The sequence below is a fragment of the Protopterus annectens genome, chromosome 5.part0, assembly GCF_019279795.1.
Source record: "Protopterus annectens isolate FY-2018-M chromosome 5.part0, PAN1.0, whole genome shotgun sequence".
Classification (NCBI taxonomy): Eukaryota; Metazoa; Chordata; order Ceratodontiformes; family Protopteridae; genus Protopterus; species Protopterus annectens.
The window spans coordinates 1,292,493,509-1,292,565,597 of NC_056735.1; positions in this window are offsets into that span (position 1 = coordinate 1,292,493,509).

Consider the following 72,089-nt stretch of genomic DNA (forward strand, 5'->3'; position numbering starts at 1 on the left):
GAATATCCCCTATAGACAGCCAATGCATGCTCCTTGGTGCCTCTACAAGTGAGCTGAGTTAAGGAAAGTGAGGAAAATGACCAAAAAATTACTACCACCCCTTATGACTGTCTAAATGATGGCACCTCCCTATCAACTCTCACCCTGGTGAAGGGGAAAAAATTGTCACATTGGCTGGAAGATGGCTGACAGATGGAAGTAAAAAAAGAAGCTACAAAAAATATATATGTGCATATTTACTACTACTGTGTATATTGGTTTAAAAATGAATAATAAATAATTAAGTAAAAAACTCATGTTGCTTTATCCCATGTGAGAATGGGAATATTTGTAATACCTTATTGTACTGTTACATTCTGTTGTATACTTCTGCTAGTACACACTTACAGTCTATACTGTACATCATCTTTTTATCTTTGTTATCTGTACTTTGTGTGAACCTTGTCTGATTGTATTGTCTTAAAGCTGATGCTTTGACCACTAGACCTCTGTTGATAAAGATCATTGGTGCAGTAGAACGTTTCTGGTGATTGCCACAAGGAAATTACAAAACAAACAAAAAAAGCAAACAAACAAAATTTCAAATCAAACCCCAATGAAACTGAACTATAAAAGTCTTATTTCAGGTCTCCCCTGAAAAGGGGCTACAAGCTTAGTGGGACTAGCCTTGTCAACAAAGAATTAATAAATAAATACAAATAAAAATAAATAAAGTACCAACTTATAACTATTTAAAATGATTTTTTTACAGAATAAGTCAAACAAACACCATTCCTAATAAAACTTGTGAAAATAACATATGTCTTATTACACAGAAAGTGCAGGTTGCGTGAGTAAACTCACTGTAACAGTAGATCTTCTGAGGGAAAGGTTACTGTAGTAATAAATTGCAACATTTGGGTTACTCAGAAATGAAGCTATATTTGCTGTAGGCATTTTTTCTATAACTATTGTTCTCCTGTTCTTACCTCTGTGATGGTACTGATATTTGCTTGTATGTGGCTCCCATATAGGAAGAATTAGCTTACACTTAGATCAGTTCTTCTGAGTAAGAAACCCACTAGAAAAATGTGTTTATGATAAATGCTACTAAACTAAATTAGTAAACTAAAAATATGAGCTATGTATTGAAAGTAATGCAAATAGCCTCTGTGATAAACAGCAAATATACAGATAATCAGAAGCAGGAGTAGTGGGTACCTTTACTAGAAGATATACTGACATGAAGAGATTTATACCACAACTTTATTATCATGCTTCAAAGAGAATTACTATATTTGTAAATCATACCAGTGAAGCAATCCAAGAAGGAGGACAGTTATAGGATTTCCAGTTAGCACACTGATGCCAAAAACTTGTCCTATCTGTCGAGTGGGGTCTAGTTTGTAGAGTTTAGTAAATGTGTTGATAGACATTTTTGTTGTTACCTCTAAAATATCCTGAGTAAAAACATTTTATATATCATTTGTTTACAGGGAAAGTCCAACTTGTAACAAAACCAATTTTCAGTGGAAGCCCAGGGAGAAACACTGTAGATGCATGTCTTTGTAACACGGGAGGAAACCGAAGCAAACCCACACAAACGCAGGGAGGACATGCAGACTCTGTGCAGAAGGCACTACAGCCGAGGCTCAAACTGGAGAACCTCTTACTGGGGGGGTAACAATGCTACCTCTGCACCACTGCACCATACTAACATTAACCATTATGCCAAACCCATCCCCATTGGAAGTATGAAGTAAAAGTATTAAGTGGCTAGGTTAAAGTTTGTCTTAATAGGACCCTGAAGTGCTTTGCTGTACTTAGCATAAAAAATACAATGCGCCAGCCACTTTAACAAGATAAATTTTGTGACAGGAAGGTATTCATTTCCCCTTATAAATGACATAATTTTTTGCCTGATTTTTTGAGAAAATGCCTGTTTCCTGTGTAGTGTCTCAATTCTTTTGCTAACATCCAGATTATTTAAAAACTGCTCCTCTGTATTAATGACAGGTTTAAAAAAAACACTTATAATTTAGTTATCTGGTTAGGAAAAATAGCAGGTTTCATTTTAGGCATTAAGGAGGTATTAGTCTTTAACATGGTCATTATGACATGCCACATAGGGAGATGTATATACTACTGATTTCACTTCCAAAATATTTGTTCATTTGTTCCAGAGGTGACAGAAACCAAGAAAAAGGATTTTCCTTGAAAGGTATTTCAAAGCTGTTGATGCTGTTTTCTCAAAACAGAAGCAAATACAGTTTTTCTAACATTAAAGTTGAGTCCCAAGCTGGAGACATCCCTCTTCTTGAAAGTCTTATCTGAAGCAAAATTTCTAAGAAGCTCTTAACATAAATCTCAGCTCCACTCTAAAGCTAAGATCGCATACAGTCATTTCTTCCATCTGATACACATTATATATTTCATTGCCTGTTGTTGCAATGTTTCATGATGCAGCCAGGCTGTATGCTTTCTAATGTAAATAACCAATTACAGTACATTTCTGCATTTCTTTGCTAAAATAATATCTATAGTTTTACTGGTTTTAGATAGTTACTAGCTTTATATTCTTATTTAACTCATGTATGTATGCATTCTCCTCTGAAAATGATCTTTGAACCCTCCGAACTACCTCATCAAAAAATAATAAAATAAATAAACAAATATATACATCCAGACTGGACACTGCGGTGGTACAACTGTAGCGTTGTTGCCTCACAGCAAGAGGTTCTCCTGTTCGATTCTCGGCTGGAGTGCCTTCTGTGTGGAGTCTGCATGTCCTCCCTGCAGTCGAGTGGCCTCCGAAAGACATGCGTGAATGGGCATGACTTCGCTGAAGGTTGGGCCTTGGGCTGGCAACTCGGCAACATAAAAATCTACTGGCAATCATTGGCGGACCAGAGTTCCGCTGTGGCAACCCCTAACCGGGAAAAGACAAACAACAATAACATAAATCCAGACTGAAATAGCAGATACATGTACCATGACTGAGGATTGAGCTAAGTTATGCTTACAAAAGAGAAGTAAAGTAATTTAAGAATAGGGTGAGTAAACTGAAACCTTACTTCTATGCAGAACCTGAAAATCTTATCCACTTTTGAAGATGTGGTTTCCTTTTAGTGCACCTGTTGAACTGACTGAGGATTTTCAAGACTTCTGAAAAGAAGGTAGATTTCTAGGAAATTAAAATCCTATTCTCCAGGTTAATGGATTTCAAATTTAAATTTCAAGTACTGCCCTCTCTTTTTTTTGACACAACAATTTTTTTTCATTTGAAAACACAACAGGATGACAAGAGCTGAGATAACAGCAGTAGAGAGAATAATTTACTTTGTAGTTGTGAAAAAATGCCATATGTAGGTTTATCAAAGGGAATTTGAGAAAATGGGGGCATCCAATAAATTAGCATTAACACCTTCTGAGTTAAAATTTATTTTAGCTGGGCATGTCACCTTACAACCTGGGCAGTACCATCTGTCATAAAGGATAAGACAACTGGTTAACATGGACACTTTAAATACGTATGCTGTCTTGCTAACTTTGGGGTTACAGGTCTCCTTTTTATGATTAGTATTTCCATGTTGAAGGGATTTTGTATTCACTTTTAAAAAATGTTCCCTTTCTTAACTGCTGTGGAAATAAATCTCTTCATTTTTTCTTAGGTATATCCAACAGAAATTGATTGTATTGCCTTTTACATCTGGTGTAAGATAGAACCCTGATAAAATACTACATAGAAGGGATAAATGGTCGCCCTTAATAAAAGAAGTGAGGATTTAAACGCTCTTTTACAAAATCTGTCCATGATTATACACTCATTTTCTGGTAGTAAGGTGGATAAGGAAACCACTCTATTGGATCTATATTTAAGTTACTAAATAGAGCAACCCTTTTGGATTGCGCTGCATGTAATCTGACTGTACTTTTAGAGGTATAAATCTGAGCATTTCATTTCTGTGAGTTTTCAGTTGCTTGATTTTTGAATGTATCTAATACATGAGGAAGAGTCTTTATTCTCATCATGTGGCAATATCAATTTTTAGGTGACTTAGGTGATAAGGGATTCCTAAATATCCAATTAAAATTATCCTAAATTTCCCCCCTCCCCATGTCTATCCTGCCTGAATATTTCCCTAATTGAGTGAAAGCTCATCAGCTTACAGCTGACAACCAAGCAGCCATCAGGAGACTTTTTGGTAGATGCCAGAGGGGTTGACGTGCAATGGGCCTTAGCCAAAGTCATATTGTTTGTGTCCTCAAATGATTTAACTCTTCTTCCAAGCAATCACCTTTGTGCAATCTCCAGTCTCCAGTGGGGATTCTGAAGTGGAGTGTATCCCACAAGTGGGGATTCTGAAGTGGAGTGTATCCCACAATAACATCTGTGCAATCTCCAGTCTCCAATGGGGATTCTGGTGTGGAGTGTACCCCTCAGGCATTCCAGCATCCTCTTCTCTGAGAAATGAATGCATGTATATTATCATCACTTTTCTGCCCAACTCATCAGCCCTCCAGCACATGGGCCACTAACTGAACCTGGAACATATGGGTCAGAGGACTTTATCATGTTATGCCACAAAATAGGCTAAAAGCGCACCTATAAGGATAATGGTTTCTGCAAAAGTGACATCTTCTGCAAGACCACCAGAAGATTGCGATGATTTCATCTGAATGTGGGCCAATAGTCAAAAAAGCCAGACTTGTATAAAAGTTCTTCCTTCTGTAAGGAGAATGGAAAAAGAGATTCATTATTTCTTCTGTTCCTTTTTTCCTTCTTATGTTATTACTTGTACTGGTAATGGTGTAGCTAATGTTGACTTCATAGGAGACGTGTACAAAACATGTATACTTGAAACCTGAAGAGGACATGGCTTGTGTATTTACTACATTTTAGATGGTATTAAAGTACTAGCTAGCAAAGAGATTATAACAGATTGCTTGTGTCTGCGAAAGAACAGCGATTTGTGGAGTTAATATTATGAAAGAAGGATGAACCAACTACAGGCTCTTCAGAACGTTGGAGGGGTCAGTTGCATCATACTTTCAATTTTTAAGAGTCCTTGTTCTGATTGAAAATGGATGTTTGTTGAACATGAAGATTGTTTGGTTTGGGGGGTGGCTTGGATGGCAAGCTGAAAGCAGCAGAGCTCTTGAGCTCTGCAGTCTTCATTTTTTCCTGACAGGATTTTTTATTTAATTTCACCAGCAAAGACCTGAAACTACTAAAATCAGATTTTGGAAGTAGTAAGCTACAAGTTGGTGTAATTTTTAAGCTAAAATTTCATATTTTCATGTCAAACCTTTGAATAAAAGGAACGTTGAAACCACATCTGCAAAGGAAGATGAGCAGATCCAAAATCTCAGCAAAAAACTCCAGTGAAAAAAGAAATACAGGCAATCCTTACTACAGTTCAAGACTTGGTGGGCAAAATAGAAAATTTAAACTTAAAAATGGACAATATAAAAGAAGATTCCACCAAGCAAATAACCTTATTAAATGAAGTCCTTAAACAGCAAACTGCCCAGATTGCTGCTTTGGAAGATTCTGTAACAGATATAGACTGCAGGTTAACAGAAAGAGAGAAAAACATAGACTTTCTTCTTTAAGAAAATGCCAGACTCATTGAAAAGATAGATGACACTGAGAATAGAATCAGGAGAAACAACAGAAGAATCTATGGCTTCCCAGAGCAGATGGAGGGGGGAATAATATGATTAATTTCCTGACTTCTTGGATTCCTAAAATCCTAAACATACCTGAAGCACTATCCTTCAGGATAGAAAGGGCACACAAGTCTTTAACTACAACTTCTGTATCCGATAAAAACAGCTGTCCAAGATCTATTATTGTAATATTTATCTCCACTCAGGACAAAGATCTTGTTTTAAGAACTGCCTAATCCCTGACTCCATTAAAAATTGGTGACCAAACTATCAGGTTTGACAATGACTTTTGACCCCTTGTAATGTCCAAAGGAAGAGCATGTGTCCCTCTAATAAAATCATTAAAAAGGAAGGAATCAAAGCACAACTCATATTCCCAGCAAGAATAAGATTATCCCTGCCAGAAGGAAAGAAAACTTTTATATGTCTCGAAGAAGCATCCACATTTGCCCAAAAAAAGAACCTTTGAAGTCAACCTGAACCCATGGATTCTTCAATGAACGTAAAAAGACGAGTTTCAAAAACTGAGTAAACTACTAAAGAAACAAAGAAACCCAGAGACAAATGATTATACATAACTTCACATTTCGTGTAAGTTTTTGCTTTCTCCCTTCTAATGTGGAATCATACACAGAAAGTAATGAAAGTTTTTTCTCTCCTATTATCTTTCCCACAACAGTGCTAACTTTATAGATATATATTACTCAAAACTCAAGTAAATCAAAATGTTTTCCAACTGCAAACTACTATTTTATACTTTTATCTCTTTATATACATGGCATAGCACTAGTGAAATGGTATAAAATCACTTAATCATTTCATATATGCATACATATTTCTTTGTAGCGTTATCGCCTCACAGTAAGACGCTGTCCGGTTCGATTCTCAGCTAGAGCATCTTCTGCGTGGAGACATGCATGAATGGGCGTACCTTCGTTGAAGGTTGTGGATCAGGGCTGGTAACTCAGCACGTAAAAATCAACTACCAATCATTAGGGGACCGGAGTTCCGCTGTGGTGACCCCTAACCGGGAAAAGCCAAAAGACACAACAACATACATATTTCTTTTATATTCTATACTTATTTCTTCATGTATGTGCCTTCCCTTTCTGTTTTAGTCCTAGTGTCATAGTATTTAATCACTGTAGGAGAGAGAAATTTTTATTGTGCTACTGTTAAGTAATTAAAACAAAAGTGGTGATATTTTGCTATTATATATACATTTACTACTTAAGTGAACTTCTGCAATGTGCTCCTTTTAGCTAATATATCTTATGGCTGTGTATGGTTAGTAATTTGGAGGCTTTATTTTAAACATTTATCATTTGACAAGTTATGCTTAAAAGCTTCACTTCACTAGAAAATTCCCACCTACTTACGTTTTTTGATGGAATATTGACAACTTTTGTCACACGCTCAAGCTCACAGACTCATGTGAAACAACCTGTGCTGTCTTTCAAGAAGTAGGCATGACCCTGAACTTATTTCTCTTCACTGAACTCTTTTAACAGCAACTCAGATTCAAGAATGGTTGAACTGTGTTTTCATTCATTTAGCAAATATTTTTTATCTAAAATGTCTTATAAACATGTGTTTTACTGTAAATAGTGATTTATTTAATCTAATTTACATTTATATTTAAATAAGAATTACAAATATGTTTCTGACAGTGACAGTTTTAAATGCATCCTTTTTCCTGTCTGCTTTAATGACATTACAGTCCTGCATTCACTCATAGCAACAAACAATTATTAGGATTAATCAATTTATCTTAGTCTGTTTAGATAAAAAGAATGTTAGTTCATGCATGCATAGTCAATTAAATTGAATTTTTCCTTTTGTATGTTTTTAACGTACATGCAGTTTCCCTTCTGCTTGATATTAACCTGCAGTAGCTAGGAATTCCCACTAGATGTCATGAGAGGGTTAGTTTGTGGCTTCTATGAGAGATATAGTAAGCCTGGATATAGTATATCCATGCAGAAGGTTATTAAAACATATAGTTTTATTTTCAAATTTAGAGTTTTTAGATTGTCCATAACAGTTGTAAAATGTATTTGTCATAATGAATCAAGGAAAGCACTTTTCAGTTTTAATTATAATAGCAGTTTCCATCAAATGACAATGTTTAACATTATATCTATTAATGTCAATGGGTTGAACAACCCCATAAAAATGAGTAGTGTCAATAAATATTTAATGCTGCATAAAGCAGATTTTGCATTCATGCAGGAATCCCACTTAATAACAGAAGATCTAAACAAATTAACCTTTAAGGATGGATTAAGTACAAACTACAACCACAAAAGAAGAGGTGCCCTAATTTTACACAGAAAATCAATGAGAATTCTAGAAATAGTTGACTCATAAACAATGATGGTATGCTTGCTTTAGTCATACTAAAACTAGATAAAAAGATTACTTTTGCAAACACCTACTAGTATTGAGACTAAAACTGTGAAAAAAACATTTAGACACCATAACATTAAACTCTAAAGGTGAGTTACTATTAGCAGGTGATTTTAATTGTATCTTGTAGGATCATAGGATCATAAGCTCATAGGAAGTTACTAGGCTATTGGCCCTGAGGCTCTTATAAGCCTAGCCAAGAATTTAGCCCATGTTTGACAAGTCAGCACCTGATGCCACTGTCCAGCAGGGACACAGGTGGAATCCCAGGGGTGTATTTTCTGTTCCCCATCCAGTTATTCAGGTTGTACTTAAAAAGGTTTAATGAGGTACTCTGCTTTACATAGAGAGGGAGTCTATTCCACAAAAGGGAGAGTCTCTGGGACTCAAAACTGTTCTGCCAACAAGCCCAATTGATGTCACAGACCAGGTTGAGGTCTCGCATGTGGGTTACTCGAGTGGAGCTTGACTTGCGGATATACAGCAGTCCCATCAGTGCAGGATCTGAGTTTGCTTTGTATGCCAGACAGAGGTCACCTCTGAGGAGTCTGTAGGAGACTGAGTAGAGGGACACGGCTTTTAGCCTATCTGTGTAGGTAGATGTTTGAAGTCCTGGATTCTCTGCATGAAGAATCTCTGTGGTCTCTCTAACTGCTGCATATGCTTTGTGAGTTACATGCCAAAGGGGGAATTGTATTCAATAATCAGTCTTATAAGGGAAGTTTACAGTGATGTTATGACCACCTTGTCCCTGGATGAGATACCCTTACTAATGTGGTGTGCCATGAGAAAGCTTTCTGTACAATGGAGGCAATACGGTGGTCAAAAGTCAGTTCGCTGTCAACCTGGGTTCCCAAGTCCCTCACGATCGATTGCATGCTTAGTGCCTTATTATCAATGTGATAATTTGTTGGGATATTATTCTCCCCAAAAGGGATGATGATGCATTTTTTGGCATTCAGTTTGAAGCCATGTTTCTGGCACGAGTCATTTGTTTGGGTGAGACCCTCTTGGAGGATGTCCACATCACTATGGGAATTGATGACACCACCCAGCTTGCAGTCATCTGCAAACTAAGGGTACACCGTTTTTTATGGGTCTTCTACTTGAAGTGGCTTCCCCTATTTGATACCACAAGCTCTAAGGCCTTCAAGATGTCCCCTGTTGCCATGCACTTGAACAACTACATAAAAGACAGAAACCTAATTGACATTGACGGTATAAAAATATTGTCTTCCCTGAAGTATTCTCACTACTCCTACAAATTTGGCACCCAGACCAACATAGACAAAGTCTTTGCAACCAGTTCTTTACTGGCCAAGACTGATAATGGAATGATGACATCATGCCCTATGTCTGACCACAATACTACCACCTTCAATATAACACTTAATACTGGCTCCTTAGACTTCTGCCAAAGACTACCTGCTGATCTAGTAACAGTACAAGGATTTAAAGAATGGTTTCTAGTTGAAATAAAGCTTTACAGACCAATAATAATGAAGAGGTTTCAGATATTATCCTATGAGACACTTCAAAGGTAGTCTTACATGGTAAAGTCAAAAGTTGCTATATAAATAAAAGGAAAGAGTGGGATTAAATACTGGTGGACATACAAAAAGAAATTTTAGAACTAAAACTAAAACTTACATCAAATGACAAATCTGCATTAGCTGACATATGTCTAATGTCTATATACACTATATACATTTTATATATATATATATATATATATATATATATAGTATATATATGTATATATATATATATATATATATATAAATATGGGTGTACCTCGACCCATCGAAATTACGTTTCAATGAAACATAAACAGGCAAACTTCTTTTTGCGAAAGTGCATTTTCAAGAAAATGCACTTTTGCAAAAAGGCAACAAAGTGAACAGCAATGGGGTCTGTTGCTTAGATTGTGGCACAGCGGGGATAAGGGAATATTCCCTTTTCCCCACTGTAGTGCGATCTCTTGGAGAGTGGGTGGTGGGGTGGGGGGGCTTGCCATTTTTTTTCCTGTTATTTTTTTTTCAAAAGTTTTTTTTGTGAAACATTTCAAAAAAAAAATATTGTCTGTTTCTGTTCGTTTGTGAAACGTAATTTCGATGGGTTGAGGTAGACCAATATATATATATATATATATACATATATATATATATATATATATATACACTATAATCTCTCCTAAAGATTACACCAAACTACTTGGTATTGAAATTGACAACCAGCTCAAATTTGATACTCACCTCTCTCTAACCATAAAAAAGTTCACAAAAAATAGGTTCATTGTATAAAAATAACCAACTCTTCACCAAAGCAGCTAGAATCTCAGTAGACAACTCCCACCTCATATCAACCTTACTCTATGCCTATTCTATATTTACCAATCTTAGACAAACTGACCTAAACAAGCTAGAGGTCTAGTACAAGAAATTAGCCAAAATTGCCACTGGATCTTCCTATGGCAGCCATCACTGTAACTCAGCTGAAGGAGCTCTTTTCTCCTGCATAATATCCAAATTATGGAATGCCCCCCAATTACCACCTTACCCTCATCCCATGATTTCAAAGCCAATCTAAAAGCATACTTAAATAGCCACTGGTTATGTCCTTGTTCCAATTCTGACTAAGACTCATTTCTCCTCTATTACCTCCCCTCCTCCCTTCCACTTCATTTGCCACACTGCTTGCCTTTACCTGACCATTATATTTTCCCTCTTATCCCCTTTTTCCTCTATCCCTCCTGTTTACATCACCATTTGATGATTATCAACTATACATCTGTTAGTGTACTCAGCTACAACTGACACATCAAACAGTTTGCAGGTGTACTGGTTTGTTTTTATTTTTTTTCTAAACTTAATTAACTACATATTATAATTCTGAGCATTCTATGTCAGCCTATACTTCATTGCCATTTTCTTAATTTATTTTTACTTTTTCATATGTATTGTATCCTCTTTGTATCTAATTGATTTTTGAAACACTCCACTGATTTTGCTTGTATTGTATTTTCTTGTTTTGCTTGTGCGGAGATTTTCTCCCCGGACCTCTGATGAAAACGGACCCATGCCCAGTCAGAATTTCCCTGTAAACAAATGTAAATAAATAATAAATAAATAAATATGTAAACTGAACAAGGAATATCAGGACATCATGCAGCATAAAATATCAATAAATCTGGTAAAAATCAGATTACCATCCTACTCAATTAATCCCAAGAGTATGCACAGAATTGCAATCAGATCTAAATATTTAAATGAGAAAAGTCATATAAAAGAAATAATATACACTAGAAATAATCAGACTATCGGAGTTACAGATCTAAAAAATATCTTATTATGTTTTAAACACCATTGCAAGAATATTAATAATAACTCATCTACAAGTGATAACAAATGTATAGCAACTTTCTTGCTAACAATATTCAAAAGAAACTATCCAAACACCATATTAATAACATAGATAAAACCCTTTTCCTTTAAAGAATTAAAGAAACAAATAAAAAAAAAATCTTACGACAAAAAAGGCACCAGGGCTTGTTGATCTAATTCCGGAATTTTACAAACTCTTACCTGATAACATCTTGAAAATCTTGCTCAATGCATTCCAAGAAGTTAAAACTAGAGCAAACATCCCTCCCTTGTGAACATATTCTATCATCTCTTCCATCTTAAAACCAAATAAAGAGCCCAACCTTTGCACATCATGCAGGCCAATATCTGTTGCTTAACATTGACTACAAGATATTCATGTCTATCTTAGCAGACAGATTAAATAATATTCTTTCAATATTAATTCATGAAGACCAAACCTGGTTTATCAAAAACAGAAAGGTGCACGACAATGTAATTAGATTACTGTCCTTAATAGACTTAGCAAACAAGAAAAAAATGAGCTTTCTGTTTTAAACCTTGATAGAGATAAAGCTCTCAACTCTCTAACTTGGCCATATCTGTTTAAAACTCTGCAAAAATACAATTTTTCCACAAACTTTATAGGATTAATTAAAAAAAATATATGAAAAGTCCATAGCCTATGTAAAGATTGGATCTTGTCTATCTAGCCCATTCTAAATATTAAAAGGTACTAAACAGAGGTGCCCCCTTTCCCCATTACTCTTTGCCCTTGGCTATTGAGCCTCTTGCAAATTATATTAGAAATAATGACAACGTTAAAGGATATAAAGTGTCAGACATATTATCCCTCAAGATACAGCTGTTTGCTGATGACATACTAGTAACTTCTAATGATATTGAAAATTCAATAGATCACCTATTACATTAATCTAGACTTCTTTGCAAACATTTCTGTTCTAAAATTCAATCACAACAAAACTCAAGCACTTCTAGTGAATAAAAATGTTACCATGAAACTTAGATCAAAAAGAGACATGAACTGGGAGGGCACACATATTAAATATCTAGATATCATTACTGAATCTAATTATAAAAAATCACTCACATCTAATTACCAACAACTTATAAACTCAATTACTAGTCTAATAGTTGGAACAGATTCTTCTTCACATTTGAAGACAGATTAACTTTAATCAAAATGATACTGTTACCTAAAACCTTATTTGTTGGCCAAGGTCTAATAATTCACCTACCTGTCAAAATTAAACAGAAAATTAATAACTTATTACTTAACTTCCTTTGGTATCCCAAAAACATAAGAATTTCCTTTCACTGGCACACCACAAGCTGGGATGAAGGAGGTATAGGGTTTCCAAATACTGATTTTTATTTAAACTCCATATTTATTAACATAGTGTTCCTTTGGAATAATAATTCTTATACATTGTATCAGAAATCAATATATGAAACCTTGCTTCTTAATAGTAATAGGACATTGCTTGAACCATATACTCAAATGCATGCAAACATCTTTATATGGATTTTAAAAATATGCATTCAAAGTGAAAGGTTAAAACTTGTTCTCACACCTCTCATAAATCAAATATTGCTGCTGTTTAAAAAGCTTATGTTTTCTAATCAATTAATTAGGAATTTATTAATAATTATGTTTCCTATTGCTTACACAAATGAATGTTTGATATCTTTTGATACTCAGAAGATGTTAGAATTTAAGAAGGGTGACCTATTATATTGGAATCAATTCCTCTCAGCTAATAAAATAAGTTCTACAGAGTATTTGATCAGCAGATATAGTTTGCAAAATTGCAATTGGCTGGGCATCCAAACTTGTAAGTATTTTATACATACTACGCTTGTACCTCATTAGAGACATACAATAAGAGTAACTTAAATTTTCAATAAAATGTACTTTAGCAAAAGTGAGTTCGCTCATGTATGTTTCGCTTAAACATACTTTCGATGTTCAGACCAGGACCCATATATATATATATATATATATATATATATATATATATATATATATATATATATATATATAAATAAACAATTAAAACTTTGTAACTAATAAAATTACGAATGGAGAAAAAACACAGCTGAGGCCGAACTGTTGTCTAGCGCTTTCATTCCTTTCATATGTTCATAGGTTCATAGATAAGTACAAGACTGTCAGCCCTGGGGCCTATATAAGCCTAGCCAAAAAGGTTCCCTGGCTTTTGCCACCCAAGAAAATTATTTTCCTGTGCCCCTGTCAAGCAGTGCCACAGAAGTGATCCCCAAGGTTAATTTCTATTTCCCATCCAGTTTTCAAGATTTTTCCTTAAAGAGGGCCTGTGAGGAGCTTTGCTTGACATGAATGGGTAGTTTGTTCCAGAGTATGGGAAGTCTCTGGGACAGGAATCTATCCCTCCAGCATGTTCTGTTTATTGTGGTGACAAGGTTTAGGTCCCTGGAGCGTGTGGTTCAGAGAGACTGGGATTTCTTTAAGTGTAGTATGTTCACCAGCTCTGGGTTTGACATAGCTTTGTATGTTAGGCAGAGATCGCCTCTGAGAAGGCGATATGTGAGGGAGTAGAGCTGGAGTTGTTTAAGACGGTCTGCATATGGCATCTGTTTGAGGATGGTAATCCTCTTAGTGAGGTATTTCAATGTCCTTTCCAATTGTTGTAGGTGTCTTGTGAGATACATGCCAAACTGGGCATTGTACTCTATAATGGGTCTGATGAGAGATGAGGAGAGAGGAACAATGACCTCCTTTTTTCTAGAGGAGAACCCTTTTGTGATGAGGTGTGCCACATAGAAGGATTTCCTGACTACTGTGGCAATGTGGTTATCAAAGGAGAGACTACTATCCACCTGTGTCCTGAGGTCTCTTATCACACTTTCAGTGTTTAGTGAGCTACCACGATGGTAGTTCATGGGTACAGTGTTTTTCCCAAAGGGGATGACAATACACTTGTTGGCATTGAGCTTGAGGCCATGACTTTGACACCAAGCATCTGTCTGTGTGAGGCCCTTTTGTAGAATGTCTACATCATTAGGTAATTCTATTATGGCTCCAAGTTTGCAGTCATCTGCAAACTTTGTTAGCCAAAGACCTTCTGTGTTGGCCTGCACTTCAGAGAAGTAGATGCCAAACAGGAGAGAACCCAGGACCGAAACCCTGTGGTACTCCACTTGTCACTTGTTTGTAGTCAGACTTAGGTTCGGCTACTTTCCTGTGTGGGTTTTGTCAGTGAGCTAGCTGGCCATCCATCTTATGACATAGGGATTTATGCCAAGTTTGGTAAGTTTATCTATAATTCCAGAGTGGGGGATGGTATCAAAAGCCTCGGTGAGGTCAAGATAGGCTGTGTGCACTACCTTGCCCTCATCTACGGCTCTAGAGACTGCTTCAAAAAAGTCAGTCAGGTTTAGTAGACATGATCTACCTTTTACCAACACAAACTGAGTTTGCTCCAGGGTTTGGAGGTTACCTATGTCTTCGTTTATAAGCTCCAAGATGATACGTTTCATGGCCTTGCAGACTAGGCTTGTCAGACTAATGGGGCAGTAGTTTCCGGGGTCTGTGGAGGCACCCCCATTGTGGAGTGGGATAACTGTCACTCTGCGCCATTCAGTAGGCACATAGCCTGAGGTGAGGTTATGACTGAACATGGTACTTAGGTGAAGTGCCAGTTCGTTCTGTAGTTCATGCAGTACACAGTCTGGGATGTTGTCTGGTCCCATGGATGTTGTGTTCTTGGCTTTGGAGAGTGCGGTCTTTACTTGTTCATCCATAATTTATTTATTTATTTATTTTATTTATTTGCAGTTGGTTTACCAGGATAGTCCATTGGGCCAAGATGAACCCGTTTTCAATGGAGTTCTGGGGAGAAAAGCTCCAGTAACAAGCTACACTGGGTTATACATTAAAAATTACAAAGTTTACAGTAAACAAGTTACACTAGGTTATACATATATATAGATTACAAAGTTTACAAGTGACAACAAGTAAGTGTAGTTCTAGAAACCAGGTTAAAATAGGCTTTTGGTTAAGATACAAAAATTTACAAATGATACAATTTAGTGTGAGACAAGAGTTCTAGAGGAATTACATTCGATAATTATAGGGGCTTTGCATTCTTTCGGTATTAAGATGGGCCCTTTAGAGGGTGATAGGGGGTAAAGTTAGCACTGAACCTATCTGCCAGGATATTGGCAATATCGGTTGGTTCTGTATATTTAGTGCCATTGTGCTGTATTTCAGAGCAGATCTGAGTGTTGCCATTGAGATTCTTGACATAGCTGTAGAATGCTTTGCGGTTGACTTTGGAATCAGTGGCGATTTTATTTTCATAACTGGCTTTGGAGGATTTTATGAGGGATCTCAGCTTCTTGCTGAGGCTGATCAGGGAGTTCCTCCAGTCTTGGGATTTTACTCTTTTTTGCAACAGCATATACATACACACACATATATATATATATATATATATATATATATATATATATATATATACACACACACACACACACACACACACACACACATATATATATATATATATATATATATATATATATATATATATTTTTTTTTTGGACAACTTCTGCTACTGCCTCTTTTTTCTCTCTTCCATAGTACGAGAAAGAGAAAAAAAATACTTCTTTCGCTAATATCTCATGTGATTTCAAAAGTTTGTTCAGGTTTATATAAATTCCTCTTAGATTGTAAAGTCTTCAAACATAAGTTTTATAGATTTGTTAAACGATTTGCAATATTAATACTTAACACCATTATAATCTTCCTCCACACAAATAAGCACTTGAGAGTAAATTCTTTTAGAACAATATACTACACCTAACACATGAACTCTTGTTAACAGTTTAATGCTTGCAAAAGCCATTACCATCTGAATGAAAGCTGAAGAACTTCTGATTAAGTACAAAAATAAAAATAAGCATAACTGCATAACAGCTAAGACTTGAGATTAACTAAAGAAACTGACTCCCCATTTCTAGTGGTGGCTTTTTTCACTAAGGTTCTCATTTCAGTGCTTTGCTTGTCAGCATATTCATCAGCCGACATATGAATATATACCAGTCAAAATGTTTCCTTTCTCTTGATGATTCAACTTGTCATTTCAAATTATTATGCTAATTGTGGACATTTTTAAGTGTTGAAATCTGTTACTCTTAACTTCAGCTGTCTGCAGATTGAATGACACCATGTGAGAACTTGTTTAGACACTGGAATTACTTGTGTTTTTCTTTTCTTCCAATTTAATTAGTGCCTGTACAAACATATGATGAAAGAGGTAGGAATAACACCTAACAATGAAAATGGAAAGTACGATGAACAGAAACTGACATCTACTGGTTGTTTTAAAGAAGGAAACAGATGAATTCCCAAAAAAGCACCACACCTCATTTTACACAGGTTGACATGTGGTTTCAGTGGCTAACAATCATGTTTGGCAAGCCTAAACCAGAGAAATGCACACTACCATCCAGATACTAAACGTAAGTAACAATCCGATAGTGAATGTAGATAATAGCTAACAAGTGAGTCATACAGCCATTCCACAAATGCGCTGGACCATTCCGATACTGAACCATAATAAAATAAGACTAAAAAGTCAAGTAGGCAAGTAAGTAAACAGCATCACCCCCATATGCTCTCAGACTGCTGAGATTATTAACATATTTATGAAAATAAATATTATTGCCTTTAGTCTGGGGGTTATAGGGATGAAGCCCCACCCATAGGCTGCCAAACTGCTCAGAATTTTAACTTACAAAAATAAGTAATGTTTTTCTGCAGTGCTTTGCAGTTGCTAATATTACTTTTCACATCTCAAACTCTTGGTGCAATAGTTACGGGCAAAGTCATTAAACAAGGAACAGATTTTAAATATTGATCTTACAAACTTATAAGGTTGCTGGAATAAGATTTTGCATTGGCATGCATTTTCTGAAGGATATAAAATCTGAAACTCAAATGTCTGTCATTTAATGACTGCAGTCCTCAACAATTTGCCAAAAAAACTGAATTTGTTTCCAAGAAACAGACCAGAAATGTGAATCAAAATCAGGGGTAGTTGAGAGCTATGCTACATTCACATATGCAGGTATCAGTTCAGAGCTGCAATGCAAGAAAATTATTACATTTTCACTATTATTGGGTAACCATTGACAAAATTGACTGTGAATAATATATGTTATGCATGAGATGGGCAGTGTACGGCCTGAGTTTGCTACTGTGTATCTGATGAGGTTCAGATTTTGAGATACATCCACAATTAAAAATAATCTTTGCTTCAGGCTAGTATTGATTTTATGGAGGTCACACATCTACAGATGTCACTATTCTAGAATAAGACCAAAAATAGCATATACTGGAGAATCTAATAGCTATGTAAAAATATCTGGAATCAACACATTTTCTCTAGTATATATCCCCGATGTTATGATTTACTGCAACTATGAATTTTCTCAAAGTAAGCTTTCTTAATTAACACACATGGGAATTCTTCAAGCCTAGAGGCATGAAGGAAAAATGTTGAATGTTTCACCACCTATAAACATATACTTCTGCTGTACAAAGTGATCAGACATGAACATAGAGGACTAAGAGTGGGTCACTGATCATAACCAGTTTATCATGTGTTTGAGATGTGGATGCCAATAAATTCACCTCAAGATCAAAGCTTGGGAGGTGAATCTTGGTATCCATGTCAAGAAAACATAATAAAGGGTTATGAACAAAGGCCTGAACTTAAATCTTTTTAGTGCATGGAGCTTTATCTGCTCAATGAACAACTAAGAAATCACGAAGTGTATTGCCAACTTTCAAAGCTGTAAAACACTGAGCAAGCACTGGCAAAAAGTCAGTGTAAGAGATTTTATGTTAAGAAAAGACAGTAGGCAGAAACAAATTTGTTCTTTAATTTGCTGCTGTCATTTGTTGATCAGTACTGACAGATTTAACTGCCTAGCATGATACTCATTGTTAACAGTGATCAAGCAAATTTCGAGTGAGAATATTTAAATACGGGGGTGTTGGGTATACAGAAATGAATTTGCCCCTCTTTTTCTGAACAATTCTGTTTTTGTGATTTAATATATCTATCAGATTATACAGCTCTCAGGTATTGTTTGCATCTATTGACGTGTTCCTTATAGTTCTCCGTGGACAGGTCAATACTTCTGTAATGCAGCAACTTGCTTGGATATTTATGTTATATGGAATATTTAAACAGCACCATCTTACTATTTTAAGTTGTTTTCATAATACAATAAATGGCAGACTTAAAAGGAGTGTTCTGTTCATTGCAAATCAATTTCAGTAGACAGCTTGCGCATTTGGCATTGTGGAATTGGGGACTACAGTTTTATAAGATTGTGAAATTTCATTTTTAAATGTTAGATCATATTGATTTGATTTGCAATATGTGTGTATGTGTGGTTTATATATATCCAGAGAAAGAGAGAGAGTGAAAGAGTGATAATAATATAGAGGTTTGTGCCAAATAGAAATCTCAAAAATGTGTAATTAGTTGAGTAGCTAATAATTATAGCCTTGTTATGAAGACTGCATTAAAAACAGACTGATGATAAACAGCATGATGTTTCTTTAAAGGAAGTAAGTGTTCTGTCAAGCTGTACCCGTTTCTTTAAAAACAGAAAAATATCAGGTTATATTAGTAAGAGCAGGATTGTTTATGAATTACTGAGTACAATATAAAAAGGAAGGGCTAAGAAAAGCCCCATCAGAGAGTGTTTGTCCTTTGTGAAAGGGTCTTGGCATCCAGAGTGACTGAGAGAGAGAGAGAGAGAGAGAGAGAGAGAGAGAGAGAGGGTGAATCAACTACAGTTAGGAAGACCTGGAAAGAAAAACTAGAAATTGTTTTTGGCTTAGCATAATAATTCCACTGGGAAAATGCTTAGCAAATGGGAATAGACACAGGCATTTTGTGATTCAATGCTAAAAACTGGATTTGTAGGAATATCTAGAAGGCAGAAAACAGAATCGATGTGCGAGAATACACTTAAGCAGGGGAAATATGAAGTTGTCCCTTTAAGCTGAGATCTCTGAGATTCAGATAATAGAAGTCAGCTAGACATCTGTACATATGTTTTTGCATTTCTGTAGGACCTAGCCCAAAGTCTTGCCTATGTGACACCAATTAGCCTATTCATTCTGTATGGAGGGAGGTGAGACCTGCGCATTCCAGGTTAGGCATGAGCCTGCTGACCCATTAATTCCAGCCTGAGAAGCCCAATTAGCCCATCTGTCCCCCAGCAATGAGAGTTGGGTAGTAGGGTGCAGGCCAGGTTCCTGGTCCTAAGGGTTAGCGTACCCTCTTCCTTGTGGAGTGCCACCCTTCCCCTTGGTAACTCTATATGCTTCCCTGCATGCTGATACCATGAGGTGCTTACATCCACATGCTGAATCATCCAGTACATGACTTCAATACAATGGGAGCACGTGCTCATTAGGCCTATCCCCCATGAGTGTACACCCTGTGCTCCTGAGAAGCATCACACAAGCCAGATATCAGAGTTGCCTCCCCTCCCATCAGGATGGCAATCTGGGAGTAGTCATTCACTCCCATCCTTTGCCAGCTACTACAGACACCAGAGCTGCTAGTCAAACCCAGATCACGTACATCACATTATGGGGTTTATCTTTCTTTGCCATGGAGCTGCCTCCTTATACCTTCACCTTATTAAGTCCAGGGTAAATGTAATATGACAAAAATCACTGTAGTGAGAGTCTAGCAGATTCTGGAGAATTTCTGATGAAAAGTGAGACAGATTGAGGCAAAATCAGTCATCTCCAAGACGTGAGTCCAGTTTGCAATCCAGATAATGGAGATTTGGAGTTTTATGATTAGAGCATTGCTGGCAAAGCACTTTATTTTATTCTCCAGTGAAAGACCTGGTGACAAGAGACTTTGTGCAGTGTTTAGTTCAAACACTTCTGAGAAAGATTTTTGTTCAAGAAACTGTTTCATTAAAGGGTGTGCGTTAAAGGCTGTCAGCCCTGGAAAGTATATACTTCACTTGAATTGAATATCATCACTAAGGCAATTGAAGGACTGAACAATGTTTTGTATTACAAGTAAATTGTCCATGTCATTTTATCTGTCACTACCTTTTCTTGAATTCTTGGCAAAGGTAGTCTGTTTTATGTTCTGCTGAGTGAAATACTCTGTTGTGTGAGAGACCTGGTGGGTTTTCTGCTTGAAAATTCCATATGTGGTGAATGAACAGGAGAGTGGAAACTTCTTGTCTCAGCTCAAAGTTCTGATTCCGCCTGTTGCTGCCGAACAGGGAAATTTAATTTCCGACAGAAAGTGAAAAGTTTTTCCATATTGTTGTTTTTCCTGGCATTATACTGCAGTGTTCTGGAGTTCATGGAGCTGGTGCACAGGTGTGTCCATGTCTCTGAGGTGTAGGCTACATGATGACCCCCATGGAACAACTACTACAAATGATTACTACCATTGCTAAAGAAATGATAGAGGTAGCTAAATCAAGGACCACACTTCCACGCAAGCCTCTCAGTAGAGAGAAAGACCTGGAAGCCTACTTGATAACATTTGAAAGAACAGCTAGCCTGGATAGCTGGGATCATTTCAGCTGGGCTCAAAATTTAGATGCATATCTCATGTGGAGCTCCTCCATGTTTACATGAACAGGCCTAATTCAGACCCAGACCACTGTTAAAATCACAGGATGAGATGAATGGTGATGAAAAAATCACAAAGAGAGAGACTGAGGCTTCAGTTCAGGAGGTTACTAAAGAGAAGTATTTACAAATCTGGAGTGAGGTACTCTGCTGTGGGGAGTTGTGGGACATGAATGATCCTGTACTTGCTTTAACAGGAAAGGATATAAAGTCTTCTACCTCTTGAGACATAGATGGTGAAGAGGTGCCCAGTCTCTCTGGCTATCAGATACAGTAATTAAGCTTTAAGAGGGCCTGAGTCAATTTACTGAGACAGTCATAGAAAACATATGCAGGGAAGTAAGAGAAGATTCCCCTATTGTATCTCCGCCAGCTTATTCCAATTTTGAAATGCAGAACAACCTGATCTATAGAGCAGCCAAGGAGAGAGAGGAAGCTATATACCAGTTATTGGGTGTTCAAGCCATTTACAAAAATGGTCATGAGAGCAGTCCATAATCATTGATTGAGAGGAGTCGCTTAGGTTTGAATAAAATTAAAATCATAGGTCCTGTCCAGGGTTTATTGTCCAGGTGCCCTAAAGGAAGTTAAGAATTATTGTACTAGTCATCACAAGTGTCAAAGGATAGTCCCTAACTGATGTTTCTGGAGCACTTTAATTCCAATGTTTGTAACTGAAGTTCTGTTTGAAGCTCTACCATGCATACCGTGGAGCCATTATTTACGTCTAGCAGTGGACACCAGTATATTGCTGGTGGTATGAAGTATGCTACTTGGATTCAGAAGCTGTTCCACTCTGGAAAGCTACATTCAAAGCAATTGTAAAGGAACCAGTGCTACTAATTCCTGGGAAAGGATACCAAAAAAAGATGATAATGGACCAAGGTACACCTTTTTTGCCAGAGCTTCAAAGTAAAATAGCTAAGTGCCTCAGTTTCGCATTACTTAATGGATGGTTTGATAGAATGATGTAATAGGACCCTGAAACTCATGTTAAGGAAGTTTACTAAAAAGACAGGAAAGATTAAGACCACCTGTTGCCCTATTTAATGTTTTCGGTCTGAAAAGTACCTCAAGTCTTTAAGGGATTTAGCCACTTCTAATTGTTATGTGGTAGATGGTGTGGAATGCTATTGGATTAAATATAGGAGACATGGGAGGTGCAGAAGACACCCTTCATGAGTTTTATAGGGTATTACACTGATCTAAAAAAAATAATAAAAGTGGAAATGCCTATTGTGCAGGAACATATGGAGACAACTGAAGTAACCAAGAAGGAATCCATAACAGAAATGCCCAAAATATAGCTCTGGTCACTACAAGTGATGACAGGGAATCTATGAGGTAAATGGCTTGATAAATGAGATGAATTACAATGAAAGGGAGTTAGGGAAGAGGTATGCCAAGCAAATTTACCATGTAAATGATTTAAAGCCCTGGAGAAAAATATGAGTAAGTTTGGTAAGCATGATATTTGAGGTCAGACACCACGAACAAGAGATGTGAATGATATGCACCTCAAAAGTGGTGGTCGACAAAACCCTTTCAAAACCACAGAAACATGAGGTTCAAGAGTCTGACTACAGACAGTTTTGCAGAGATGTCTGGGAGGACAACTCTTAGTAAATATCATATAAATATAATTTGAGGAAAAGATAACCAAAGACTCTAAAGAGTACCCAAAGCCCACAAATAAGCTGTACATGAAAAGATAAAATTGTTGAACTCAGGAGGAATTGAAGACTCAGTAAGTGGTTGGAAAAGCTCTGTTGTACTACTTTTAAAACAAGATGGTACGTTTTGATTGTATAACAAGTTCAGAAAACTCATCAGCATCTCCACATTTGACAGCTACCTTATGCCCAGGTTAGAAGAGTTGGTAGAATGTTTAGGGAAGACTAGGTTTCTAACTATCATGGATTTGATGACATGTTTCAGGCAGAACCTCTTAACCAATGAGGCTAAGGCGAAAACTATATTTCTATGGCAAATGAATGAGTCAATAAACCATCTTCCCCTTCAGCCTCAGAAGGGTCCCTGCCATGTTCCAGAGATTAATGGATCATATGCTGAAGCCTCTCAAGTCTTATACTGCAGCTTCTCTGGATTATGATGTCATCCATTCAGAAGACTGGCATTCTTACCTTCCCAAGGTGCAAGCAGTGTTGGATTCACAAAGGAAGGTGGTAATGCATCAAAGAGTTAAGTAAGAGTGACTGAGGGGAAATACTTTGGATACATAAGTGGAAGAGGGTTGATTAAACCCTCAGAAGAAAAGCAAATGGCTGTTAAGGACTGACCTGTTCCTTAAAAAGAGATGGATAAAACTTTCTTGGATTTTACTAGACATTATGAGAAAATCATTCTCCAGTTTGTTTCCATTGTAAGTCCTCCACACAAACCTACTTGACTAAGGGAAAGACACCTAAATAGTCCAGCTAGATACCAGAAGTTGAAGAGGCTTTTGAAAGGCTAAAGTATAGCCTTTGTACTAAACCAGTCTGAGTGTTCCCTGACTTTACCAGGATGCATCAGAATTCGGGTTGTAAGCAGGATTGATTCAAAAGGTGAAAAATGAATTGAAATAAGATAGTCCACAACAGACATGGACTATCTGGCCATTAAGTCACCATCATGGTTCCTTTATTTTCACCTGTTCTGTAGGTTTACTTTGGTTATGGATTATGCTCTCCTTCAATGCCTTCATCAACAGAAGAAAGGCAACGTGCAGTTCTGCAGGTGGACCCTACCAATCAATCATTCCTCTTTCAGATATATTGCCCATATGCTCACCACCACAATGTGGATGGTCTGTCCAGGGTTCAAAGACCTGCCAGTGGACTTAAAGGCAATGGGTTCAAACTGAGGGGTCATCTGTTAACATATATTGTGGTTCATCCAGAAAAAAATGTTTTCATTGATAAAGAAAATGGGCACAGACACAAACGTTTTGGGAGCTAGTGATAAGAACTGGTTTTGTTGGCGTATCTAGAAGGGGGAGAATAGAACAGAACTGATACAGCAGTAGAATGTACTTAAACAGAAAAACAGACACTGGTCCCTTTAAGTCAAAAGAACAGAGATTCAGATATAGAAGTCAGCTGTACACCTGTGCCTTTTTAAGGCCAGGGTAAACCTAATATGGCAGAAGTCATTGAAGTGAAAATCCAGAGGAGTCTTGAGCATTTCTTTCTGACAGGAGAGAGGCAGATCAAGGCTGGAGCTGTCTACTCCCAAGATGGAAGTGCAGCTTGAGGGCCATGATTACCAGTGGAAGCCTGTTAACATAGATTTTGAATTATCTGATTGCAGCATAGCTGGTAAAGACTTCTTTATTTACCAGTGAAAAGCTAGGTTACAAGAGACTTTGTACTATTTTTAGTTCACACATTCCTGCAAAATATTTTTGTTGAGACAAACTTTTGTTTAAGAAATTGTTTCACCAAAGGGTGCACTTTAAACAGACATGGAAAGTGTATTGCAGGCCTGAACTGAGTATTACAGCTAAGATGGATAAAGGACTGAACCGTGTTTTGCCTTGCAAGTAAATTGATAATTTTATTTTTCCTGTCTCTTGATTTTGTTTTCATTCTCTGCGAAGTTAGCCTGTTTTATGTTCTACTAAACAAAGTACACTGTTTTGTGAGAAACCTGCCCTAGGATTCAGAAACATGCCAAATGTGGCATTCCAAAGGCTACCACAGCGATGCTGAGATTTTTTGAACCAGTTCTATGTTAATTATTAATTAAAAAGTTGGAATTCAGGGACTCACCTCTTAACTAATTAAGAAGTCCACTCATAGAAGTATTAGTGTTAGCAAAACAGGATGTGTTTTGTGAGTACAACTATGGAACTCTTGGACAACAGTAGTTTGCACGTGGCATACATGCAAAGTATATGCATCTCTATCCACAACCTCACTACAAAAAGTGGATCACAGCAAAGTCCCCATTAATTTGTATTCATTTAAATGGGAAGAAAAGGGTAGTATAGGAAAGTCAGACAAGGAAGAGCAGTTAGAAAAACATACAGAAGGACACCGGGAAGGAAAGTGTATGTGAGTGGGGAGGGCGAGGAAGGGCAGACTTTTTTTTTTGGAACAGATGCCTACTTTTTTCAAGAAGAGTAGATGAGGAAGGATGTAAGGGGGATGTCAGAGGATGGAAAGAGGGTATAGTTATGGAAGCAGCCACACCAAGACAAAGATAAAATAGTGACACAGACCAACAGTGAATGTGCTGACACTTGGGTTGGAGATTGACACTGGACAGACACGTATACTAACAGAGGAAGAACAAATGGTAATGGTGAGGATTTGAAAACAAACAGGGGTGGGAGATGACACAAAAGGAAGGGGATCACCATGACATGGTATAGTGTGTGGTCCTGGTTCCTGATCATGCTGCCTTAGCTGGGACACAGGTAGAGGTTATTCACTACCATGACTTCGCTCCCTGCTGGGTCCTGCCTTGGATGGTACACTAAGCAGTTTCATGCAGTGATGTGACTCTGCAAATTGCATGAGGAAGATATCCAGGCAACCAATGTGGGTGTCAAATCACTGGGCATACCACACAACTGTCATAAAATTTGTGGTTTTCTAACAAATTATTGAGATTTAGTGTCACTAAATAATACTAAATGACAGACATTTGTGTTTCAGACTTCATATCTTTCAGAAAATACATAATAATTCAAAACCTATTATTCTAGCAACTTTCTAAGTTTATTGCAGCAATTTTTAAAATCTGTCCCTATTTTTGGGCCTTTGACCCCCATTATTTCTTGCTTTGTCCAGATTTCTTGTGCTGAGAGGTTGAGAGGTATGTCACTGGTCCATAAACTCTAGTAATTATTTCCTCCAACTTTTGCTGGATAACACAATGTAAACTACTCACAGTGACACCAGAGGGAGGAACAGCACTACCTCTGGTGACTGACCACTAGAAGCCACCTCCTGGTTGCCCCCCACAGCATGACTTCCATCACTCAGTGGAGAGGCAGGCCTGGAGGCAGATGGGTGAACCAACAGGAGAAGGCAACTCAAAATGAAGTAGCTGGACTGCAGCTGCTGCTCCACAGACACAGCTCTAGGTGACATTGCATAAATCAGTAACATAAATGGAGAGAAATAAAAAATAAATAAATATATATAAAAGATTGATAGAAACAAAGACAGAGAGAGAAATTAGTACTGTGTCTGAAACTAATTATCAGCCTTATAAGTGCTAACAGTCAGACTAAACAGCTGCTAGGTATTCTATAATGCCAGGGACAAAAGTGATGACTAGGTATGTAATACCGTATGGTCCTAATGGAGGATGTGCATACAAAAGTGCAATAGCATAGTATCAGCTGGCTTTGGGGGGGGGGTGACATTATTTTTAGTGCACTGCTGCTGGACATAAAACACCATGGAAGGTTTATGTGGATGTGCCAGTATGGATATGCCATGTAGAAAAATGACAAAGACAGGCAGTGTGGCACGGACAGTGTTTTTAACTATGTAGGCCAACACGAATACCATGCCAGTGTGTTGTACCAAATGCAGACAAGGCAGTGTTGGTAACACTGGAAGTGTATGGTGAGCAACCAACATACTCAGCTGTTGTAATACAAAAATACAAAATATCATGGGTACGCCAGTTGGATGTGGCATGTGTATGGGCATTCACTGGGTCAATGCATGGCCAAGATGGTGAGATGCTTACCTTCCATACCGTAAATACTCCTGCTAAGTAGTACTGCCCAGGCCAAAGTAGTGGGTCAACAGTCTTGCATGGTTGACACCATGTGGTATTGGACATGATATACAGAAGCCATAGCCATGAATTAGATCCCAGTACAGAAGACTATGGTAAATCTCTCACTTCCATGACATTGCTGTTGCCAACACGTGACATGTAACAGCTGACATCTAGTTACTGCACATGTTGTGATGCTACCACAGTACCCAACAGATATGCATAGTGTGGCAGGATGGTGTTAGGGTGTAAACTATGGCATGTATTGGTGCATTTGCAGCACAGTACTTAACATACATTTCATTTTTTTCACTTTGGTGTCCCTGCAGGCCATAATACTACAACATTTGTCCCTGGTTTACTATCAAAATGTCAAGTGCCTGTTAGATGGAAAGGGGAATGTCGAACAACAGTTGGACGATTCTCATATCATCTAACCTGCACAAGTGCGAGTGTTCAGATTCGCAAATGCAACAGTGCATTCACACACCTGTCTTCGGCATTCTGAATACAGATTGAGGTAAAGTGGGGATCGGGGCTGCCCTTTTCCCCACTGTAGTGCGATCTTGGAGTTGGAATATATTATTCGCAGGGGGGAGTAACCCCCCACATGGGTGGTGCAGGGGGAGCTTCACCCCCCTACAAAAAGATGGCATTTCATAGTGTGCACTAGGGATTTGCTTAAGTGAATGTCAAAAGTGTGAATTTGATAATGTTGGTGTGTGCACTTCGACATTCTGACCTACTTGATATTTTCAACTTCACACATATGATTCGCAGATGTGGATGGATTTTTGTTTTAAACTTCGAGCATATGATAGTAAACCATTTTCCCCATATCTCCATCAGGGTCATTGACCTGCCAACACATTTGCATTGTGTTTTGCAGGTATTCATAAACATGCATCCTGCTGATAAAGCCTCATAGTGTATCCTTGATCAGGTACTCAATGAGATAAAAAATGTGATTCAGAAATATTTTCTCTAAATAGGCTCATTAGCACAGTAACTGCCATTTGAGCCTCAAAACAGCACAATAAAAACATCTGCCACCATCAGTTTGCTCATCATGCTATGAAAGGTTGCTACAGAGCAACCTATAGAGTGACTTTTTTAGAACTAAGAACCTGTACGTCTGTACAGCTTCTCAAAATCCAGTGGAGGTAATGATTAAGGAAGGAATGTTACCTACACGTTTTGTTTTAGGCCTGTGTGCATAAGCTATGAGTGTATGTTCTTTGTTGTAGATGATTGAGTTAGTGAGTGTAGCTGACAACAGGTGAATTCCTTCTGGGCAATATAGATTCACAGACTGTTACTAGGCTAACAACCTGGGTCCCTTTCTAAGTCTAGCCAAGTTTTCCTGAAAGAATAATGACATCTTGTATTGAAATAGGACATTGAGGGGCAGGTATTTATAAACTCCCCTGTCCATAAGGAAAATGAGTGCCTGGCCTGGTGTAAATTTTCTATCTGCCATCTACTGCTCTAGGTTGTGCTTAAATTGGTTAACAGACAAACTAAGCATCACATGGATGGAAAGCCTGTTCCATTGCAGGGACATAGGGACACATATCTGTCTCTCCAGCATGTTTTGTTTGCCATAGATAAAATTTAGGTCCCTAGACCTTGCATTTTGGAACTGTTTGATTTACGAATATGTAGGAGATTCATAAGTGTGGGGTTTAAAGATGCCTTTTAAGCCAGGCATAGATCACCCCTCAGCAATCTATAGAATACTGAGTAGAGGGGAAAGGGCTTTAAGACACTCTGCATAAGGCAGGGTTGTTATGCCTTGTATACTTTTTGTAAGGAACCTCTAAGGTCATTCTAGTCACTGCATATACCTGGTCAGGTACATACTGAAGGGAGCATTGTACTCTATGATTGATCTAATAAGGGCAGAGTACAATGGGATAATGACCTCTTTGGACCTAGATGCCATGCCCTTTCTTATAAGATACATAACGTAAAAGGATTTCCTCATCACTGTACCTGAATGATGGTCAAAGGTAAGGTTATTGTCTATGTGCATACCCAGATCCCTCACCACTGGGTAAACTCTTAAGGGTGTATTATCAACACGGTAATTAACTGGGATGGTTGACTTATTAAAGGGTACAATTATACATATCTTAGAATTGAGTTTAAGACCATGGCTTTGGCACTTGAAGAATGCTAGTGTCTGCAGGGGAGTTGATGATAACCCCAGATGGCAATCATCTGCAAACTTAGTCAGTCATAAAACTTCAGCATTTGCTTCTATTTCAGAGAAATAGATGCCAAAAAGGAGAAAGCCCCGTACCGGGTCCTGAGGGACTCTGCTTGTGACTGGCCTGTTGATGAATGTGGCCTCACCAATTTTGACCTCCTAGGTCATATCAGTGAGCCAGTTCACTATCTAGCAGGTGATGAAAGGGGTTATACCTATTGTACTCTCCAGACAAATGCTTAGCATTACAAAATACTCTGCTGAACTACTCACCCACTAAAGGCCTTCGCTCTACCAGTAAACTTTTACTATGTATCAGTAAGACATTCAACACTGCTGGAGACTCTCTCTACTCCCATTATGCATCAAAACTCTGGAATAAAATCCCCACACAGTTAAAACAGATAGGAAATTTAAATAATTTCACAGTTAAAACATAGAAGACTTAAATCATTTCAAAAGTTTGTTTAACAGCACCTATGTCAAAGAGGGCCCTGTTCTACCTGCTCACCTGGCTAACTTTACACAGGTTACTTTTATCCAATTCTTACAGCCACGTTGCTTCCCAATCTTTTTGTACCTTATCGATGCTCCTCACGCTGCACTCATTTCCTAAACCCTTACTCTTCCTCTTCCTCTCACACCCCACCAACTACAATTCTTCCTCCATCCAATCATCTTCCTGCTCATTTCCATAACTTCTCCTTTCCTATCACTTAGCATTTTTAAGATACATTCCACTTGACTGCCTGTAAATTATAACTAAACCCAAAAAACACCCCAGTTTGATCTCTACCCTGCAGCTACCATGCCATAAATATATCAATTGTTACTGTATGTTACTCCTCTCTGTTCAGTCATTAGCCAGTTTATGTTAATTTCTCTCATGTCATTTTGTGTTAAAATGTTATGTTCATGTAAATAAGCTCATGTATAGATGTGTTACCCTACAATTACAAATGTACATCATGTGTAACTTAAATGTAGAGTTTTACTCTCTGGGCCTCTGCTGAAAATGTTTTTTGCCCATTCAGACTTTTCCCAGTAAACTAAGACAAACAAATTAAATAAATATTGTACCTAAATTAGTGAGCTTGTCTATAATGCCCAAGTGGGGTATTGTATCAAAACCGTTGGCCAGATTGAGGTAATCTGTGTGTACAGTCTTGATCTCATCAATTGCCTTTGGTGACCCTCCTAAAGAAGTCACCAGATTTAATAGGCATGACCTTCCTTTAACACAGCTGAACTGTGATGGGTCTAGCATTTGCAAGTTATATATGTCCTCATTAATCATGTCCATAATAATTCTTTCCATGGCAGGGGATTTCTGACATAGTATAACTCTTGCAGGGGCATGGTACTGTATGCCTGACTGGGATTGTGGTGGTGGGGGGGGGGGTAGACTCCACACATACTCACACAGGAAGTCTTATGTGGATAATACTAGGGGATTGCACTGACATCCTGAGGAATGCTCTGGCATATGTCTCAGCCTACTCTTATGCCCCCCACACACACACACATTTAATTGAGTACACTGTATAAGTGGACATACCATAGTGACATTCATTGTATATGTCATTGTCAAGATGGTTGTCAAACACTGGCAGGGAATTGTACTAGTTGGTCTGTAGCAGTCCCATAGTTCAGGGGACAGACATAATTTATTGACAAATACTTGTAGCCATCCACAAGTTGCATGGTTACATTATAGGATAATGCTGTCTCCTGTTGTACGTCAAAGCAACACGTAAATGGCAAAACAACAACTTAAACCATGCAGTATTAAAGGGTGGTGCAGTTATGGCAACCATATGTGTGGCTTGTGTCTCACACTGGGCATACTTATGTTTTGCTGAAGTATACAGTAGCTATGCATGCCACCAGACCGCATGTATCTAACTTTAGTTTTACATTTATTCATGCCTAACACAGAGGCAAATAAATTAATAGATACAGGGGAAGATGCAGTTGTTCGAGATATAAAATGACATCCTGCTGCAAGCCATCCATATGCAGGATCATTGAATGCTCCAGAAAGTGAGATTACTAGATCCCTTTTAGGAACATGTTTGGAGGGAACATTTTAAGTACTTCAATTAGTTGGTGGCCAACATATAGCCAGCAGATTAATTAGAAGGGTCACTGATATGATTGCACATGTGTGGAGTAAGGCAACCTGCTGGGAACAGGGGCAGAGGTTCATAAGTGGGAGTTCACCATCAGAGTCACCTGGTTCCTCTTTCTGGGGGACCAGATAGCTCAGTTATGAATGCTGTTACACTGGACCCTGAAAAAGAACTGCTTGTAACACATGGAACATTGGTTGATGATACCCCAGGTGTGTTTGTCACAATATAGGACAATCCATCCATCCATCCATCCATCCATCCATCCATCCATCCATCCATCCACAACCCCATTTCCCATTTTTGCACATGTGGTTAGGGTGTCACTTCAACAGTGACAATCATCTAGAGCCAAGGTTTACACCTCTTTCTGGATAGCCATGTTGTGGTAGTCCATCCATACCACACACTCTTGCATATGCACTCTCACCTAGGGCCAATTTAGAGTGTTCAATCCACCTGCTGCATGTCTTTGGAATATGGGAGGAAACTGGAGCACCCAGAAGAAACCCACACAAACACAGGGTGGGTGTGCAGATTCAACAAAGAAGATAGGACAATTTGACAGCCAAATCCCAGCACTGTGAGGAAATCATGGTGGCAATAGCAGACACAGGTAATGTCACTGCCATATCCCCTTCCCTATCATGGACACAGTTCCTGTGTCTGTGCAGCCCACCTTTCAGTCCCAGGATGCCACTCCCTATGATGGACACATTGGCATAAGGAGTGCTATCTTCTCTGTGGCTGAGCCATCCTTGTTCACCAGTAGCTTGACTGAGTATGAGGAGGGTGGCAAGGGCCAGGATATTGGTGATCAAGAATGCCATGGGTACTGCTCCCCTTCTGATCTGAGTGTCTCTATGATCATTACTGTACATTTTCACAAACCTGTTATGCAGGGAAATGCAAAGAGCTATGCGTCTGTAGCTGAGATGCTCAGAATGATATGTTGTAAGAGTGATGACCAGTAGAAGTGCCAAACACCCATCTATGCAGCATAATGGAAAGGTAGTGTAGAGACTGTATGCTGCATATGTCCCTTCATGACCAGCTGTTATGGCCACCACCCTTCTGGTGGCCAGACCACCAACACTTCTGATGGGGAAACCCACCACAGGAGGGGAACTACATAGTCTAGGTCATCACCCCCACACTTTCATCCAGTTTTGAGGGCAGTTCAGGGCACCATGGATGCAGATGTGGACAGGGTGTTCATAATGAGACCAATCATAACACATCATGCCATTCAACTCATAGAGCATTCCATCCTCTGTGCATACTGTGAATTCTGCTTGTGACCTTCCCATGAGGTGGGGTATCCCAATGGACTTGGACACACATGGTCAGTCCACGGATTTCCTGCTCATGTCCCAGGCCTGTCTATCAGACCCCAGAACAGTGCTGCAATCTCTGCTGGAGCTGTGGCCATGCAAACTTGCACACATCCATCAGCATTGCTCACCTCTGCCCGGCCACAACACAGTGCAGATTCCACCTCACTCCCTGACCACATTTCCTGATCCACTACACTCATCCATCTTTGAGACAGTCACACAGTTCTGAATGTCTCTTTCTTGCTTTGTCTGTTTGCATAGCAACATATTGTGTAATAGTCCACACACTGCAAATATGTTACTGCATGTTTCAGAAGCACACTGCAGAACACCACAGGAGACATCTGAAAACAAATTCAACAATAATTTGGGTCTCTGGCAGGACAATGTTGTATGCATTCTCTGACATGGATTCTAGGTCTCTTATTGGTGCTGTTAACCATGGCTCCAGGACATTGCCAGCAAGATAGCCCTGTGGGAAACTGCTCAGCACAAATTGGTGATATACCTTACATGTGTGCTGAATGTAGAAGACATGGCACTTCCTGAGTAACCTACTGACACATTATATATTATACTCTGTGCATTGCAGTTGATAGAGAGGAACCCTTGCAGTTGATATACTGTTATCCCTCTTCAACAGGTGGAGCCTTTATTGTAATGTGGGTGCAGCCAGTGCCTCCTAATAACAAAGAGAAACAGGGTGTCATAAAATGCCTGCGCGGTGTTGCTTCTTTCCTCTGTGGTGCATGGAAATCAAATATATTCTTCCATATGTTGCAGAATGGCTTTAAGAAACTGATGCAGTATCGTTCAGGCTGATGCCTGGGATATACCCATCATGTCACCCACCTCCTTGGTCTTGAGTAGTTTAGAGAGGCTTGTACAAGCTTTACAGATATCCTATCTAAAATGTTAACATGCTAACAGAGCTAATAGAGCTAATGGAATTAATTCTTTACAATAATTTCCTCTACTATGAAAGTTCATACTTTAGACAAATATTTGGGGTAGAAATGGCAGCAGCTTGCACCCCCACATATGCAAATATAATTATTTGGTACTGGGAGCAGAACTTGTTTTTTAAATCTAACTTTATGTGTCTTATTGCCACCTATTTCCACTTTGTGGATGATATATTTATTGTATGGAAAGGTAGTGTAAGAGAACTGGGGAGATTTATAGAATTTTTAAATGATCAACAGAGTTTTTAAAATTTACATTTTCTTACTCCAATGAAAAATGAACTATTTAGATATTGCTCTGGTGAAATCTGTGGACAAGCAAAGATTCAGTTTACTCCAACATTTCCTGCACTACTCTAGTAACCACGCTTTCACACAGAAAAAAGCCTTGTGAAAGGTCAGATGGTTAGTGAATTGAGAATTGTGTCAGAGGGGGACCAGTTTTTGCTTGAGATCCACAAAACAATATATATGTTCACCAAAAGAGACTACCCACTAAACATGCTGAATAACATTAAGAATAAGGTTTGCAAAAAAAACAGTTGAAAATTTTTTTCCATTACTAGGTATAGGTCCTCAGATTACAGATACTATGCATGCTTTGCTCTCTGACTAAGAACAAACTATGACTGTAAAATATGGCCCTTGTAATGCTATTAAGCAGGTACTGATTAGTAATTGGAAGGTTATAGAACATGGCAGCAAGTTATATAATATATTGGAGGTGAGTGCCAAATTTATCTACAAGAGGCATTTTAATTTAAAGGAAAGGTTGGAGTCATCTGCAGCAACTGATGTTATAAATGTTTCCATCAAATAGCCTAAAGGAATGTTAAAGTGTGGGTCCTGTTCCTAATGCAAGTTTATTTTTGTGGGCCACACTTTAAAATTGAAAGACCACTCATTTGGTGTTTAAATTGCATCAAGCTTGTGATTGTAACTCATCTAGAATAATTTACCTAGCTTTTTGTGATTTTTGCCACCTTTTCTATATTGGCAAAACTGAACATGCTCTTAAAAAACATATATATGAACATACGGATCCCCTACACTACACCGACACACCACAAACCCAACAGCCAAAATGCCGACACCAAAACACCGACACCACATAAAACCGACAGTCCACATTACCGAACACCATAACACTGACCCACAACACACACACAACACAAGCACACCAAAAACCCTACAAACCTACACTAAACCTTACATACACAACTATCTATGCACTAACCTTAATCCAAACCCTAACCCTAAGGTCCGTCACTATCGCACACTTACCTTACCCGCACCCTAACCCTAAAGTCTGTCACTATCGCATACTTGCCTTACCCGCACCCTAACCCTAAAGTCCATCACTATCGCACACTTACCTTACCTGCACCCTAACCCTAAGGTCCGTCACTATCGCACACTTACCTTACCCACACCCTAACATCCGTCACTATCGCATACTTACACAGTCGCGCTCGTTTCACATATCGGTGTTTTCAGCGTTGGGATTTCGAACTGTCGGTTAGACCCGAACATATGTATGATTAATGTTAATAATGCTTTGTTTAAACATAAACATGTTTGCCCTAATAATAAAATGTTTTTATTTTTTTACACTGAAACAAGCTTTACCAATTGTTAGAGGAGGGTCTTAGGAACAGAAACTAGAGTACTGGGAGCTTCTTTGGTAGCTTAGATTAGAAGCTGACCAGCCCCATAGTTTAAATGATAAAATTTCACTTAACTATGTTCTCAAAATGCATGCAGCTAAATTATAGTTGTAGGTTGTGCCTTGTTTTTACTGGTTGTTTGTTACCCTTTTAGTTATATTTCAGTTTTTTTCTGTATATGCTTAGACTAGGTTTATGTTGATTTATTGCATTAAGGATGTTATTGTTCAACTACTATTACTTTATTTTTTCAGCTGAGTGTTCCTGCATATGATTGATAGTTTAATATCATGTGTCCTTTTGAAGTTGATATTTAGGTAGTGCTATATTCATTTTAATGTTCTGATGAAGTCCTTTGGGTAGGGATGGAAGCGTGCAGCATTTTATTTATTAAATTATTCTATCCACATTATCGTGTGTGTCGATTCAAGTTTATGTGCACTAGCGCAGCCTACTTCACATTGGGACTGCCTTGAGATTTCTGGTTCAGGTTTCTCTCTGTTTTTCTTAATAAATTAGGTGGTTGAGTCACATGTGTAATAAAGCAGATGTTCTAGTAAAGAAGATTTGTGAGAGACCAACAGAAGACAAAAGAACATGAGGATGTCTAGCCAAGAGATGGAATGATTATGTGACAGAAAACCTGCAACAGTCGGGTATAATTATTGAGGAAGGTAGGATGGTTTCTAAGAACTAAAAAAGACAGTGACAGTTGATGCAACACTCTGAATTCATTGAAGAATGGGAAAACGGGGTTGATGATAATGATTATGAGGGAGGTATAGCAACAAAAGAAGTCATTTGTTAGACAGTCATAGAAAAATTGATTCATGGGGTTTAAAAGTTACATGGGAGTCATGATAGACCATAAGCCTGAGCTGGTGGAAGGCATGTGGACATACCAGCACCAGATTATGGAGATGCAGGGCAACAGGCTGGTTTGGGCTGATTAGAATATGATGAGTGGGTTAGATGCCATAACAGGATGGAACCAGCATTATCAATGTACAAAGTGGTGGCTTTCCCATAAGAGAGATGATGATGATGTGATTTAGGAAAATGGCAGATGGACATAGGCTGGCAGCAAATGCAATACCCTATGCCATTTTAAGATTAATTACAGATAATGTTTTCTTGAACAGTGCCATTTTCCACAACTATGCCTGACCTGTGGGGGGGGGGCACACAGTTTCTCTACCAGTTTCAAAGCAAAGAGGGGACACAGGAGTATTTCAAGAGGGACTGCCTTCCATAGTCATCATAGAAAAGATGGTGTCATTGTTCGAAAATACACAGAAAAGAAAATTAGGGAAGCGGCCAAGAGTCTGAAGACAAGGTTTACAAAGGGGTCTATGAAATTTCAGGGGACCAAGGAAAAGATTTGAAATTGAGAACTTAGTCAGCAAGAGTGTGCTTGAAGTTTTAAAGAAGAAAGTAGGCAAAGATCTATAGATGGGAACAGTTAAGGGGTCTTTTTTTCATTACCATGTAATAACTTAACAATTGCATCACTGGGACTTGGGACTTGTGTCAAAGAAGGCACCAGGGGAGTTTAGACTTATTCATCATCTTATCAGTCAGTAACACTTAGCTGGAACAGTACATCTCTGTCACCTACATATCATGTGACAAGACGATTGATATATTGTGTGAAAAAGGAAAGGAGACACTATGTCCAAGGCAGATACCTTCCACCTGCTTCCCACTGGAAAACATAAACAGAGAAGTACCACCAGATTCAACAGGACAAGAGCAAGGAAGGAGTGGACAGCATATCTGTCAAATGTACAGGTTTTTGCAGAATGTCTAGAGTTTTCCCTCATATTTTCGGTTTGCTCCTCATAAACAATTCTGGTTTTATGGCCAACTTTCTAAGTTCATAAGAGCAATATTTAAAAATTGACCCAGATTTTGGTCCCTTGTCCCCCAGCATTTTTGGCTTTGTCTAGGTTTTTTGCACTGAGAGGTAGAGGTATGGTGAGCAGTATGGTGGCTAGTCCTACTGGGGCAGTTATTAAGGTTTATCATTATCCTGAAAGAGGAATGATTAGCACTGGTGGTAGCAGGGTCCACAAAGCAGCAATCAGCTGGTAGTAGAAGGCACAGGGATGTCATGATTTGATCCAAACTTCCACTGTAAGGATATTTTGCAGAGCTGAGCCAGGGTAGAGTTCAAAGGGAGTATAACTGTTTTGCCGATGGGACCTAACAATTTCAGGTACCCATAGTAGGTCTTGGGAGAGGTGTAGCTCTAAATATCTGGTATGGTTGTTTAGAACAGCATATATATTGGCCTTGTGTGGGGTATATAGGATATCAGACATTGCAGTTCAATAACTACATAACATTATTGTGAATTATGGGAATCAATGAGGTCAAGGAAGACCAGGACAGGATATGGGGAAATTAAGAGGTGCAAGACAGATCAGCAAGAGAGAGGGAGTTGGCAGTGGTTATAGGCTCCATCAATAACAGAATGGAGACCAATAAAGTTGATGGGGACCTTTATGCACATTTATTTATTTTTATTATATTAATTAATTAATTAGTTAGTTAGTTAGTTAGTTAGTTAGTTAGTTAGTTAGTTAGTTAACTAACTAATTCATTAATTAACCATTTGATAACCAGGTAAGTGAGATGGTTTACTGACCCTTTTTAGTCATGATCCAGGCACATCCATTCCTTTGTCATGAGGCTAGTTCTTCCTTATCTGCTTATCAGTTCGGAACAGTCTCAAAGAAAGCTCTAGACAGCCTAGGTCTAGATAGCAAGACAATCATATTCCAATAGAAAGGGGTCAGGATCCCCACAAGTAGGTTCATTGGCAAGTTAGTATAGTCATTAGGGGAGATATAGTATCCAGATAACACTGTGAGAGTATCTGAGCTGAACAGGCAGGATGGAGTTCTCTTGTCAGAACAAGGCATATCAGTACTTGTTCAGGAGCTATAGAGTGGTATTTTAGAAATCCTTATAGATGTGTTTGAAGAGAAGGATGGCAGGTCTTTCTCCCATGATGGAAGGGCAGTCTTAGAAAAGACATGGGCTTGGATCCTTTCCATTAGGCAGACAATGGATAACCCAGTAGCTTAGGAAGCCTGGCAGAGGGATGGACCATGCAACCCTTCTGGTGTGGTGGGCAGACTTTGCAGTCAAGGCCTGGGATCATGGTTTCTCAGATTTATTTAGTGATTTGTTTTGTACTTTCTGACAGATGAGTTGAACTGTTGAATTATGGAAGTTTTTGGGGCTTCTGCTATATTTTATAAGAGAAGACGGTTGTCGCATTGGTTTGATTTTTTTCCCTTCTATGGCTTGCCTTTTGAGCACATCTGTTAATTCATTATTTTATGCCTTACGTTCTTTGACATTAATTGGCAGTAATTTTGCAGAGTATTCTAATTGGCATAAATACATGGCTGTAGCCATTACATTCCAACTAAAATGTGTGTGTGTGCGTGTGTGTGCATGTGCATATGCATGTGTGTGCATGTGTGTGTGCATATATGTGTGTGTGTGTGTGTGTGTGTGTGTGTGTGTGTGTGTGTGTGTGTGTGGTTTATGGGTGAGAACAAGCATATTAATTTCCTCCATATGCAATGGAAGCAGGCCAAGTTATCGATGGCCTAGCAGATTTGCTTGGAGAAATTAACATGCTAAAGGGGGAGGGGGTGTTGGTAAGCTGCAGGTAGAACAAATAAGGGACAGGGACATTTTGAAAAGTTAGCATAAAGCTGAGTTAGGACTTAAAGAATAGGTAGGTTTAGATCAGAGCAGTGGAATAAAGCAAGCAGAGCAGGGAAAAACCTTGATTTTCTACCTTCATAAAAGCAAAAATTAGTTTTAACTCAGGGAAGCTAGGGTATTGCTTGCCTCCAAGAGTAACTGCACTAGGGATTGGGAAGGAATGTCCTGTTTTTCTTATTTTTTTTTTTTGTTTGCCTTCCCCAACACATTTATTGAGAGTAAGCTAGAGCCATATGACTAGGCAGAAGGGCAGTCTTGGAAGGCTAAATTTTGCACTGGGGCCTTGGGTTTGATAGCTTAGTCTCCTTATATCAGACAAGCTGCAATCACCCTCAGTGGCTTGGGGTAAATCTGTGCATTCTTCTGTTGTAGAAGGCAAGCTAGGACAGCAAGACCTGGGACCTGCTGATTTAGGTTTCACAGACCTTTTTGGTGGCTTGTTTATTAATTTCTGTCAAATTAGTCAAATTGTTGAAGTGCATGAGATTTTTTTGGAGGCTGCTGCTTCATTTTATAAGAGAAGATGTTTATTACATTGGCCTGATTGGCTCCCTTCCAAGGCCTGTCCTTTGAGCACATCTGGAAAATCTAAATTATTTCATAGGGTTCATAGGTTAGTACTAAGTTAACTGCTCTTACGAGCCATTTTAAACCTAGCCAATTATCCCTTGTGAGACTCGAACCCTGCATCTTGTGTTTGTAAAGCAAACACCTTAACCATTAGGCCACCCTCCCAACCCAAAACAAGCAGCCCTTGCTAGTTTCAAACCCAGGATCCTCCACACTATAGTCAAAGTGATTTACCACTAAGCCATTTCCCTTCTTTAGCATTAATTGGACTTGATTTGGCAGCTTATTCTAATTGTCAGTTATTCTGATTGGCATAGTTCTGAATAAATACTTGTCTGCAGCCATTGTACTCCTGCTGACATTTTGTGTGTATGTGCATGTGGTTTATGGGTAAGTATGAGCATGTTTAATTTCCCACATAGTCAGTATGAAGTTGGTTCTCCCAGTTTGTGAAGGCTTAGAAGTTTTACATCAACATTCAAGACAACAGGATGGGACATATGCCAGTGAAGTAATTATAGCCATTGCAAAGTCGGCACTGTGATTAGGTTCACAAATGATGTTGTGCCTATAGCTGGTCCTGCGTTTTACATTATTTGGCACAGTATACAGGAGCACAGAAAACAATAAAAACATACTCAATGGATTTCAGACTATGCCTGCATTGTATCACATATGTATGTGATACAGTATTTAATCCTCTCCTCAGAGAATAGCATTTTGTAGGGTTTGAGACGCACACTGATCAAATGAACTGTTATTAGTACAGTGCACTGGTTACTTTTAACTGTTTCTGTCACATTGGTAGCATTTCTTGATTGTTTACTTATATGCACAATCAGACTGAACTCATTTACAGTGTTACTGTAAAGATTTTAGTACACTGTTGGAGGGTTGTAGTCTGTACTGAGGGGTTTCATTGTGAATAAGTTGGTTGCACGGCATGTATGTTTGGTGTACAGGGGCATAGAGTTGCATGCCTTGTACAGCCCTGTCTTTTTATGTTGTATTTACATGTGTTGTTGGGGGGGGGTGAAAGGGCTGGGGAGGGGTTGGAACTACTTTCTGAAATATCTGCTATGTTTACACAGTGATATATTCTTAGGTGAGGCAGTCATATTTGGGTCTATATTACAATATCAAACTCACAAGAGTCCGAACATTGTAATAACGAACCCAAATGTTCGAAATATGAAAATAGTGAAGCCACGGCACACTGATTTTTTTTTTCCAGGGAAACAAATCGGTGGGCCACTTTTGGGGCTTTGCTATTTCCTCCACTGTGGTGCGATCTCAGAGTTGGTATATTTAAGTGGGGGGGGGGCACAGCCCCCCACGTTGGAGGGTGTGGGGGGAAGCCCCCCACATTAGTTTAAGTTTAAAGTGTAAGTGGGTTTTTTTTGTTTTGTTTTTTTGTACCGGAACGGCGATCTTTGTTCCCTGGGAAAAAAATCGCTGTTCTATGTTTTCGTAATTCTTGGGTTTCGAACTTCATGGTTCGATATTACATTGTTCAAACTCCTGTGAGTACGATGATGTAATATAGACCCTCATATTTTTGAATGGGACCCTGTTGAGTGTTTTGGATGTAGACATATTGTGGTTATGTAAATGCTTTGTACTGTTACATTTATTTCTATTGGGCTGTCGGTTACATCTGCCATATGTCCTACTTGTTAGCCTTTCCTTAGTTGTGAGTCATGTGGGTCATAGTGGAGTGTGCAGTTATATGCTTCTATGTCACTTCATGGATTGTACTATTTTGTGGTGTTTGGCTTGATTGTACGCCACTTTGGGTATTGTACTGCTTCAGGGCATTTGCTAAGAAAATGTGTAAGTAGTGATAGATTTTTGGCTTTCTGCAGGTTTATCCGTATCACTGTCCCATCTGCTTTCTGTACTCTTCAGCCTGCACAGGCACCATTAAGCTTATAAACTCATTTTTCAGACATTTCATCTAAGTTACATATGGGTGATTATTTCTTCTTCCTTTTATCTGTTTATTCACTCAGGCACTTACAGCCTGGTGAGCTGAACCTTTTATCCAGTTCAGTTAGCTGAGCTGCATGTGTGAGCAGTGTTTATACATCCAAGAGTAGGCTAGCTATTTAAATTAACCTAACATGATCTTAACATTGTTAAACCATAATACAGAGTATAAAGTAGACATTACACTCACACACAAAATAGTATTCAGTTAACAGCAAACAAATGTTTTCCATATGGACTGTAATGGAATACAAGAAAAAAGTATCTGCAAATATCATACAACAGATGTAGGCAAAATGCGTATGCACTGTAGTACTTATCCAGTGGCGTATGTGCAAAATCAGTGCTACACCTTAAGAGGCACAGATAGTATTTCTAGATGTTTGACATAGCTGACTCATATTAACCCCATAGTGTGCCTATTCACATTTCAGGCTATAAGGTCTACCCTATATAAGTCCTTGGAAATTTAAAAGAAAGTTAAAATATATTCAAATATTTTTCTGAGAAATAAACTGCTCTGTCTGAACTAGTAGCTGCTTCTAAATTTTTGCAAAGCATGATGTTCCGATATATTTGTTATACTTGGCTAACAATCCTGTATTCATATTTGGAGATTTTTTACTATTAGCTGAAAATTAGCATGCAGCTTATGACATCTAAAAAATAAGATTAGTGTGCATTTAATTCCAACTGTATTTTTCTTCCCTCTACTTGTGTGTAAATCTCTCTTTCTCTGTTTATTTCTATTGTATAAACCTTGAATTCCTGTCTTGATACACTTTGTAAAAAATATTTGATTTTAATGACTATGAATTTAAAAACGCATATGAATTATTCTGTGTAGCTTTTCTCCCCGGGCCTCTGGTGAAAAAGGGTACTAGCTCAGTTGGACTTCCCTGTCAACAAATGTCAAATAAATAATAAATAAATCATTTTGATTCTTTGATGGGGTTGAGACATAAATGATTCAGATTTGGAATTATTTAGTTATTTAAACATTACACGAAATGGACTGCTTCTCAATGTCATAAGCATAAGTGTATCAAACAAATTTAGCAGCACAGCAGCTGTGTGTCCCTAAATTTCTTAGCACTCTGAAGTACAAACAAGTGTAAACAAAGCTGGGCATTCAAATAATAACACTTGCCAACCTTGAGTACTAGAAAGGTCGTAATGGAAAATAATACATTGCAATAAAACAGTATACCAACATGTAAACTGTTGCATATATTCAGCTGTACCCCCTAGGAACAAGTGCAGGGCAAACACCACAAACAAACCCAAATGGTGGTATTACAATATCAACAAGCTTTATAATAAAAGGAAATAATTTTGATCAAAAGTAAGAACAGTAATTTCCAGAATGTTAGATCCCCTGTCACTGAAATAAACAAACAACTCAAGAGTTTAATAAAATCCACCAAAGCCAAGTTTGAGGCTAGAACAGCTACTCAAGCCAAACAGAATCACAAGGCATTTTTTAGTTACTATATAGTCATAATTTCAAAAATACAAGGCAGCAATGCGCTGAGCTGATTGTGAATGATCTTTCCTACACCAAGGCTGACAATATAGTGAACCTAATGGCTGATAAAGTTAGCCCTAACTTTACCCCTTTCACCCCTCTGTCTGTCCCTCAAGATATACCTGAAACTGGCTTTCTGCCATCACACCAAACCAAATCCTAAAAGTGCTACCAAAGCTAAAATTACTGCTTTGATGGGTCCTGACAAAATCCCTGGATGCATCATAAACAGCATGAAGCACAGTTTAGCTACACCCTAACAACACTGTTTAACCTCAGCCTACATACAGGTTTTGTACCAAGCAAATGGAGAACAGCTAAAGTCATTCCTCAGGATTCAATAAAGTTTTTTTTTCTGTGCCAGAATACTGCAGCAGCTTCTGCACGAAATATGGCCGCCGAGCAATTCAGTAAACAAGGCTGGGGGCATGCATGAGCCTGCTAGCACTATTCTGGCATGGACACCACTGAATAATGCTAATTACCTCATTTGATGATGAAAACCAGTGCAAATGAGGTGAATTAGCGATTCAGTAAGCAGGCAGGCATCCATGCCAGAACAGTGTCCATTGCAGAAATGTATTCGGTTACTGACACTGTACATTTCTGCAGAAATGAAAACAGGGCATAACAGCTCAAAGTAAGGCATATATTATAACCATTAGGCATGCCAATGTCCAAACATATGGCCATTGGCATGGAAAACAGTTGCAAAATTATAAAAATCAAAGCTTTTCTTTGGCCGATTTCAGACATTTAAGCGTAGTGCAGTGGCGGTCAAATGAGATTGTGCCTAAAAACAACAAAAATATGGAAAGACAATTTTAAGTGAAATCTGCATTTTGCCATTATAGTGTATGGCATGTAGAATCAAAACAATAACAGGTAACACTGGTTGCTAAGAAGAAAGGCTCTGGTGTAGTGGTTTAACAAGGGACTAAGGCGGTGGGGTATGCAAATGAGCAAATTTTACTGAATCACAAAATGTGAGACCATTCTCTGGCTGCACCTAACCATGTAGAAGCTATAAGGCAGTGGTGTAAGCAGGAGAAGCAGCTGACATGAAAAGTGTCATGTTTTGTGTAAGCACATTGGAGCTCCATAGCTTCCATTTGAGCTCAGCTAAGCACAGCTAAGCAAGAGGGTGTGTCTGAGGCTGTATTTACTTATTCCATGAAATGAAGAGCATGTTCACATCCAGGGGAGGACCATTTCTGCTTAAAAGTGTTTACCTTAGCTAAACAGGTTTGCGTGGGGTGCACCAGGTCTTAAACAAAACAAAACAAAAAAAATGGAAATAGCAGAACTGTTTACATTTGGGCAGCGGGTTTGTGTGACGTGCCGTGGGGCTTAAAAGGGGCAGAAATGGGAAGGGAAAAAAAATAAAAAATGAGAAATAGCAGAATAAAAGCAATCAAGTACAAATAATACAGCTGGCAGGTGGAATGCATTATAGTCAGCCAATCATGCAGGCAGCACCTGCAGCACAACAGTATAAACTATGCAAACACCTTTCAGTCTGTTTTTCCTCACAAACTCTGCACCATTGGTGTACACACTTGGGGGAGTTTTAACCAACAAAATGTTAGGGGCTGCTGTCGCTTTGTTACATCAGTATGTGTTAGAGGCTAAGGGCGGTGAGGCAGATAATGCTGACAACCACCCCAGACTGAGGAGGAGGAGAAGAGTGTTCAGACCCAGGGTAACCTACCAGGGTCTACATAATCTGGAGACAGTAGAGTGCTACAGGGTGGACAGGGGCATACTTCAGCAACTCATCCAGCTGTGCCGGCCTCACCTCAGACCCAGAGCCAACAGAGGGGAAGCCATCCCAGTGGATACCAAGGTATGTGTAGCCTTAAGAATACTAGCTACAGGTACTTTCCAAAGACCTACTGGGGACATCATGTGGGTCTCACAGGAATCTGCATCCAGGGTACTCTACCACTTCCTGGATGCCATGCTACCATATGCTGGTGAGTACATTTACTTCCCCAGTACCAGTGAGGAGAGGACCAGCAATATGCACTTCTTCCACCATGTAGCAGACTACCCAGAGGTACTGGATGCCATAGACAGCACACACATTCACATCAAAGCACCACCCGTTGAGCAGGGCATGGTCTACCTAAACTGCAAGGGCTTTCACTCCATCATCTGTCAGGTCATGTGCAATCCCCAGGGCATTATCATTAATGTGTGTGCTGGCAGCCCTGGAAACTATCATGACTCCCACATCTGGCATTCCTCACAGTTGTATAAGGGATTTGCCAGGGTGGACACCCTGTGTGGCCATCTGGTAGGGGATGCTGTCTTTGCACTGGAGCCATGTATGATGGCACCCATCAGAAATGCACACACACACCCACTCAAGAATGCCATATTGAGGCAGATGTACAACCCAGGATCATTATATACCATGTGTTTGGGATGCTCAAGTCACGGTTCTGCTGCCTTGACATATCTAGTGGAGCCTTGCAGTACTCTCCAGCCACATGTGCACACATACTTATAGTATGTGCCATGCTATACAATATGATCCTGCGGAAACAGCTGCAGCAGGAACAGCACGGGGAAGGGCCACACAGCCTCCACTATTGCCAAGGTCCTCACAAGCACAGAGTGACTCATAGGAGGAACCCCCTAAGCCAACTCCTGTAGACAGACGTATGCCCTGGCCTTGACAAAGAGGCAATGCATAGCACACACATTGACACTGTAAGGACCCAGGGACTGATACCTCTCTCTGACTCGCACACACAGTAAAATGGATGCCACACTCATCACACTACCTGTAACTTACCATGTATAGGCAGTGTACTGTGTGCATCCTACTTAGGTAGCCCTCAAGTACCATCCACACAACTGCCACAGGTACAAGGTAAGTCAGTCTTTTTAACAATAAATGAATAGAGTAACATGTTCTGATAGCATATCTATGGTATCGCTGTATGCAACTAAGGGAATGGGGTGGCCTACTGGGATAGCAGTGGACAACTGATTGCTATGTGGGACACCAGGAAATGTTTTCCCAATACTGGCTTCCCCACACTATGCAGTAGTACCCAAGGTGATAAATCCCACTGCAGTATATGTGGTGGGCCAACTTACTGGGGAGTCATAGGTCACATGCATGGATGTCAATGTGGGGGTCCCATACTTATCCCCCAGCCTCACCCAGCATGTCAGCTGTAGAAAACCATAAAGAAATGTCTGGCAAAGGCTTACAGATGGTGACAATGATGAAATACCCCTACAGACTTACGCAGTAATACAACAGCAGGTCTTGCAGTTGCAGTACGGCTCTGAAGGGTAAGAAGTCTGAATCTCAAATGCATGTCATTACAATCTGACCTGTGGTCTTTACTGATATGCATCTAGTCTCCAAGACAGGACACAATACTCTGTTAAATGGAACCAAAATGTAAAGCAAATACCAGCACAGTCTGTGCAAATGTGTACAGTTGACAGGTGTGCTCCCCCCACACCCATATTCCCATAGAAATGCAGTAACATGTATGTTTGCAGAGAAATAGTAGCAGAGCACAAATTTCCAGGGCTGTCCCAATCAAAATGATAACTTGTTGCATGTCCACAATATGCAGGGGTCAATGAGCTATGTATATGTGTGGTTCATACTGTCAGGATGTGGCCAGCACTTACTCCTGGCTGTTGTGTCGTAGTGGCCTAGATACAGTGCTGTCTTTGACAAGGCCATGTTCTAAGAACTGCAGTGCCAACTATTCTGCATGTCAGCTACACCTATGGTAGGAGTTGTACACACTATCCTGATGTCAGTATCTGTTAATGCAGGAAAGCTGTACAGGTTATGGACAGGGGGCCACACAGTACACATCTTGGAGTAACCTACACAGTGCCTACCATACCTCTCAACTGTACAGACCTATTGCAGAATGTTCAGAGGTTAACATCATAATTGTGGTCTGAATAACATGAAATAGTGGTTGTCTGGCAATTCACTGGCAAATCACGTAAGACTAAGGTCAGAAAATAATGACAGATTGTAGTGTCAGACTTCATATTCTATAGAAAAATGCATGCTAATGCAAAACCTGTTATTGAATCACCTTTCTAGGTTTGTAAGGCTAATACTTAAAAATGGTCCCTATAGTTAGGCCTCTGTCCCCCAATTACTTATGGCTTTGTCCAGATGTCTGCTCTCAAAAGTTGAGAAGTATGGTGCCTAGTAGGACAGCAAGTACCTAAAGGTCAGTGTACTGCAAGTGTATAAAAGGCTACCACCTTTCTGTGTCAGCACTGACAACATGTCACTGACCAGCAGCCATACCCCTGGAATGACACAGGTTGTCACAGAAGGAGCACAAGTATGCCTTGTATATCTGTTCTGCTTGTCCTAACATTGCATTTGCCTGCCAACTATTTGCAGAACAAGAAAGGGTCATGCCAAAACAGCAATGGCAGACAGTGGGGAAGCAGATGTCATACCCATAAGAGCAACAAACAATTACCAAACCAGTCTCCCAACTGCTTATGTTTGGCAGAACATTATTAATACCCTGTCCCCATGTGTGGGCCTTTGTCTGACTGTCATAATTGGGCCTGTCCAGATGACAATCTGTGACAGTATGACAGCTAAGCCCACATGTAGCCTCATAATAACATATAGCAACACAAACTGTCTAAGGACCACAGCAAATGGAGTGGTGCAATGATGGACAATCTGCTAAATAGGTATACTCAGAGGTGTGAATTCCATGACCTTGTGTGTGATGTAACATCATGTACTCCATCCACATCAGAATTACAAATACATAGCAGCCACTGTGGCCAAAGCCTGTGACTGTACTACAGAAGGACAAAGAGACACACATAAGGGGAAGGGGAACCACTGGCCAGACAAATGGAGAATGTGCACACCAGAACAGATTGTGCAGCAACATAGGTGCCATGCAGTGTAAGGAGTCAGTAAACATCACTTGCAAATACACAACACAAACCCATGTAAGTGGAGGTCCGCAACAAAATAAAACCCAAACAATGGACACCTCAGAGGCAAAAATCACATGAGAACTCCACAAACCTACACACCACAGACCATGTAGACTCCACACACCAGGGTCTTGCAAACACTAAGGCCTTACCCTAAACTCCAAACACCTATACTACACAGATAAGATAACAGCACTGTCCCTCTACCCTGTTCCATACAGACTCTACTGAGGTGACCCCTGTCTGGTATACAAAGCAATCCAGACCCTGCCTTGATGGGACTGTTGGACATCTGGAACTCAAGGTCCACTCCATCAACCTGTAGGCGCAGCATCAACCTGGGCTGTGATATCAGTATGGCTTGTTGGTGTGACAGATATGTGTCCCACACACTCCCCCATCTGTGGAATACACTCCCTGTCAACAGCAAGCCAAGTGCCTTCATACCTCTAGTGATGTGCTCCCTGTATAAGTGAATGGGAAACACAAAATACAGTCCTTGAATCCCACCTGTGTCCCTGCTGGACAGGGGCTCTGTGTGCTGACATGGGCTACACTCTCATCTGTGTGGGTTATAAGGGCTTCAGGGCCAATACCCTATTAACTTCATAGCAACCTATCAACCTATACACAACTGTCTGTCAGTGGTTCACCACATTACTCTGTACTGCTCTGCCACTGACATACGTGGAAGTCACAGTGCTATGTGGAATATACTACACATATAATGGCCATTTCTGCACAGTAGAATGCACTCTGTACCCACACCCATAACTCCCAACCTCTGAAAGCAAGACATCTGGACAAGGTCATAAATAAAAGTGGGATAAAGGCACAATGATAGGCACATGTTGTAAAGCCCTCACATACTTAGAAAGTTGGTAGAATAAGGGGTTTTGCATTAGCAAGAATTGTCTGAAGGTTATGAAGTCTGAAACACTAATGTCTTGTCATTATTTTGTAACATCAGTCTTCAATTATATGCAACAAACTTGCCATAAAAACACAAGTTTATATAGACTGGACACAAATTCTAGACAAACACCTGAACAATCTGCCAAAAAATGTACAGTTGAGAGGTATGGCCATACCGGGATATGACTTTGCAGGTAAGAAGAATACCACACAAGCAGGAGATCTTCAGCCAGTATATCACCAAGTTGCTGAACTGTTTATCCAGCTTCATCAGTCAACCGGCTATAGCCTCGCCTCTCAACTGGCCTTTTTAGGCAAGAATGCATATAGTCAGGCTCATAATATTGCTCTGTGCATCATACATCTTGTATTCTTCTGATAAAGCACTGTGATGATCTCAGGATGTCTTTCACTAGGTAATGACGCAATACACTGCAGTGTCAGACTTCAGATATGTCGGAAAATGTCTGCTAAAAAAAAACAGTACCTCTAGAAAAGTCCTGTTTACCTTTGAGAGGTATGGATGTAGTACACAAATCCCTGGAATGGAGTACAACTATCTTTGTAATGGAGTCCCACTATCACTATAGAAGGTCATACTGGGCATGCTCCTACACTTAGAGAATCACAGGCCATGTGGGAATCCACATCGGACTATATAACTGTATTGTGCATATATGTCTTTTGCATACAGAGAGCTATGTACACCTTAACTGTCCCTACACACACCCATCAGACAGGATTATCCTCAGCTAGCTGTAGGTGGCCCATATGTGATATATCTGCATCTGCTGCATGTGATACACAGACATATATATGGGCAACAGATAACAATATGTCAAGCATGCACGCACATAGATGTGGGGAAGAGAGAGACAGACAGTGATAGAGAGAGAGAGACAGGGGGACACGCAGAGAGTGAGTCATACACACAGATACCCTGAATGGCATAGAGTGATCTCCCGATGTGGACAGTGGCATACCGGTCGTAAGCAGTTGCATGTGCCAGCATGAAGGTGAGCTCCATTGTGTAATAGTACTGAGGTAGGGGTTATAATATTACATCACCTGCCTGTGTGTGTGTGTGTGTGTGTGTGTGTGTGTGTGTGTGTGTGTGTGTGTGTGTGTGTGTGTGTGTGTGTGTGTGTGTGTGTGTGTGTGTGCACATGCGTTTGTAGATGAAACAGCTTTAGACCATTGTTTGTAGATAAAACAGCTTTAGGCCCTTCCCACACAGTACACTTCCCAGTGCCCCACTTTAGCAGTCCTGCTGATGTCATTCCCATTAGAAGTATCTTTGCACAGCCCCAGCCCTATAAGCTCTGTGGTTCATGCAATAACTATGTAACAGTATAGTACAAATAACTAGATAGGCAGGGGTTCAATTCCCTTCTTCTTCTTTTTCTTTCGGCTGCTCCCGTCAGGGGTCACCACAGCAGATCAACTGTTTCCATTTCTTCCTGTCCTCTGCATCTTGCTCTGTCACACCAACCACCTGCATGTCCTCTTTCACCACATCCATAAACCTTATCTTAGGCCTTCCTCTTTTCCTGTTACCTGGCAGCTTCATCCTTAGCATCTTTTTCCAATATACTCTGCATCCCTCCTCAGCACATGTCCAAACCAACGTAATCTTGCCTTTCTAGCTTTGTCTCCAAACCTTCCAACCTGGGCTGACCCTCTAATATACTTATTCCTAATCCTGTCCATCCTCGTCACACCCAGTGCAAATCTTAACATCTTCAACTCTGCCACGTCAAGATCTGACTCCTGCCTTTTTGTCAATGCCACTGTCTCCAGCCCATATAACATAGCTGGTCTCACTACCCTCTTGTAGACTTTCCCTTTCACACTTACTGGTACTCGTCTGTCACAAATCACTCCTGACACTCTTCTCCACGCACTCCATCCTGCCTGTACTCTCTTCTTCACCTCTCTTCCACACTCACCATTACTCTGAACTGTTTATCCCAAGTATTTAAACTCATCCACCTTCGTAACCTCTACTCCCTGCATCCTTACCATTCCTCTATCCTCCCTCTTATTCACACACATATATTCTGTCTTAGTCCTGCTGACCTTCATTCCTCTTCTGTCTGTAGCATATCTCCACCTCTCCAGGGTCTCCTCCACCTGTTCCCTACTCTCACTACAGATCACAATGTAATCTGTAAACATCATAGTCCACGATCTCATCTGTCAACCTGTCCATCACCATTACAAATAAAAAGTGCGCAGAGGTGAACCTTGATGTAATCCCACCTCCACCTTAAATGCATCCATCACTCCCACCGCAGACCTCACCACTGTCACACTACCCTCGTACATATCCTGTACCACTCTTACATACTTCTCTGACACTCCCAACTTCCTCATACAATACCACAACTCCTCTCTAGACACCCTGTCGTATGCTTTCTCTAAATCCACAAAGACACAATGCAACTCCTTTGACATTCTCTGTACTTCTCTATCAGCACTCTCAAAGCGAACATCACATCTGTAATGCTCTTTCCTGGCATGAAACCATACTGCTGATCACTAATCATCACCTCCCTTCTTAACCTAGTTTCCACTATTCTTTCCCATAACTTCATGCTGTGACTGATCAATTTAATCCCTCTATAGTTACTACAGCTCTGCACATCACCCTTATTCTTAAAAATCGGTACCAAAACACTTTTTCTCCATTCCTCAAGCATCCTCTCACCTTCCAAGATTACATTAAACAATCTAGTTAAAAACTCCACTGCCATTTCATCTAAACACCTCCATGCTTCCACAGGTATGTCATCTGGACCAACAGCCTTTCTGTTCTTCATCCTCTTCATAGCTATCCTTACTTCCTCCTTGCTAATCCACTGCACTTCATGATTCACTATCTGCACATCATCCGACCTTCTCTCCCTCTCATTCTCTTCATTCATCAGCCCCTCAAAGTACTCTTTCCATCTGCTCAATACACTCTCCTCACTTGTGAGTACGTTTCCCTCATTATCATTTATCACCCTTACCTGCTGCACATCTTTACTAGCTCAGTCCCTCTGTCTAGCCAATCGGTACAGGTCCTTTTCTCCATCCTTAGTGTCCAACCTTTTATACAACTCATCATACACCTTATCCTTAGCCTTCACTACCTCTCTCTTTACCATGCACCTCATCTCCTTATACTCTTGTCTACTTTCTTCATCTCTCTGACAATCCCACTTCTTCTTCACCAACCTCTTTCTCTGTATACTCTCCTGTACTTCTTCATTCCACCACCAGGTCTCCTTGTCCTCCTTCCTCTTTCCAGATGTCACACCAAGCACCTTTCTAGCCATCTCTCTTACTAGCTCTGCTGTAGTTACCCAGCTATTCGATAACTCTTCACTGCCACCCAGTGCCTGTCTGAACTCTTCCCTGAACATCACCTCACAATTACCATTTTTCAATTTCCACCATTTGATCCTTGGTGCTGCCCTCACACTCATCCTCCTCTTCTTGATCACCAATGTCATCCTACAAACCGTGTGTACAAGTGTGTGTAAATGTGTATGTTTATAGGATGAAATATTTTGAGGACTGTCCCAACCACAACACTTCCCAGTGCCCTACTTTAGCAGTCCTGTTGATGTCATTCACAATAGTACCTTTGTGCACTTGCCAGCCCTATAAGCTCTGTAGCGCATGCGATAACTGTGTAACACTATAGTACAAATAACTAGATAGACAGGGGTTCTATTCTCAGGTCTGGCAAGTGTGTATATAATTGTATGTACAAGAGTGTGTATGTTTGTAGGACAAAGTATTTTGAGGATCTTCCCACCCAGTACACTTCCCAGTGCCCTACTTTAGCAGTCCTACTGATGTCATAACCCTTAGAAACACATTTGGACAGCCCACAGCCCTATAAGCTCCATTGTGCATGTAATAACTAACAGTATAGTACAAATAAATAGATAAGCAGGGGGTTTACACTCAGTTGTGGCAAGTGTGTGTGTGTGTGTGTGTGTGTGTGTGTGTGTGTGTGTGTGTGTGTGTGCATGTGTGTGTGTGCGTGCATGTATGTGTGTGTGTGTGTGTGTGTGTGTGTGTGTGTGTGTGTGTGTGTGTGTGTGTGTGTGTGTGTGTGTGTGTGTGTGTGTGTGTGTGAGAATCATATCCTCTGAAAGTATGGGTTATACCATTTTGAGGCATGTACCACCCACTTTACAAGGCCTGCTGATGTAATTCACATCAGATGTACCTGTATACACTTGTCAGCCCTGTGAGCTCTGTGGCATGTGCAATAACTGCATAATACTATAGTGGAAATAATTAGATAGGTAGGGATTCTTAATCTCAATGCTGACAACTATAGTAGTGTGTGTGAAGCATATCCCCTGTGGCTGTTGTGTGTGTAGGCTATAGCATTTTAAGGCCTGTTGACCCCTACCCATGACATTACTTTAAAGACCCTGTTAATGGCATCTGCCTCACATGTACCATGTAACACTATACAGCCCATACCAGTCATCTGTACAGATGTACATGAGATATCCACATGTTTGCAAACTATATGTGGTCTGCGTCCCCTGACAATGAGCATTCCTGTGATATCATTGTCACATATGTCACAGTTACCATACTAACATACATGCCAGCATCAGACATTATACCTGGCTGACACATCATGCTGATACAGTATCTGTCACTCAGGTTTGTAGGAGCATTAGACAAGACCAATCGCTATGTTTGCTGGGTTATCCTACCATCCATGAAGGCATTCATAAGATTACCTGATGTAAGAGGTTGTGTGTTACATCCCAGGCATATAATCTATGTGGACCATGTCAGGTGTACGCATCACTATAGTACATACAAGTAGATACATAGGGTTACTAATATGTCTGTTGGCAACTGTGTATGTGTTTCTGCATGCACAGCCCCTGTGGCTGTCTTCAGTGTGTGTATGTGATGGCTATACCATTTTGTGTGCCTCTTCCCCCCTATGAACTCCCCCATTGCCAACCCAGTGTCAGCCTATACAGATGTCATCCATCGTACAAGCACAGTTACACAGTTTCTAGCACAAAGCCACTGTGGTGCATGAAATGGTTATATTACTGTGTATTGTACATTAATAGATGGGTAGGTCATCTGTTCTGAGAAGTGTCACCTCCATGTGCATGTGTGTTTCAATGCATGTCCCCATAGAGTGGTGTGCATGTGTGTGTGTGTGTGTGTGTGTGTGTGTGTATGTGTGTGTGTGTGTGTGTGTGTGTGTGTGTGTGTGTGTATGTGTGTGTATATGTGTGTGTGTGTGTGTGTGTGTGTGTGTGTGTGTGTGTGTGTGTGTGTGTGTGCTTGTCAGATGGCTCTAACATATTAAGGGCCTCTGAACCCAACACTGGCAATCCTAACAGCCCCTGCAATCATCACCCACTTCAACAGTAGTGGCAGACACTGCCACACTACCATACCACTGTCCTATCTGTGTTATGTATCTAGCGCTATAGGCCATAAGACTTTGCAGGTAGGGGCTGTGCTTAGCCCTTCATCAGCTGACCCATGTACAGGACTATGACTCTGTTTGCACTATCAGCACAAGAGGCCAGACATGCATATGAGATAGCAGACACACATGCTGGTGATTGTCAGGTAAGACTAACACAGGCTGACCTGTGTCAGGAATACATACCCCAAACCTGTCATACACAGAACCAGGCATACCCCCATCAACTGCATGACGGCCGAGTGGATGTGACAGAAATGGGAGGGGCAACAGGTGCTGATAGCTGAATCTGTTGCAGTTAAAGTAATGGCTAACCTTGTGAGGGACCTAGTGCCAGTATTCAAGTAACCTCTTCTGTATGTGTGAGCCTGCAGTCCTACAGAACACTCAGGTGACATGTATGAAGGCTAGATGGCTATGTTAAGGATATGTATGCAAGGTCACACTGTCCTCCACAATTGCCCCTCACACACTATTGCATGTAAACACACCTGGTAAACGTACATCTACAGCTGTACCTTGGCTATGAAAAGGTCACTGTGTTTTCACTCCACCTTACTCATCATTGCTACTGTCAGCAGATCCACAGCCTGCAGATACACAGACACCTGGAACACAACCAGAATACAGTATGTGACACTACAGTCAGTCAGCAGTACTAACAGCAATAGTGCATCATGACTAACAAGGTACATAAACCTCGATGTGTACCCATAACTACTTCCAGCAGACAGCACCGTACACAACATGACATTACTACACTGTACTATAGTCACCCTGTGCATCAGACCCATATGAGCATGTCCATGCATTGATGGTATGGATAACAGGGTTGTGGCACAAGTATCATGACATGCACAGGGTGTGGTGTTGGATTGCCAGATGTCTAAGCTAAGCCATATGGCTGATATCATGTGTGCGTGTGTGTGTGTGTGTGTGTGTGTGTGTGTGTGTGTGTGTGTGTGTGTGTGTGTGTGTGTGGAGGGGTGGTGTTCAACTGGGCTGTGCAGAGGAGCCGTGCGTGTCTGGTGGTGAATGGCCTGTGATAGGGATGTGTGAGTGTTTGTATGCACACCAACAAGCCATGTGAGTGCCCAACAAAATAAGGTAGGAAATACACTCCACTATTGGTTAAAAAAGATACATTGCCTCTTAAATACAGTGATGCAAATATTGCTTCCAATGATCAAAACCAAGTGAACCGTTTGCATATTAATTTGAATATACAAGACCATGCTAGAGTAGGTGTTACACCATATTTGACTCTCACTTATTTTCAAAGTATAGGATGGTTGAAAAAAAGTATACATGACACATGGGAAATGTTTAAAAATATAGCTGTTAAAACGGATGTTTTCCAAAATAGTATAAAATATAGCTTTAGAAGGAACAGGAACATTAAGAATATTCTTGAGAAGGACAAAACAGCTTGTAATGGTAGTTCTAGAAAACATGGGACTTTTGCATGTGGTAGATGTGCACAATGTTGTTATATTGGTGGGTTGAAGGAGGTTAGAATTGCCTGCTTACAAATTACACTTAGAGCTAAGAAATATTACAGCTGCTACTCAAAAGGGGTGGTGTATTTAGTATTCTGCAGAGCCTGCGGATGCTATTATATAGGAAAAACTGAACGCCACCTCAGATCTAGAATATACGAGCATATTAGGGATATCAATAAACATAATGACAACAATGCACTATTCAGACATGCTTTGACATGTAAACAAGCTGATTTTAAGTTTTGGATATTAGAAGAGATTGTATACCCAGAAAGAGGGGGAGATTGGGGGACACGTCTAGAGTATAGGGAAATGATTTGGCAACTTAGGTTGGATGTATGTGGTAATAAGGGACTTGATCACATTTGTATTAGTCCTGCATTGAAATTGTTGGCAATGGTCCCTAAGAGGCACAAGTGATACTTAATTACAGAAGACAGTATATCAATTTTACAATATATTTCCTTATGATCAATTTTTATTAAATATATTATATACCATTCAATATTGTATGTATTTTATGAAGTATACTATTTATACTATATTTATTTATTCAACATTATTTTAGTAACCATTATGTATTTTTTATAGAGAATAATTTCTAGTAAAGTTTATTGATGGTATTTAGATATTAGAGTTTTATATATATGATTTTATAGTATATATATATATATATATATATATATGTATATATATATATATATATATATATATATATATATATATATATATATATATATACAGTACATAGGCTTATTAGATTTTTTGATATTATACAGTTTTATACTGCTATCACTACATATTTTGACAATTCGAATTTTAAGACTGTTTGTACATTCCATGCTGTACAGCTATTTAGTCAAATTTTATGTATAGGACATTTTATAGATATTGCATAAGTAATAAAGTTTGGAACATTCATTAGTCTATTTCTAGGTATAAACGATGTATTACAAGCATTCAGCTAGCCCCATCTTGAAATGTGAAGTATGTAAAATAATTAAGGTAAAATAATTAAGGTAACAATTATATAATTTATGATGTCGATGTTGGTAGACCAATGAACAAGGATTGCTTGTTATAAAAGAATGATAATTTTAATGGTAACTGGATTCTGAAGAAGTCTCCGCATGGAGATGAAAGCGCTAAATCCATTACCTCTTTTACAACGGTTGTTTATTTCAGTTCTATTTGAGTACTATGTCTGGTGGTGAATGGCCTGTGATAGGGATGTGTGAGTGTTTGTATGCACACCAACAAGCCATGTGGGTGCCCAACAAATGGCTATGTCAGACAGCCTTGGACCATACATGGCAGGATGTATGGTTCACCATCTCCTGAAAGGGACGCAGGAACTGGTTCTGCCAAGAGTATCACTGACACCGCCAGGCCCAAGGACAGATGCAGTACTACTCCCCAATGGTGACTGCTGTCTGCTAGATCCGTGTTCCTGATGGGACTGTCCAGGATGTGAAGATAGGAAAAGACTGCATTGGATATTGAACTCCAAAAATGTACTCTGCTGTAAGAAAGCTAAGTCAAGCATTTCATGACTGTCTTTGATGTCAAAATTCGGAGCCAATATGTCTTGCCAATATGTAAATTGGGCACCCTTTCAGAAGGGCCTCTGAGTAGCTGATATTAGTGTGTGGTGGTAGCTGGTACTACCTTTTAGACTGGACAGAAAAGGGGCACAGCTGGAATACCTGTGCCAGCCTTTCCCAGGAGTGTCTGTGTGGTTGTATATAACTCTTATCTCAAAGTGTTTGTGCGTCAGCTACTTGGGCAGGGACATGAATCACTGGCTGGACAGAGAGGGTGCTGCAGGTTTTAGTTTGCCCACTAGGTTGAGATCTGGACCCTATAGCTGTGCAGCTGTGCCGATAGGGAGTCTTATTGGGGACCTGGAGAGAAAGGGAGAAACCAGCCCCAGACTGACTGTGATCGCTGTGTGCTCTTAAGGGAAATTGCACTTTACTGTGTGTGTATTTATTATCCTTTCCATATATGGACGCCACTCACTGGTGTTAGTGGTGAGGATTGAGGCTCCTTGATTGCTGGGCCAGGGCATGAGCATCACATATTTATTGGTGGCAGTGGTGAGATATGCACACCACGTTTTAATTGGTTGGCAAATACTAACTGGCTTGTAGTGGTGTGAGTAGAGTGAATTACTATAGCCTGTGTACAGTGATCACTGAAGGTGTTTTGTACTCTAAATCAGCCATGCAGTTAATACTCAGAACTCAGATCACAATTGTTTTATTTCTTTTGTTAGCTTAGTTAGTCAGGGAGAGCAGGCAGCATGTCAGCAGAGGAGTACAGAAAGCTGACAAGGAGCTAGCTGACTGAGATGTGCAAGGCTAGGGGACTGGTGCATGGAAATCTGACTAAGACAGACATGATTGCAGCTTTGGTCACAGCTGTATCAGAAAACAGCAACCAGGAGGGCGATCAGACTGGCAGTGGAGATGTACCACCCTCAGAGAATGGACAGCTCAACCTTTCTGCAGAGAACTTAAAAATCCATCTGAGCTAAAGAGACTTGAGTTGGAGGCCAAGTGTTTGAAGGTAGAAGCAGCTGAGAGACTGAGATGTCTGCAGGCTGAGGAGAATGAGGCACTGCTATGCCTGGAAGCTGAGGAAAAGAAGAGGCAGAGGCAGCATGAAAGGGAGATGGTGACTCATCACCAGAGTCATGGAGGCAATGGGGAAGGGAGTAACTGGACCCCAAAAGCAGAAAAGCTGAGTAAATTTCTTCAGCAGTTTAAAGAGGGGGATAATTTTGATAGTTTTATTCATATGTTTGAGAGGGTATGTAAACAGTATGGCATTGACCAAAGGCTCTGGGTACAGTTCCTGACCCACTTACTCCATGGTAAAGCTGCAACTGTGGTGTCTAAAATGTCTGATGTTGACTGATTTAATTACACTGTTGTTAAGCATTGCTTGTTAGAATGTTTTAAGATAACACCTGAAATGTATAGTAAAAAGTGTTGTGATCATAGACGCAAGGCAGATGAAAGTTTGTGTGAATATGTTGCTGAACTGAGCACTTATTTTAATAGGAGGGTGAGTGGATGTCAGGTCACCACTTTTGAAGGGCTGGAAGATCTTTTGGTGAGGGAACAAGCCCTTAGCACTTTGCCTGAGGACATGATGATCTGGTTAGCTGATAGACAATGTGCTACATCAGATGAATTGGGGAAGAAGGGAGACCTATACCTAGCAAGCAGGGCATCCCTGCACAGGAAAGGGACTCCCAGTACTGCTCATGGGTCTAAAGGAACACATGGTGGCAGCACAGACTGCCCCAAAAGAACCTGCCAGTAGCAGGGGAAGCCACTAGTCCAGGTACATGTCCAGGACCTAGGGTTAATGTTTTGAATGCAAACAGTGGGACCATGTGGTATACAGATGCCCATGGAGGCAATGTGTGGAACAAAAGTTGAGAGAGCAAGTAAATGGGAAAGACAAAATGTCAATAGTAGGTTGTCTTGAGACAACAAGGGTACCAAACTACCATCCTGCAGATGTCCTGATAGGGAAGGATTTGGACAAGGCAGTACCATGTGGTTATGCAGTTACACGAAGTCAGGCTAGAAGACAAGCATGTGGGTCTGGTAGCCTATGGGAGACCCAGACAGACTGCATACTTGCAGCCAGGACTGGTGAGGTGGTTACTTCATGGAGGGAGCTACTCTGTAGCAGTGAAACTGAAGATGAACCACAGCTGCTTGTGGGTACTGATGTTCCCTTGGACACAGGGACTGCAAAGGTAGAGGTTAGTTATAGTACCCAGGATGATAGTGAGGCACCCCTGTCAGAGGATGCCAGACTTCCTGTGGAAGGGGAGCTGGGAAGGGTAACACAGAGAGAGTTGAGACAGGCTCAGCTCTCAGACCCTACATTGCAAGGCTTGAGGCAGATAGCTAGGGAGGCACCTGATTCTCAAGAGAAGGTGGGAATCTGTATACTGAGACAAAGGTTTACTGTATAGAGGGTTGACCCCAGAGGGAGAGCTACAATTTGAGAGGCTACAGCAGTTGGTAGTGCCTAGACCCTACCATCTGGCACTTCTAGCCATAGCCCATGATATTCCCTTTGCAGATCATATGGGCATAATATATACAAAGAGACGCATTATGCAGAACTTATAATGGCTTGGAATTTCCAGAGATGTAACAGGGTACTGTAGGACCTGTGAGTAGTGCCAAAAGGTAGGCAAGGTAGGAGACAATGTGAAAGCTCCTTTGATGCCTTTGCCTGTGATTGAGGAGGAATTTCAGAGGGTAGCTATGAATATTGTGGGGCCTCTGAGTACCCCAAGTTCCACAGGGAAAAAGTATATCCTAGTGGTAGTGGATTATGCTACACAATATCCTAAGGTAGTGGCTCTGTCCTCCATTGAAGCAGAAAAGGTGGCAAATGCTTTGTTAGAGATTTTCAGCAGGGTAGGATTCCCAAAAGAAATACTGGCTGGCAGATGTGCCAATTTCATGTCAGACCTGCTGGCTTGTCTGTGGAAGTACTGTGCAGTAAAGTACATGAAGACCACCCCCTACCATCCCCAGACTAATGGTCTTGTTGAGAGGTTAAACTCTGCAATCAAGTCCATGCTATGCGCATTTGCAGATCAGTTTAAGAGGGAGTGGGACCAATATTTGCCCCATCTGTTGTTCACTTACGAAGGGGTTCCCCAGGAATCTACAGGTTTTTCATCCTTTGAGTTAATGTAAGGGCATAGGGTGAGAGGACCTTTAGGTTTAAATCTTGATGAGTGGGAAGGTGAGTGCAAATCTCACAGAGTCTGTTGTGGCATATGTCCTAAACATCAGGACAAGGCTCAAGGAACTCATAGGCTTGGCCCAGGAGAACCTGGCAGAAGCCCAACAACAGAAAAAGGTGTGGTATGACAGGAATGCTCAAGCTAGAGAGTAGGCTGTGGGGCAGCACGTAATGGTTCTCATTCCTGTCAGACACAACAAGCTGCAAGCAGTTTGGGTGGGACCCTACAAGGTGGTAAGAAAGGTAAGTGATGTTAACTACATGGTGGAACTGCTAGGTAGAAGGCAGGGGCACAAATTGTATCATGTTAACATGGTGAAACCTTACCATGATAGGGAGGTCCTTGTGCTGAGCATTTGCAATGGATTGCAGGAGGAGTATGAGTGAGATCTGGTCCCTGACACCTCAGTGGAAGGGGTAGCAATCTCCCAGCAGCTATCTCCTATGCAGGTTTGAGAAATCCAAGCAGTGTTACAGGAGTATGGAGACATGTTCACTGGGAAGCCAGGATGCACCCACCTGGTGCAGTACAAGGTGGATACAGGACACCAAAGGCCTATTAGGCACGCCCCTTATAGGGTGCCTGAGAGAATCAAACAGACTCTGAGGGAGGAGATTTACAAAATATTGGAACTAGGTGTAATTCAAGAGTGCAACAGTCCCTGGGCCTCCCCAGTGGTGCTGGTGCCAAAGAAAGATGGCAGCACCAGGTTCTGTGTGTACTACAGAAAATGAAATAGTCACACAGAGTCAGATATTACCCCATGTCTAGAACAGTTGAGGCCCTAGAGCAGCTGGGTGAGGCTAAGTATTTTATAACCATTGATCTTACCAAGGGTTACTGGCAGGTGCCCTTGACTCCCAGTGCTAGAGAGAGGTCAGCCTTTGTGACTCCTTTTGGCTTGTATGAGTTTACAAGGATGCCCTTTGGGGTGAAAAATGCCCCAGCAACTTTCCAGAGACTGGTAGATCATATCCTAGTAGGAGCAGGAGGGTTTGCACTTGCTTACCTAGATGATATTGCCATCTACAGCCATTCTTTACAAGAGCACCTTCAACATGTCAGGGAGGTGCTGGGCAGACTACAGAGGGCAGAGCTGACCATTAAGCCCAGCAAATGTCAGGTGGATATGCCAGAGGTCTCTTACCTGGGACAGAGAGTGGGGAGTAGTAAGATCAGGCCAGAACCTGCCAAAGTAGAAGCCATTCAGGCATGGTCTACACCTGTTACCAAAAAGCAGGTGAGGGCATGCTTAGAGACAGCAGGGTACTGCAGAAAGTTCATCCCCAGTTATAGTACCATAGCTGCTCCTCTCACAAACCTGACAAGGAAGAACAGACCAGATAAGGTAGTGTGGACCACAGCAGGGGAGCAGGCATTCCAGAAGCTTAAAGAAGCTTTGGGAGGACCCCCTATGTTAGCCAGTCTAGATTACAGAAAATATTTTTTGTGCAGGTGGATGCTTCAAACCATGGGGTGGGGGCTGTACTTAGCCAGATTTCTTGAGAGGGAGAAGAGCAGCCAGTGGTTTATCTCAGTCATAGGTTCCAACCCAGGGAGGAATGCTATGCAGCTGTAGAAAAGGAATGTCTAGCCATAATGTGGTCACTGCAGAAACTTCAGCCTTATCTGTATGGAAGAAAATTCACTGTAGTGACAGATCACAACACATAACATGGTTAAATAAGCCAGCCAGTAAAATGCCAAGTTGCTAAGATGGAGCCTAGAGTTACAAGCATAAGATATGTCAGTGCAGCTCCACAGTGGGATTAGCAATGCCAATGCAGATGGGCTCTCAAGACAGGGAATGGAGTAAGGTATACTCAGACAGACCTAACCCTCTCAAGCAGCGTTTCTCAAGGGTCACTTGAAAAAACTAGCTTGAGTTCTTCAGGGGGCGAGATGTGTGAAGATAGGTAAAGGCTGCCAGCCTAGCCAGACAGAATTTTGTAGATAAATCTGTCATTTGTAAATATTAATGCAAGCGAAAGGCTTGTTCTCTTAAATGTGAAAAGACTGTATTGTATATTGAACTGCAAAAATGTAACAACAGTGTACTATGTTGTAAGAAAGCTAAGTCAAGCATTTCTTGACTGTCTTTGATGTCAAAATTCAGAGCCGATATGTCTGGATGAATGAATTCTGCCTATTGCTTTTTGAGGCCAGAGTATTGGCTAAAATTTGCATGTGTAAATGTCCTTTATTGCTCTGGTTTCTGAACACATGTAAGGAATGTAAATGTAGTTACTGTTAGCCTGGGAACACCTGAGAAGTGTGAAGAATGATGTCATGCGAAACAGCTCTGTATTATCAATTTAAAGAGAGAGAATCAGAGAGGTCAGAGCATTTTGTCTTAAGAACATCCAACATCACCAGCACTGTCTTGCTCTATGTGCAAGTTATTTAGAACTGTGTTTTCTCTTAGATATAGCTAGGAAATAGAAAGATTAGACTAGTTTGTTTTTCTGTGGTGTTAGAACTTTTCTGCAGTAGTATTTTAAGTATTTCTCTGTGATCTCTGAACTCTTGACTAGCACTGTGTAGTAAGAAATATTGACTTGTGTTTTTATTATTTATTATTAAATATTTTTAAACCTTTCAACTGTAGCTGTTTTGTGTAGAGATAATTTAAGCTCTAGAGTACATTGCATGTATATAGTGATACTGTACCAAGTCACTCTAATAAGCCTTGACTGTTCAGTCACACTTACCATTTGGATAATAATATTGCACAGTAATAATTGGACACCCTTTCAGAAGGGCCTTTGAGTAGCTGATATTTGTGGGTGGTGGCAGCTGGTACTACCTTTTAGACTGGGCAGAAAAGGGTCACAGCTGGAGAACCTGTGCCAGACTTCCTCAGGAGTGTCTGTGTGGTTGTATATAATGCTTATCTCAAAGTGTGTGTGTGTCAGCTACTTGAGCAGGGACATGAAGCACTGGTTGGACAGAGAGGGTGTTGGAGGTTTTAGCTTGCTCACTAGGCTGAGATCTCGACCCTATAGCTGTGCCAGTGGGGAGTCTTATTGGGGACCTGGAGAGAAAGAGAGAAACCATCCCCAGACTGACTGTGATCTCTGTGTGCTCTTAAGGGAAATTGTACTTTACTGTGTGCATATTTATTATCCTTTCCCTATATGGATGCCCCTAAGTGGTGTTAGTTGTGAAGATTGAGGCTCCTTGATTGCTGGGCCTGGGCATGGGCATCACACAGGATAACATGCCTATGGCCTACTCCGGTGTGGTGTGGACAGCACCCTTCCTTTGGTAGTGCTGTTGGTACTGCCACTATGGGACTGTGAATATGCATGGCCATGTAGGCTCACAGCTGATCATGTTGCTGATTTGCATCCACCTGGTTGATGCTCTACTCCCACCACATGCTCAAACACAGACATTGCACTGTCAAGCAGTGACACTGTCTCACCCCACTATCTATCCACAACATTGGCAAAATGACGTTTGGCATCATACATGCCGTGGAGGTCATTACACATGGCAGGGAGTGCTGCATTCACGACCCTGAGCATCTGTCTGGTGTTGTGGTCAGTACACGCCTGTGCCTCCATGATGGACCATTACTTGTGTCTGGTGACACCTGCTGTGGCACTTGTGACATGGGCTTGATGGTCAGTAGTCCTCTGTCAAGCACCCCTGTCCATCTGCCTGTGTGTGACTTCACCTGCTCTCTGTTTATGGCTGGTGTATACACTCACACTCACTATACTCAACACACTAGCCTGTTTCATGCCACCACCCTTAACCTGTCCATTATCCATGGCTGCTGAGGACCGGGTATGTGTGGGCATACTGACTCTGTGCAGAGTCACGGTGGGTGGAAGTGGGATACCAAACAATGGCACAGATTCTAGCATCAACAACCACACCTGTGCCTCACTATGACCACCATCATCATGGGAGTCCTCTAAGACACTAACATCGGGTGTTGAGGGGAAGGTACACCAACCCCTGTGTTTACCTGTGAGGGGAAGACAACATGTATAATTTAATACCCTGCAGTATTATGTTTGCTGATACATATGCACACACACACACACACACACACACACACACACACACACACACACACACACACACACACACACTTCAGGTATAATCTGACACAGCTGTGACACCTATGGGTCCTTCAGGGCAGACCTTATGGTGGTTCTGCCAGTGGCAATCCATCTCTTTCACTGCTACTGTCAAAGGGTGATAAATCCTACTGTGTGATGGGCCTAGTAGCAGAATAGTAATTGTGGCCAAGACCAAGGCTATTTGAGTGTGCTATACAGTGTCACCAAGTGCATATGCACAAACTGTAAGAGCTGACTTACTGCTATACAGACCACACACAATGACAAGGTGTAATGATATATGATGATAACTGATGAAGGAACAGGACTATACCCTATCATTGCAGTACCTACACAGTTCAGACTCACAGGGATTCATTTTAGATAACATTGCAGGACAGCCTGCAATACATACAGGAAAAATGTAAAGTACTAGGTGCATAGCATCATAGGATGATACCAGTCTATTGGCCCAGATTCCCTCATAAGCCTGGCCCAGACTTTCACCCATGTCCCTTCAAAGCCAGCACCTGTTTTCCCTGTCCAGCTGGGACCCACGCGGGATCCCAGTGGTGTCTCATCCATTTCCCATGCAGTCGTCCAGCTTCTTCTTCTTCAAGAGGGCTAAACACGTACTCTGCTTGACATAGGGAGGGAGTGTATTTTACAGACAGTGTAGTGTGTGAGACATCATAGTATCTCGCCAACAATTACTATACATGTCACAGACCAGGTGAGGGCCTTGCATGCATGATGCGTGAGTGGCGTTTGTCTTACAGATATGCAGAAATGCCATCAAGGCCTGTTTGGAAATGGCCTTGTATGCCAGACACAGGTCATCTATGTTCAGTCTGTATGAGATTGTGTACAGGGACAGGGATTTCAACCTACCTGTATAGGATTGGTAATACATCTGATAAGGGTGGAGTACAGGGATGTAGTGGCTTCCTGGTTCCTGAATGACATACCCATATTTGTGAGATGAGCCATGTAGACAGCCTTCCGTACAATGGTGCCCACATGGTGGGAAACTGTCAGGTTGCTACCACCCTTGGGGCACAAGCTGCCTCACATCTGATTGCATCCTCAGTACATTATTACTGTCATAATTAGTGTGGATGACACCTGCCACAGTAGGGAGAATGATGCATCTCCTGACATTCAGTTTGCATCAATGCTGCTTGCACCAGTCATTAATTGGGTGAGGGCCTCTTGGGAGATGCTCACATCAGTAGGGGAATGTAAGAGAGTGTACAAAAAAACTTGCTTAATCCACAAGAAAACACCACAGAGGCTCGGAGTACTTCAAAACTGCAACTTTAATAAAACACGATACCGTGAAGCGCTTTTCATCCAGTAGCTTCACCGGACTTCATCAGACAACTCTTCCAAGAAATTCACTGTATAAAAACACTCCATTCTAATTGTTTAATTAATTGATCAGCTGCACCCAATCAAAAACTATTAACATTACTAGCTACTAAACGTCATAAACATACACACTGTAGTCTAAAATACTAAACTGTCCTACACTAATAATTTTCATTTTACTTTGAATCATGTTAAAATAAATTAAATGTTTAAATAAAACTACCCTTCTTACAAATCCTTTTCTTAACATTAATTACCTATACTAAAACATAATAATATTGTACAAAACATTACTACCATTTATAAAATTTACCACATTCACCTTGTTTTCAAATACTGTACATATATATAAAAAACTGCACATGCATAAAAACTATACATTTATGAAAAAGGAAAGGTGAAAATTTTAGAAAGATTAATCACATACCAAAAATTCATTGCTAACAACAGTTTCTTCTTTTATCTTATAAGACTTCTTAACTTCAATATACTTGAAATAGACACAACTTCATTGAGTCCTAGCCACCTACTAGCGTCTAACAGCAATTGCCACAACACCTCATGTTTTTCTACGAGTAAACCAATAAACCCACTTCTATCGTCCCCTACTATCTGGTTGATAACCCTAAACTTAAACATATGTCCCTGGTTACCTGTTGCATGTCTAGCTAGAGCATTTTCATTTTTGCTTTAGTAATACTAAGGATATGTTCATATACTCTCTCCCTTAATTTTCTGTCTGTCTTGCAAGACTGAAACTGTGCTAAGTACACAACCAACTTACTATTACAGTTATATCTCCCATCAACTTTATAAGTTTTACCTCTTATAGAGAAAGATGAGCCAGCCGACATGTGTCTACACATGCTACAAGTCTCACATTCGAACATACCAGGTGTACGTACCAATCTCTTCTTAACTTGCTCAACCAGGGCCTTTAGGTTTTTACCCCTTTTAAAAATTACTGAAGGCCTCACTCCCAATTTAGTCAAAAGTTCTTCATCCATGGAAAAAAATCCTCCAATTCTTTGTAATAATTTCTCTTATCAAATGAGCTTCACTACTAAACTGAGTAATAAAGCTCAACCTGTAGTCACTAGACCAAGAAGGTCCACCTGTAGAAGTAATCCTAACAGAATCGTGGGTAATTCTAGAACTGTCTGTATCTACTGTTCCACCATGTTGACATAAAATAGGTTTATATATACCTTTAAACCTTTTTTTCCTGTACTTCGTTAATGATGTTCTGAACCAAGTCACTAGGGTACCCTCGATTAAGGAACATTTGTTTCAACACTTCACACTCAGCAATAAAGTGGGTATCCAAAGAAGTCATCCTGGCCGCATGCACTAACTGGCCCTTTACCACTGACTTTTTCTGGTGAAGGAGGTGTGAACTAGTGAAATGTAACATCATATTAGAATAGATCTTTCTACAGTGTATACTAGCTATGTAACATCGTAAAATTTCATCCTTCACCAGAAACACATCTAAGTATGAAATACTATTGTCTCCAAAGGAACTAGTAAACTTTAAAAAGTCAGTCGTACAATTAGATGCTTGGACCACTCTGTGAACAACATAAAAACGTCATCCAGGAACCTAGCATAAAAACAGATGTTCTTCATAAATTCTTGGTTGTTGAAAACATAATGGGCTTCCCAGTGGGCCATCATCAGATTAGCCACACTGGCCCCACAAGGGGAGCCCAATGCTAGTCCCACTTCTTGTAAATAATATTCTCCATCAAAGGTAACAACATTTTTACTCAAAATTAAATCTAGAAGTTCTTCTACTATTCTAATTTCATTACTTGGAGCCCCATGAAACCTCATCCTCGCCATAACCCATTTGATCCCCACATCGTGGGGTATAGAAAAATACAAATCAACTACGTCAACCGTTAAAAAATTAACTTAATCTTCAAAAATCATCTTGTTGACAGTTGCTAAAAATATCCAAGAGTCCTTAAATATATGTTTCTCTTTATAGACATATATTTTTTTAAATATTGTCAACAAATTTTGCATTGGCGTAGTTGATAGATTGTCTTGCATTCACTATAGCATGCATAGGAGGGTCTTGCACACATTTGTTTAGTTTGGGAACTCCGAACAAAGATGGAACCCTGGGAGACAATATCGTTAGATAATTCAGGGTTGGTTTGTCTATCAAACCTTCTATAAACAAGTCTTCCAAGTATGAAGAAATGTCCCTATGAGCTCTACTTACTTCATTAATACTGAATTCTCGATAGATGGAACCATCCAGTACCTTTCTCATACGTTCATTGTAATCAGAGGTGTCCATAATCACAAGACCCCACCCTTATCTGGTTTCAACACTTGTAGGGGCAAGGATCTTAGTTTGTCCAGTACTACATGTTCTTTTTGAGAAATATTCAACACCCCTTCATTATGTCATTTTTTGTTCTAAAATCCATTTCACACATTGTTTCAAAAAACAACCAAGGTTGAACCGGTGGGTTATAGGTACTCAGTACTTTTAAACAGTTTCCCACACTTGAGTTGTTACCATACAACAATTTTAAATTCAACTTATGTATATACATCTTCAGGTCCACCAAAGTTGATGGTAAACTACATCATACCATTGGAACAAAGGTTAGACCCTTAGCAAATAGCTCAACTAGCAGAGTGTCAACTTTAAAACTAGAGAAATTGTAAACATTAAAATCCCCTGTGCAGTTAGTCAATTGTTTGTAATTCATCTCACTCACAGTACTCAAATTTGTATTAATTGTGTTTACCTCTTTTTCCTGTTGGTGTTGTGGTTGTTGTAATTCCTGGCCACCTCTCTGGTATTGTAAACCTTCTGGGAGATCCCACTGGGGACTTGTTGAAAACCCTGTTGTCGATTTTGTTGATTCCCATTCATGGTTTTCTGACTTTAGTTGTTGTTATTGCTAGATAATCTCCCTTCACTAGGACCAGCATCATTTTCTTCAAAATGTTGATCTGCTACATCTATAACTGCTGGATTCACCTTCTCTCTATTTCCTCCATAATTTGTGACTTTAGATTGAACCATACTATCTGTAGGTGGAGGGGGGGGTTGTGGTTGAGGATACGCTGTCCCATTTTTGTAGTCAGCCAAGTCCCAATTCAATTTCTTCATTTTAGTTTCCATGTTCTTTACTATTTGTTGATCAACAGAGAAAAAAAATCCTCTTGTAGTCGTAAGTATACCTTCCAAAATCAATATGCGCTTGGATCTCCCCATCCATAATGGCCACTTCCGCTGTCAGTCAGTCAATCTCTTCCTGGTAGTGCCTGGCCATCAGCGCTATCAGTTCAGGTCCATGTTTATTAAATAAAGACACTAAATCACCATAAAACACGGAACCTGGTACCAAGCCATTAGTTTACTGCCAGGAACGAAGACCCTTAGGCATCAATCCTTCCTTTTGACATTCTTCGAAGTACCCCACTTCAAGTTGGAGTTTCCTTAACTTAAACAGCTTTTTGTCATAAGCTGCCAATTTGTTCACTAACAACCCTTGTCCCCCAGCCGGTGGCTCCTCACTCCTAGGATTTGTAAATTTTGTAAATAATGGTGCTGCTCTAATCCAACTGACGATGTCTGGAGCCCCAATAAGCCCCGGGAACTTGGCAGCTTGATTCATTGTATTCACAACATTTGCCTCAGCAGTAATAGGCTGCATTTCTTCCCGATGTTCATTCTCTCTTCGTTGGGTGCTTGAGGGAGGATACACTTTCCTACCAACATTCCAATCAGTATTTGTTGGTAAATTAGTGGTCCCCTGTTGACTTAAACTGTCCACTCTTTGAGCAAGATCACTCAGACGTTGATTCATAACAAAAATTAGTCCTGTTAAATCACCTACGTCCTTAGAACCAGACTCACATCCTGAGAGTATATGAACATACCCTTAGTATTACTAAAGCAAAAAAATGAAAACGCTCTAGCTATATATGCAATAGGTAACTAGGGACATATGTTTAAGTTTAGGGTTATCGACCAGATAGTAGGGAATGATAGAGGTGGGTTTATTGGTTTACTCGTAGAAAAACATGAGGTGTTGTGGCAATTGCGGTTAGATGCTAGCAGGTGGCTGGGACTCAATGAGGTTGTGTCTATTTCAAGTATATTGAAGTTAAGAAGTCCTACAAGATAAAAGGAGAAACTGTTGTTAGCAATGAATTTTTGGTGTGTGGTTAATCCCTCTAAAATTTTCACCTTTCCTTTTTCATAAATGTGTAGTTTTTACACATATGCAGTTTTTTATATATATGTGCAGTATTTGAAAACAAGGTGAATATGGTAACTTTTATAAATGGTAGTAATGTTTTGTACGATATTATTATGTTTTAGTATAGGCAATTAATGTTTAGAAAAGGATTTGTAAGAAGGGTAGTTTTATTTAAACATTTAATTTATTTTAACATGATTCAAAGTAAAATGAAAATTATTAGTGTAGGACTGTTTAGTATTTTAGACTACAGTGAGTATGTCTATGACATTTAGTAGCTAGTAATGTTAATAGTTTTTGATTGGGTGCAGCTGATCAATTAATTAAACAATTAGAATGGAGTGTTTTTATACAGTGAATTTGTTGGAAGAGTTGTCTGATGAAGTCCGGTGAAGCTATCGGATGAAAAGCACTTCACGTTATTGTGTTTTATTAAACTTGCAGTTTTGAAGTACTACAAGCCTCTGTGGTGTTTTCTTGTGGATTAAGAATGTACAATAGTGGTCAGCTTGCAAGCATCTATAAACATGGTCAGCCACAGACCACTACTTTTGTCCTGTACCTCAGATACATATATCTCAAACAGTAGAGGCCGCCAGACTGATCCTTGGGGTACACAGCTTTGGAAGACTCTACTACTAGAGGTGGGTTCCACTACTTTGATCGAGTGGGTACTATCATTGAGCCAGTTAGCTACCCATCTGGTAACATGCAGTTTGGTGCCTAGCTGTGTAGGCATATGTATCCTAGCTGCCTGGGGATTTTTATGAGAGAATTTGACTAGGTGAAGGTAGGCATTGTTCACCATGTTTCCCCTTGTCCTTGTGTTTGTTGACCACTTCAGAGAAGTCGATCAGGTTTAACAGGCCTGCTCCCCCTTTGACAATACCACACTGTGTGGGCTCAGGCATTTTGAGGTTGCCGATGCCCCTGTTCATAATGTCCCTGATATAGCCTCGCATGCCCTTGCAGAGCAGGCTAGTTAGGCTGACGTGCATATGACTGGCTAGGTCAGTGGATTGCTCGGCCTTTGTGTATAGGGATGACAGTGGTTGCCCTCTGTGCAGATGGGATGACACCGGTGCTCAGGCTTTGGTTGACTACAGTGCATAATGGATCTGAGAGCTCATGCCTGAGTTCATGTAGGATGCAGCTAGGGATGGTATCAGGCCTATGGAGACTTCTGTGTGTTGCCTTTGAGAGGGCATTATAGATCTGCTCCCTGATAATGAGGGGAGGGGGGCAGGTGCAGTGCATGTACATGTGTACCAATGGGGGAACAGGGGGGTGATGTTCGCACTTCACCTGTCTTCAGCAGGTTGCCTATATCTATGCTGTATGTGTATGTGGTGTTATTGACCACCACTACAGAGCAGATTTGTGCATTGCCTCTGAGATTGCAGACATATGTGTGGAAGGCCTAGTGATTCACCTTGGTGGATGTGTTCAATTTGCACTCAAAGATAGCCTTAGTGTACTTCACCTGTGACCTTATTTGCAAATGCAGACCAAGGTGACATTGCTTCCAATAAGCACCTGTTCCTTCTTGGCTCTGTCCAGCAATTATTTCCACCTATTATGGTATTTGTGTATTGCTGCTGTCCACCATAGATGTTTGCCCTAGCCTGAGGGAGATGATGTTGTCCTGTCAGGTATTACTGAGTCCATACAGCTATGTAGGTGCTCACATAGTATTGTGATGTGGGCCTGGACACTACTGCTAGTTCCAACTGATGGGA